Source organism: Lycium barbarum, chromosome 2 (assembly GCF_019175385.1).
Source record: "Lycium barbarum isolate Lr01 chromosome 2, ASM1917538v2, whole genome shotgun sequence".
NCBI lineage: Eukaryota > Viridiplantae > Streptophyta > Magnoliopsida > Solanales > Solanaceae > Lycium > Lycium barbarum.
Genome location: NC_083338.1, coordinates 98601997 through 98674085, shown reverse-complemented (window position 1 = coordinate 98674085; position 72089 = coordinate 98601997). Strand labels below are relative to the sequence as shown.

Sequence of the window (72089 nt, the reverse complement as noted above, 5' to 3'; positions counted from 1 at the left end):
GGTACATACTGGGGAGTTGGGGTCTGGGTATCTGTATCCCTGACTCAAACTAAGTGATCGATATACCCCTTGGAAATGATCTTTCTGGCTTTACGATAGGAAATAATCTACCCCTAGGTACTACTGAATTACCCTTCCATTCTATGATTGGTTCTTTAGGAAATTCAAGTCTTACTTTTTTAGTTCTACAACCCACTATAGCATAACATGAAGCTAACAAATCCATACCCATGATTACATCAAAGTCTACCATCTCTAATTCTGCTAAGTCGGCTATGGTTTTGCGGTGATAGACTAAAACTGGGCAGCCCCTACAAATACGTACTATAACTAACTCTCCAACTGGAGTGGACACTTCAAAGGGTTCATACAACTTTGCTCGTTCTATCCCAAATTTTTGCAATAAATGGGGTTACATAAGATAGGGCGCATCATGAGTCAATAAGGGAATAAACGTCGAAAGTGAAGACTGTTAGTGTACCCGTGACAATATCTGCACGTGCCTCTGTATCCTGACGACCTGCTAAAGCATACAAGAGGTTTTGACCTCCGCCTGCATTTCCAGACTTAGCTGCACCATGCCCTGACTGGGCTTGAGAGTTTCGAGAAGCTGCTGAATTTGTGGACCAAGCCACATTACCTGTGATACCCTGCCTCACTGATGGACAGTCCCTCTAAAAATGGCCCAGCTGGCTACATCTATAGTATATATCTATGCCCATACGACACTCCCTTTGGTGCCCCTGACCATACCTGCTGCAAACAGGATTATCATAAGTCTGCTGACCCACACTAGCCTGAGAATAAGAGTAAGTTGCATTGGAATTTTGTCTCTTCTGGTCATTCCTAAACTTTGGGCTGGGGCACTGGCTGCAGATGGAGCAGGTCCTAATGACCTGTCCACCTCCCCTATGATTGATGTTATCTACAGACTTAGCTCTCTTATTAAACTCTCTGTCTTTCTCTTTCTGAAGAGCTTCTTCCTCTTTCATTCTGTCCTCAATACCCTGAACAAAAGCAACCATCTTGGTGATAGTCATCGTCCCATTCTAAGCAGCAGTATTCGCATCACCATGTAAGTCGGGTATAAGGCCAACACAAATCGCCTAACTAAGGCCCTCATATCAGGGACCATATATTGAGAATACTTAGCCAAGGAAACAAACTTGAGATTGTACTCATTCACACTCATACCATTCTGCCTGAGTCTCTCAAATTCGTAGGTCTTCGCCTCTATGACCTCAATCGGCTAGAAGTGGTTAATGAAAGCATATAAAAACTCATCCCAAGTTTCTAGAGAGGCATCTTCCCCGCAGGACTGTTCCTATGTCTCATACCAAATATGAGCAACATCCTGCAACTGATAAGCTCTCAACTCTACTGCCTCTGTCTTAGTAGCATGCATAACATGAAAGACTTCCTGAAGCCCATTGATGAAGTTTTGCGGATCATCCGCCTTAAGAGATCCTGTGAACACTAGAAGCTTCATATTCATGAATTCCTTGGTCCTAGAACTGTTCGGCCCTCCACTAGAAACAGTGCTAGGAGCCGTTTCCTGACGTAGAGCCTAGTTACCAATAATTTGGGTGAGCAGCTGGATAGCTCCCCCAACATCCATGTCAGTAGCACTGGGCTGCGGAGTAACTATAGGATGGACCTCTGCAGGCCTTTCTGTAGCTGGGGTTTCAGTCGGGGGCACTGCATCCGGTGCAATCCCCTGAGACTCGGTGTGAACTTCCTGAGTTTGAGAGTCCTCAGCAGTAGTCCTTGGGCTTGTAGCTGACGTCCTTCTGGTGTACTTTATTTTCGCAGCTATTGTCATAAATACGTAATGCGCATGAGTTAGAAGGATTCCTGAAAACATAGTTCTAACTGCACGATCTAGAGTATGAAAAAAGTGAGACAATCCTAGATGTCTTTGTGGTCAACTGTTTATATGTGTGGGCACCACACACACATAAAAGTGACCTCATTGGACACGGTTTCATAGACTCCCTAAGACTCTTGAAGCTAGGCTCTGATACCAAGCTTTGTCATTGTTACACCTCGGAAAATTTTCCGTTGATGCACAGTGAATAGACTAACGAAGAACACGGGATGTACGGTAATTCAATGAGTGAGGAATGACATTTGATGACCCTAAGTAAGATTTCAAAGACATTCGTAGTAAGAGGAGAAAGTTTGCCAAGAGAGGGCAAGGCACGCGATGTGTATCAGAAAGGATTTACGAGCAGCAATGTTAATGATGATTAAATAGTGTCTTGGAGAAGAATTATAACATCCCTTAGATTGTTAATGAGGTGCTAAACAAGTGTCAAGAAGGCTCTATAAGTATTAGAGATCACACCAAGTGACGAGAACAAGATCAGTGAAAAGATGAGTTATACAGTCGATTATACGGTCAGTATAATGTTATACGATCCGTATAATGGTCCGCAGAATGGTCACAGTGAAGTCCCTCATTCGTGAGATTATACGGTCACTTATACGGACCGTATAAAGTTATACGGCTCGTATAATGTGTCGTATAATGATCACAGAGGCGAGATGTTGATGAAGTAATTTTACGGTCACTTATACGGCCCGTATAATGGGCCGTATAATGGGCACAGAATCGAGTGGTTAAAGGGGAGATTTCACGGTCACTTATACGGACCGTATAAGTTTATACGACCCGTATAAGTGTCCGTATAATTTTTTGACAGATCATATTTTTGACGTTATTAAAAAGGGACCAAGTCATTATTCTTATGTTACATCCCGTATTTTGTACATTCGGATATTTCAAGATAATCGCGGTAAGTTAGGGACAAGGCTATTATTTTCTTACCGATATTATTTTAATACATAAGTTGTTTATTAGTAGTATGGAAATATTGAGAAAGGCTAGGGGTAAAAAGAAAAATTCAAAAGAGGGTTCATGATAAGGCCACCTATGGCCGTGTGGGTCCCACCCATGGCTTGACCAATTAACTCAAGCCATGAGTGGGGGCATGTGTCCACTTTTTATTAGTAGAAGCTAAGTATATATATAGATAAGTGATGACATAGCAAGACAATTATTCATCTTTTTAATTCAAGAAGCTTGGAGAAGGAAAAAAAAAGTATTCGGCCATGGTTGGCCGAATTTGATGCTCTTGGAGTTGATCAAAAAAATAATTCTAGTATTCCAACCAATTGGAAGGCCCTTATTAACGTGGAGTAGTTGTTGGAGCAAGCAAAGCATTCATTTGTGCAACTCATAAACCCTAGCCAAGTTGAGAAGTTAAAGGATAAAGGTAAGATTTAATCTCCTTTTCTATGTGTTAGGGATGATTTGTGAGTGTTGTAGTATGTAGAAATGGATGAAATTCATGAAATATGTATGTGTAGGTTGTGGCCGAATAGGGGATGTGTTGGTAAGATGTGATGAATTGATTTTATTTAGTAATTTTGGTTGTTGTTGTTGTGGATTCCATGATGAAAATGAAGGTTTGATGGCTTAAAATGAAGTTGTAATCGTTGTGGGTTGTTGTAGAAGTTAATGCGACGTTAGCATGGTTTCTTATATTTGTATGAATGATGTTGTTAACGTGTGGTTGTTGGTATAATTCATGAACTTGGAAGCGAGGAATGTGTTGTTGTTGTTCTTATTGAGCTTGGAAGATTGCGGATTGTGTTGTTGTGGTTGATTTGAATGTAAATGAAATGCCGTCGAATTATGTAGAAAGGTTTACTAACGTTAGAATGCAATTCGAACTAATTGTTGAAGTGGTCAATATGGTTGTTGGTATTGTTGTTGACGATTTAGCCGAGTTGATTTCTCGGGGATGGTTGAATTTATAGGGGAAATGCTGCCCAAATTTCTGTAGGTGGATTGCTAGTTTAGAACTGGATTCCTAAATACCTATAGCTAATGTTTGATATCTTTTGACGTTGTTGTAGATCTTGCGAAAGCCGAGACTTAAGTTCGGATTAGCTTAGGAAGCGGGCAAGGTATGTAAGGCTTACCCTTTCCTTCTTTTGGCATGTCCTAGAGCTAAGTAAGGTATGACACGCGTCTTGGGATAACTCTATTCTTTAGTTCCGAGCTTGTTTACGATTCTTATTCACTTCTTGACACTAGCCTACTTAGTACAGTCAAGCTTATTGTATGATTGAATAACGAGCAAAGCATAGAGAGTCCCTATTCCAAAAAGGGTTCTACAAGGGTTAACGTCCATAACTTTCTTATGCTAACTCGGATTGACTCGAAACGTGTTTATGATCCTTCAAGTGTCGATTAGTGTACTTACCTATCGAGTTTTAAAAACTGATTTATTTGCATATAGTTTCTCACTACTCTGCTCGTACATGCCTCAATATGTCCTTCACTGAGTCCCGGGCCACGACCCGTTCTCGTGCGTACTCCACTGCATTGTTCACCGCGTCCCTCACTAGAGGGTCGGGGCACGTTATATATATATATATATATATATATGATAATACGGGGGTGGCGGCCAGGATGGCATATGATGACTCTATTCACCGAGTCCCTCACTAGAGGGCCGGGACACGTTATATGTATATATGATATATGATGTTGACATGCATGATTTTCATTTCAAAAGGCAAGAGTATTGATGTTTTAAACAGTCATACCTGTTTCTGGTAATTCTCCGTTTTAGTTATGATCCTTTTTACTGTATTTCATGCCTTACATGCTCAGTACATATTCCGTACTGACCCCCTTTCTTCGGGGGCTGCGTTTCATGCCCGCAGGTACAGACGCTCGTTGCGGTGATCCGTCAGCCTAAGACATCCATTCTGCTACTTTGAAGTGCTCCCTTGTTCCGGAGCCTATACTTTTGGTACAGATCCTTCTATTGTATATATATATATATATATATATATATGTCTAATTAGGGTACTGTGGGGCCCTGTCCCGCCATATGACACTGTTGTTACTCTTAGAGGCCTGTAAACATATATGTGGGTCATGGGTGGTCATCGTTCAGTTATATTAGTGTGGATTACGTTTTGGCAATTTCCTGCATTATGATAGCCTGACCGGCTTGTGTGTGATATCATATGTGATAGTTTTGGACAACGTTTTGTCTTGCATTTATAAAAGCTCTTAACATGCTAAACGCTAGTATGATAAGTGACCATCTGGTTGAGTCGTGACAGCACTGGTTGAACGATAGATAATATGAGAAAGGGTGCTCGGTAGCTAATACTGGGCACCTGTCATGGCCCTCGGGTTGGGTCGTGACAGAAGTGGTATCAGAGCGGTTCATCCTCGGAATGTCTACAGGCCGTGTCTATTAGAGTCTTATTTATCGGTGTGTGGTGCACCACATCTATAAACAGGAAGCTACGGGACATTTAGGATGTTATCTCTCCTTCTTACTCTAGATCGTGCGATAGAGCTGTATTATCAGGATGGTTCCTCTCTAAATAAATTGCTATGTTTACAGCGATGCCTCCGAAGAAAGCGACCGCTGCCCAGAAGAGCAAATCAGTAGCAGGGGACACTAGCCTGACTAGGAGAGTTACCAGGGCCCGTGCCCAGATCATGCCTGAGGTTGTGCTCCAGTCCGCGAGTTCTGCGACAACGCCACTTCCAAAGGAACCTAGGGCAGCGACAGCTCCAGGTCAGGGGGCGGCTCCACCGCCAGTTCCTGAGGTCCCAGCACCTGAGCCTCCAGCTCCTCAGCCAGGGGCGGAGGATAGAGCTATGAGAGACGCAGTACAGTTGCTGACTAGACTAGTAGCAGGGACGGCTCGTAGGCCTGGGCCAGGAGGTGATTATGCGGATAGATATGACAGTTTAAGGGTTCGTGACTTCTTGACTTGTAATCCTCCGGAGTTCTACGGGTCAAAGCCCAAGGAGGATCCCCAGGAGTTTATTCGACAGATGCAGCGTACGCTGAGGATAATCAGAGCTTTCGAGACTGAGTCTGTCGAGATGGATTCATACCGGTTGCGTGACGTGGCTGTTAAGTGGTATGAGTCCTGGGAGTTGTCTAGGGGCGAGGGTGCTCCCCCTGTGGTGTGGGCTGAATTTACAGAGGCCTTTCTCGGCCACTTTCTTCCTCCCGAGGTGCGGCGAGCTAGGGTTGACAGATTCCTACAGTTGAGACAGAGGGGCAGAAGCGTTCGGGAGTACAGCCTAGAGTTCGACTCTTTGGCTAGATATGCACCCACTATTGTAGCTGATATGACTGATAGGATGCATCGATATGTGATGGGGTTGGATCATTATCTGGTTGATAACTGCATGGCAGTGGCTTCCCAGCCAGGGATGGACATCGCTCGGGTACAGGCGTATGCGCAGGGGATGGAGGATCGACACAGAGGGCGCCAGCCCGATAGAGATCGTGATAGGGACCAGCCCAAGAGGGCTAGATCAGCTAGTTATTCCGGGGAGTTTCGAGGCGGGCAGCCTCAACAGCATACCAGGCATCCTTCTCAGCCAGCACGGAGTGCAGCCCCATAGTTTACTGGTAAGAGACTCGATAGCACAGGATATTCAGGAACTGGTCAGAGCTCCAGGGCTACGGGTTCGCAGTTGAGCAGAGGGTTTAGTCAGATGAGGCCACCCATGCCTCAGTGCCCTCGGTGCGGCAGGTGCCATCTGGGAGAATGTCGTCTCGCTACCGGTGCATGTTTTGCTTGTGGCCGTCAAGGCCATATCATGAGGGAGTGTCCGTTTGGGAGTAGTACAGGTGGTCCGGCCCAGCCCACTGGGTCAGTTGCTGGTTCATCTTCCTCCTCTGTAGCTATGCGCCCTACGGAGCAGGGTATGCCGACACCAGTAGGCCGCGGTAGAGGTCGTGGCGGAGCTTCCGGTTCTAGCGGTCCTTCAAACCGCATATATGCCTTGGCCAGCCGACAGGACCAGGAGGCGTCACCAAATGTGGTTACAGGTATATTATTGATCTTCTCCCGAGATGTATATGCATTGATAGATCCAGGCTCTACTCCCCTGGTTGCTAGTAGAATTGGGATAGAGCCCAAACCGATAGAACCGTTCGAGGTAGCTACACCGGTAGGAGATTCCGTTATAGATAGGCGAGTATATAGAGACTGTTCCGTAGATATATGTGGTCGTTGCACCAAAGCGGATCTGATAGAGCTAGATATGATTGAATTTGATGTTATTATGGGTATGGACTGGCTAGCTTCTTGTTATGCCAACGTCGACTGTCAGAAGAAAGTAGTTCGCTTCTAGTTTCCAGGAGAACCCATTTTAGAGTGGACGGGAAGTACAGCATTGCCGAGGGGTAAGTTTATTTCATACCTCAAGGCTAGAAAGATGATTAAGAAGGGGTATATTTATCATTTGGTTCGTGTGCATGACATGAAAGCAGAGGTACCCACTCTTCAGTCGGTCCCGGTAGTCAATTTATTTCCGGATGTATTTCCAGACGAGCTTCCAGGTCTTCCACCTGAGCGGGAGATAGAGTTCACGATAGATGTGCTGCCAGATACTCAGCCTATATCTATTCCTCCCTACAAAATGGCACCTGCAGAATTGAAGGAGCAGTTGAGGGATTTGTTGGAGAAGGGCTTCATCAGGCCCAGTACATCACCTTGGGGAGCGCCGGTACTGTTCGTGAGGAAGAAAGATGGGTCACTACGGATGTGTATTGATTATAGGCAGCTGAACAAGGTGACTATAAAGAATAAATATCCCCTCCCCAGAATCGACGATTTATTTGACCAATTGCAGGGTGCTAAGTGTTTCTCGAAGATAGACTTGCGGTCCGGCTACCATCAGGTGCGGATAAGAGAGGCAAATATCCCAAAGACTGCATTCAGGACCCGATATGGGCACTACGAGTTTAGGGTGATGTCCTTTGGGCTGACCAATGCCCCAGCAGTGTTTATGGACCTGATGAACCGGGTATTCAAACCATGATTGTATTTATTGATGAAATCCTGGTCTATTCACGATCAGAAGAGGAGCACGCAGATCACCTAAGGGCAGTACTTGGGGTACTCCGGCACCAGAAATTGTATGCTAAATTCTCTAAATGTGAATTCTGGTTGACTTCGGTGGCATTTTTGGGGCATATCATTCGAGCTGATGGCCTTCGGGTGGATACGCAGAAAATTGAGGCCGTGAAGGCTTGGCCGAGACCGACAACCCCGGTACGTAGTTTTCTGGGATTGGCAGGATATTATAGAATATTTGTGGAGAAGTTCGCTTCGATTGCAGCGCCATTAACGAAGCTGACTCAAAAGGCAGATAAGTTTCAGTGGACTGATGCTTGCGAACGAAGCTTCCAGTTGCTAAAAGAAAAGTTGACTACAGCTCTAGTTCTGACTCTCCCCGAGGGACCAGACGGTTATGCCATTTATTGCGATGCTTCCGGTGTTGGGATAGGTTGTGTATTAACGCAGCATGGCAGGGTTATAGCTTACGCCTCCCGGCAGCTCAAAAAGCACGAAAGAAACTATCCTACTCATGATCTGGAGCTAGCAGCAGTAATTCATGCTTTAAAAATATGGAGACATTATCTATATGGCGTCCATGTCGATATTTATACGGACCACAAGAGCCTTCAGTATATTTTTAAGCAGAAGGAGCTGAATTTGAGGCAAAAAAGGTGGATAGAGTTACTGAAGGACTACGATGTTGATATTCTGTATCACCCTGGAAAAGCCAACGTAGTAGCAGATGCACTCAGCCGTAAGTCTATGGGCAGCCTGACGGACGTGCAGCCCGGAAGAAAAGAAATGGTTCGTGAGATTTACCAGGTAGCTAGTCTTGGAGTCCGTTTGGTTGGCTCTGGAGATACTGGGGTTTCTGTCCGAGAAGTTGCTGAGTCCTCTATTATGGAAGAAGTAAAGCGACGTCAATATGAGGACCCAGTTCTGGCATAATATAGGGACACAGCCCTTGAAAGAGGAAAGACTCCGTTCGAGATTACACCTGATGGAGTGCTACTACATAAAGGCAGAATAAGTGTACCTGAGGTTGCGGGGCTGCGGCGACAAGTGATGGGAGAAGCACATTATGCCCGCTATTCTGTTCATGCGGGATCAACAAAGATGTACCATGAGCTCAGATGCTTATATTGGTGGGATGGTATGAAAAGGGACATCGCAGCGTTTGTTGCTCAGTGCCCAAATTGCCAACAGGTTAAGATCGAGCATCAGAAACCTGGTGGGTCGTTACAGGAGATGGAGATTTCGACTTGGAAGTGGGAAGTAATCAATATGGATTTCATTACAGGTTTACCGCGCACTCCATGGAAGTATGACTCTATATGGGTTATTGTTGATAGACTAACGAAATCCGCCCATTTTCTCCTAGTCAGGACCACCTATTCGGTTGAGGATTATGCCCGGTTATATATTAAGGCGATAGTAAGACTTCACGGAATCCCCACATCTATTATATCCGACAGAGGTGCTCAGTTTACAGCTAACTTCTGGAGATCATTTCAAGAAGGATTGGGGACCCAGGTAAGTCTTAGTACCGCATTCCACCCGCAGTCTGACGGACAGGCCGAGCGTACTATTCAGACGTTAGAAGATATGCTACGGGCCTGTGTTATTGACTTCAAAGGTAGCAGGGATGATCATTTTCCACTTATTGAGTTTGCTTATAATAATAGCTACCATTCCAGCATCCAGATGGCATCGTATGAGGCTCTGTATGGTAGGAAGTGCAGGTCACTGATTGGTTGGTTCGACGTTGGCGAAACAAGTTAATTGGCCCGGACATGGTTCCGCAAGCAGTTGATAAAGTGAAGCTCATTCAGGAACAGTTACTGGCAGCCCAGAGTCGACAGAAATCATATGCCGATAATCGACGTCGACACTTAGAGTTCCAGGTTGGCGATTGGGTATTTCTAAAAGTGTCACCCATGAAAGGTATAATGAGATTCGGCAGGAAGGGAAAGCTCAGTCCAAGGCATATTGGACCTTATCAGATCATCCGTAAGGTAGGCAAGGTTGCCTATGAATTGGACCTACCATCTGATTTGGGAGCAGTCCATCCAGTCTTCCACGTGTCTATGCTTCGCAAATGTATTGGTGACCCTTCCAGAGTGTTTCCCATAGATGATATCCAGGTGACAGAGGAGCTATCCTATGAGGAACAGCCTATAGCCATACTGGATCGTCAGGTGAGATGATTACGTACCAAAGACATGGCTTCCGTTAAGGTATTGTGGGGAAACAATAAGAGAGAAGAGATGACCTGGGAAGCCGAAGAAGAGATGATAAAGAAGTACCCTACTTATTTCCTACACCTACATGTAATCTAAATTTCTAAAGCGGCTATGTTGATTGATGAATGAACTGCATGTGATAGCTGTAAAAGAGATTTCCCGGAGTGTTATATGACCCCATAAGACTAGTTCAACATTCGAGGACGAATGTTTTAAAGGGGGGGAGGATGTTACATCCCGTACTTTGTACATTCGGATATTTCAAGATAATCGCGGTAAGTTAGGGACAAGGCTATTATTTTCTTTCCGATTTTATTTTAATACACAAGTTGTTTATTAGTAGTATGGAAATATTGAGAAAGGCTAGGGGTAAAAAGGGAAATTCAAAAGAGGGTTCATGATAAGGCCACCTATGGCCGTGTGGGTCCCACCCATGGCTTGGCCAATTAACTCAAGCCATGAGTGGGGGCATGTGTCCACTTTTTATTAGTAGGAGCTAAGTATATATATAGATAAGTGATGACATAGCAAGACAATTATTCATCTTTTTAATTCAAGAAGCTTAGAGAAGGAAAAAAAAGTATTCGGCCATGGTTGGCCGAATTTGATGCTCTTGGAGTTGATCAAAAAAACAAATTCTTCTAGTATTCCAACCAATTGGAAGGCCCTTATTAACGTGGAGTAGTTGTTGGAGCAAGCAAAGCATTCATTTGTGCAACTCATAAACCCTAGCCAAGTTAAGAAGTTAAAGGATAAAGGTAAGATTTAATCTCCTTTTCTATGTGTTAGGGATGATTTGTGATTGTTATAGTATGTAGAAATGGATGAAATTCATGAAATATGTATGTGTAGGTTGTGGCCGAATAGGGGATGTGTTGGTAAGATGTGATGAATTGATTTTATTTAGTAATTTTGGTTGTTGTTGTTGTGGATTCCATGATGAAAATGAAGGTTTGATGGCTTAAAATGAAGTTGTAATCGTTGTGGGTTGTTGTAGAAGTTAATGCGACGTTAGCATGGTTTCTTATATTTGTATGAATGATGTTGTTAACGTGTGGTTGTTGGTATAATTCATGAACTTGGAAGCGAGGAATGTGTTGTTGTTGTTCTTATTGAGCTTACAAGATTGCGGATTGTGTTGTTGTGGTTGATTTGAATGTAAATGAAATGCCGTCGAATTATGTAGAAAGGTTTACTAACGTTAGAATGCAATTCGAACTAATTGTTGAAGTGGTCAATATGGTTGTTGGTATTGTTGTTGACGATTTAGCCGAGTTGAATTCTCGGGGATGGTTGAATTTATAGGGGAAATGCTGCCCAAATTTCTGTAGGTAGATTGCTAGTTTAGAACTGGATTCCTAAATACCTATAGCTAATGTTTGATATCGTTTGACGTTGTTGTAGATCTTGCGAAAGCCGAGACTTAAGTTCGGATTAGCTTAGGAAGCGGGCAAGGTATGTAAGGCTTACCCTTTCCTTCTTTTGGCATGTCCTAGAGCTAAGTAAGGTATGACACGCGTCTTGGGATAACTCTATTCTTTAGTTCCGAGCTTGTTTACGATTCTTATTCACTTCTTGACACTAGCCTACTTAGTACAGTCAAGCTTATTGTATGATTGAATAACGAGCAAAGCATAGAGAGTCCCTATTCCAAAAAGGGTTCTACAAGGGTTAACGTCCATAACTTTCGTATGCTAACTCGGATTGACTCGAAACGTGTTTATGATCCTTCAAGTGTCGATTAGTGTACTTACCTATCAAGTCTTAAAAACTGATTTATTTGCATATAGTTTCTCACTACTCTGCTCGTGCATGCCTCAATATGTCCTTCACTGAGTCCCGGGCCACGACCCGTTCTCGTGCGTACTCCACTGCATTGTTCACCGCGTCCCTCACTAGAGGGTCGGGGCACGTTATATATATATATATATATATATATATATATATATATATATATATGATAATACGGGGGTGGTGGCCAGGATGGCATATGATGACTCTATTCACTGAGTCCCTCACTAGAGGGCCGGGACACGTTATATGTATATATGATATATGATGTTGACATGCATGATTTTCATTTCAAAAGGCAAGAGTATTGATGTTTAAAACAGTCATACCTGTTTCTGGTAATTCTCCGTTTTAGTTATGATCCTTTTTACTGTATTTCATGCCTTACATGCTCAGTACATATTCCGTACTGACCCCCTTTCTTCGGGGGCTGCGTTTCATGCCCGCAGGTACAGACGCTCGTTGCGGTGATCCGTCAGCCTAAGACATCCATTCTGCTACTTTGAAGTGCTCCCTTGTTCCGGAGCCTATACTTTTGGTACAGATCCTTCTATTGTATATATATATATATATATATATATATCTAATTAGGGTACTGTGGGGCCCTGTCCCGCCATATGACACTGTTGTTACTCTTAGAGGCCTGTAAACATATATGTGGGTCATGGGTGGTCATCGTTCAGTTATGTTAGTGTGGATTACGTTTTGGCAATTTCCTGCATTATGATAGCCTGACCGGCTTGTGTGTGATATCATATGTGATAGTTTTGGACAACGTTTTGTCTTGCATTTATAAAAGCTCTTAACATGCTAAACGCTAGTATGATAAGTGTCCATCTGGTTGAGTCGTGACAGCACAGGTTGAACGATAGATAATATGAGAAAGGGTGCTCGGTAGCTAATACTGGGCACCTGTCATGGCCCTCAGGTTGGGTCATGACATCTTACACCTTGGAAAAAATTCCCTGTTAGCGTACAGCGAATAAGCTAGCCAAGGGCACGACGAATACGATGATTTGATAAGTAAGAGATAGCATTTGATGATTTTAATCGAGATTCGAAGACATTTGACCAAAGGGAAGAAGTTTGGCAAAGAAAGTAAAGGGTATGTTATATGTCGGGTGCGAATCATGGACGACGAGTTAATAATGGCATAATGATGTCTTAGAGATGAGTAATGACGTCCCTTATATTGGTATTGAGGTGTTAAACAAGTGTCAAGAAGGTTCCATAAGGATAGGAGATCGAACGAGTCGACGAGAACAAGTCCCGGACAGCTGGACATTATACGGCCAGACATATTGGCCGTATAAAATACACGGACCGTATGTCCAGCCGTAGGTTCAGCCCAGAATGGCATACTTCACTGGACCAAACATACGGTCCAGAGATACGGTCGGTGAAAAATATACGGATCGTATGTTGGTCCGTATGTTCTGGTCGGGACAGATTGTGAATTAATATAAGGGATCTCTCTCTCATTTCATTTTCATTTCATTTTCACTCCACAAGTCAAGAAACCTCTAGAATATTCTCTCCACTCTTCATCCACAAGAAAATAAAGGAAAACCAATCAACTACTTCAAATCCATGTAAACAAGTGTGTGAAACTTAGTAAAAGTTCATCTACCTCAAGAAAACCCAAGGGAAGTGAAATAGGGTTTTGGTGCTAGAAGAGTATTTCCATTCAAGGCTTGTTCATCCATCATCTAAGGTAAGTTTCATGACCATACCATGTTGTTTAAGGTATTGGAAGGCTAAAACACTTGAATTGTAGAAAGACATAGAAAATGGGTCATAAATGAGTGAATAGTGTCATTGTTGAATAGTGGTTGGGATGAATGATGAATGTTGGTATGTTGTCATCGTGAATACGTTATAAATGACATTTATACCATGGAATAGGTATTATATGTGAGAAAATGCGATAGGGAGTCATAATCATAATTGTGGAGAAATTCAAGAGAAATGGTGAATTGTGGTAAATGTAGATAAATGATGATTGTCATTTGTGATATTGTTAATGTCGTTATGAACGTTTGGGAGCTGATATAGAACATGGGAAAAGTAGTATAAACAAGGGAAATGTTGCTCAATTTTCTCTAGCGTTAGTAAGTCCGTTCTTATAATTGTTAACTAACGTTAATGCGAATTCTCTTGAAGGTGAAGCGTGGATATTGAAGAAGAACAAGCAAGCGATAGATTAGTTAAACGTAAAAGGTATGTGAGGCTAGTCCTTTCTTTCTATGGCATGAATCCGATGGTATGATTCTCCTTTCTCTCCATGAATTCTCTATACATATCCCGGAAAGTCAAGAGTCTATGATCATGAATAGCTATATGAGATAAGAGATAGGTTATGAGTCCAATGATGATGATGATAAGCTTGAATCTAAAGATCCTAAACTCATGATATGACGTTCCTATAACGCTAATGATGTCGTATGTTGTACACACTCACCTCATACATTATTCCCTTCGAGGTGAGGCAGAATACCATTAAGTTAAGTATGTCATGTATTGTATACACTCACCTTATGTATTGTCCCTTCAAGGTCAGGCAGAGTACCATAGAGCCGATGATGTTATGCATTGTACAGACTCACCTTATATACTACTTTCTTTAAGGTGAGGCAGGATGCTTGTGAATGCTACATAATGTAATCGGGGGAATCACGACCTTACGTCACCCCGATAAAGTATAGTTGTCCTTGAGTCTTCATGCATGTATTATGATGAGCATACTATGATGAGCATACTGTGATGAGCATATTATGATGAGCATATGATGATGATATTACACCGTACCTATATGGTCGGGCAGATATACACCCCACTATAGTGGGCAGCATATACCCCGGACGCGAGAGGCCTGGACGCAGGTTACTTATTATTACACCGTACCTACATGGACGGGCTGCTTATACTTATACATTTATGCATATATGATGTGATGATGAGTACGAGTAAGATAGCATGATTTTTTTTTTTTTATGATTCACAGTCAGTTACAGATTGCTCCTCATTTGATTCCTCTTCATTTCATTGATGTTTCATTATTGTTCATGTCTCTCATACTCAGTACAATATTCATACTGACGTCCATTTTCTTTGGACGTTGTGTTCATGCCCATAGGTAGACAGGGAGGTGAGCTTGATCCGGACTCGTAGGAGCCAGTAGCTAATTAGAGAGCACTCCTTTGTTCCGGAGGTGCTTATGATTATTTTTTTATGTATATTCATGTATATATATTTTGGGCATGACGGGGTCTTGTCCCGTCCTTATGTCTAGCTCCAGTAGAGGCTCGTAGATACACAGTGTGAGTTATATGGTCTCACGAGATCGCCACTATGTATATATATTATTTTGATGGCCGAAAGGCTTATGTATGTAAAAGTGTTTATGTTTTCAAATGAAATATGACTTTCTCATGATTTGAGTATAAATTGGATAAAAGGGCGTTAAATGAGTATGATGAGTAGCAGAACGAGCGATGCTCGGTGGTTAGCCCCGGGTACCCGTCGCGGCCCCTAGTCGGGTCGTGACAAAAGTGGTATCAGAGCAGTTCAGTCCTAGGAAGTGTCTACGAGCCGTGTCTAGTAGATTCTTGTTTATGGTGTGGTGCGCGCCACATCAATAAACAAGAGGCTATAGGGCATTTAGGAAAAATGACCATCTTTCTTCTTATGAGATCGTGCGATAGAGCCGTGTATAAGATTTTATCCTCCCTAATAGTGTGTTGTGATTTCAGAATGCCGCCAAAGGGAAAAGCTACAGCCGTCCAGACGGGAAAGACTGCGACAAAAAGGCGGGTGGAAAGAGAACCTCCGATGAATGTAGAAAAGGGCGAGTCACATAATGAGACCCTATCTAATACATCCTCCACCCCGCCTAATGTGGAAGAACAAGGGGGAGCTTCAGCTCTAATTCCTCCACCGGTTGCTTCGGGTCGACAAGTGACCGAGGCCATTCAGTTATTGACACAGTTGGTTGCCACCCAGGCACAGCGGTAGAATGCGGGCCCAAGTGATCGGTCAGCTAGTATCAGAGCCCGTGATTTTATGAGTCTAAATCCTCCGGAGTTTTTCGGGTCGAAGCCGGATGAAGATCCGTAGGGTTTTATTGATAAGATCCTAAGAACATTGAGGATTGTCCATGCCTCCGAAACTGAATCCGTGGAGTTGGCATCTTATAGACTCCGAGATGTGGCGGTATTATGGTATAATAATTGGATAGCATCGAGAAAAGAAAATGCTTCTCCTCCCGTGTGGCAAGAATTCGTAGATGCTTTTATTCGTCACTATTTGCCACCCGAGGTCCACCGAGCTAGAGTGGATAGGTTCTTGAATCTAAAGCAAGGGAATATGAGCGCTCGGGAATATAGCCTTCAATTTAATTCATTGGCTAGATATGCCCCGACTATGGTGGCCGACATGAGAGATCGGGTACATAGATTTGTGAGTGGCTTGGGGCCACATTTGTTCAAGGATTGTTTGACGGCTTCATCGCAAGGCGGGGTGGATATTTTCCCAATACAAGCCCATGCCCAGAAATTAGAAGGACAACGACATCCGCAAAGGGGTGATCGCGACATTGATATAAGGCAAAGCAAGAGGGCCAGATCTATGGGGACAGGTAGCGATTATAGAGGGGGATCGAAGCAGACTTATTCCAGACACTCTGGCCAGTCAGTGACCAGTGCACCTCCTCAATTTACGGGTAGGAGATTTGATCGCTCCTTTCGTTCAGGACAGGGTCAGAGTTCGAGGGCCCCAGATTCTCAGTTTGAGGGAGATTATAGCCAGAGGAGACCCCCAGTACCGCAGTGCAGTCAGTGCGGTAGATTACATTCTGGACGGTGTCGCCAGGGATCGGATGCTTGCTATGCCTGTGGCCAGATTGGGCACATGATGAGAGATTGCCCGTCAATGAAAGGTAGAGTTGGGACTCAACCCACAGGATCAGCGGCCGGTTCTTCCTCAATGCGCCCGGTAGGGCAGATTCCCCAGATGTCAGCAGGTTGAGGTAAAGTCAGAGGGGTAGCATCTACTTCAGGTGCCACTCAGCCCCGTGTATATGCTTTAGCCGGACGGCAAGATCTTGAGACCTCCCCGGATGTGGTTACAGGTACATTGTCTATATTCTCTCGTGATGTGTATGCATTGATAGATCCGAGTTCTACATTCTATTATATTACTCCATATATTGCTGGCTGTATTGGGGTAAAACCTGAGCCAATCAAACCTTTTGAGGTATCTACTCCGGTTGGTGATCCCGTGATAGCGAGACAAGTGTATAAAAATTGTGTAATTGTGATATGTGATCGCCGGACCAAAGCTGATTTAATTGAGCTGGAAATGCTAGATTTTGATGTGATTATGGGTATGGATTTGTTGGCATCATGTTATGCCAGTGTTGATTGCCGATTGAAAGTAGTTCAATTCCAATTTCCGGGAAAGCCCGTGCTTGAATGGAAGGGTAATGCAACATCTCCGAAGGGTAGGTCTATTTCCTACCTTAAGGCAAGAAAGATAATAGCCAAAGGCTATATTTATCATCTAGTCCGAGTTTATGACACCGAGGCAAAGTCTCCAACTTTCCAATCCCTTCCGGTAGTGAATGAATTTCCAGATGTATTCCCAGATGAACTTCCAGGTCTTCCTCCAGAAAGAGAAATTGACTTCGCCATTGATGTGTTGCCGGACACCAAGCCTATTTCTATTCCTCTGTATCGAATGGCTCTGGCAGAATTGAATGAGCTAAAGGCACAGTTGAAAGATTTGCTTGAAAAGGGGTTTATTAGGCCCAGTTCATCACCGTGGGGAGCACCAGTCTTGTTCGTGAGAAAGAAAGATGGTTCTCTATGAATGTGCATCAATTATAGGCAATTGAACAAGGTGACAATAAAGAACAGATATCCTCTTCCAAGGATTGATGATTTATTTGATCAACTACAGGGCGCTAAGTGGTTTTATAAAATAGACTTGAGGTCGGGTTATCATCAAGTGAGGGTTAGAGAAGAAGATATTCCCAAAACAGCCTTCAGAACGAGATATGGCCACTATGAGTTATGGGTGATGTCGTTTGGGTTGACCAATGCTCCGGCCGTGTTTATGAATTTGATGAATAATGTGTTCAGGCCACTCTTGGACTTATTTGTGATAGTGTTCATTGATGATATTCTGGTATATTCTCGCACAGAATCAGAACATGCGGATCATTTGCGAATCGTTCTTGGAATTCTTCGAGCCCGAGAATTATATGCAAAATTTTCAAAGTGCGAGTTTTGGCTGAATTTTGTAACATTTCTGGGTCATGTTATTTCAAATGATGGTATTCGAGTCGACACTCAGAAAATTGAAGTTGTGAAGACTTGGCCAAGGCCTACGACGCCTACAGAAGTTCGTAGTTTTCTGGGATTGGCAGGTTATTATAGAAGATTCGTAGAGGGCTTCTCATCTATTTCAGCCCCGTTGACGAAGCTAACACAGAAGTCGGCGAAATTTCAGTGGAATGATGCTTGTGAGCGTAGCTTCCAGGAGTTGAAGGACAGATTAACCTCAGCTCCAGTCTTAACACTTCCAGAAAGGCCAGATGGTTATGTTGTGTACTGTGATGCTTCCGGTGTTGGGTTAGGATGTGTGTTAATGCAGCATGGTAAAGTCATTGCTTATGCTTCGAGACAGCTGCGGAAACATGAAAAGAACTACCCAACTCATGATCTCGAATTAGCTGTGATTATTCATGCACTGAAGATGTGGAGACATTACTTGTATGGTGTGCATGTCAATATCTATACAGATCACAAAAGTCTCCAGTACATTTTCAAACAAAAAGAGTTGAATCTGCGGCAAAGGCGGTGGTTAGAATTGTTGAAAGACTATGATGTGAATATTTTGTATCATCCCGGAAAAGCGAATGTAGTAGCTGATGCGCTTAGCCGCCGATCAATGGGCAGTTTATACGAAGTTCCACCGGAAATAAAAGAGATGGTTCATGAGCTCCACCGATTAGCTAATCTTGGAGTACGTGTGATTGATTCGGGTAGTGCGGGGATTAGTATTAATGATCCTACAGTATCATCCTTGAATATGGAAGTGAAAGAGCGGCAATATGAAGATCCTCAGTTGAGCCATTACAGAGACATATCTTATGAAAAAGAGAAATCTCCATTCTATGTTTCCACGAATGGAATTCTTAAATACCGAGGCAGGCTATGTGTGCCGAATGTGGCAGAATTGCGCCGACAAATTCTAGAAGAAGCCCATTATTCTCGGTATTCTATTCACCCAGGTGCAACCAAGATGTATCACGATCTTAAATTAATATATTGGTGGGATGGCATGAAGAGAGACATAGCAAAATTTGTAGCTCAGTGTTCAAATTGCCAGCAAGTAAAGATCGAGCATCAAAAGCCAGGAGGGTTATTGCAAGTGATGGAAATCCCTACTTAGAAATGGGAAGTGATCAATATGGATTTTATTGTGGGGTTACCTTGTTCTCGAGGAAAGTATGATTCCATATAGGTGATCGTGGATAGACTTACGAAATCAGCCCATTTTCTTCCGGTTAGAACTACCTACTCGGCTGAAGATTATGCAAGGCTGTATCTCAAGGAAATTGTGCGACTTCATGGTACTCCATTATCCATTATCACAGATAGAGGGGCACAGTTTATGGCCAAGTTCTGGAAATCCTTCCAGGAGGGTCTAGGTACCCAAGTGAAACTTAGCACGGCATTTCATCCGCAGACTGATGGACAAGCCGAACGCACTATTCAGACTTTGGAAGATATGCTACGGGCTTGTGTACTAGACTTTGGTGGTAGTTGGGATGATCACCTACCTCTGATTGAATTTGCATATAACAATAGTTACCATTCCAGTATCCAAATGGCTCCGTATGAAGCATTATATGGAAGGAAATGCAGGTCCCCAATTGGATGGTTTGAAATAGGAGAAGTACAACTAATAGGCCCTGAATTGATTCAGCAAGCGGTAGAAAAAGTCAAAGTAATCCGAGATCGATTGTTGATAGCCCAAAGTCGCCAAAAGTCTTATGCAGACAATCGCTGACGAGACTTGGAATTTCGGGTTGATGATTGGGTATTTTTGAAATTGTCGCCAATGAAAGGGGTGATGATATTTGGCAAGAAAGGGAAGTTAAGTCCTAGATACATTGGACCCTATAAAATTACCTGCAAGGTGGGTCATGTAGCCTATGAATTGGACTTGCCTTCGGAGCTTGAATCAGTCCATCCAGTATTCCATGTTTCGATGCTCCGCAAGTGTGTTGGAGATCCTATGAGGATTGTTCCGATTGATGATGTCCAAGTGACAGAAAAGCTGGCATATGAAGAGGTGCCCATTGCCATTCTAGATAGGCAAGTACGACGGCTTCGAAATAAGGAAGTAGCCTCAGTCAAGGTCTTATGGCGAAACAACAACCGGGAAGAAATGACTTGGGAAGCGGAAGAGAAAATGAAATCCACATGTCCACACTTATTCCAACCCCCAGAGGATATTCAAGATGAAGCCCCAACGTTATGAGGTATGTACGCTTACTTTTCATGCTTTTGGTCGTGTGTGGCCATAGATATGTTGCTATTATGTTGTGGTCCTGTGAGGCAGTGATATTATGGGTTGTTGTGACAGGATGGTACTGCCATATTACAGGGGAAACTCTGGCGAAATTTTCGCAGAATTCCCGAGTGCTTAACATTCGAGGACGAATGTTCTAAAAGGGGGGAGAATGTTACACCTTGGAAAAAATTCCCCGTTAGCGTATAGTGAATAATCTAGAGAAGGGCACGACGTATACGATGATTTGATAAGTAATAAATAGCATTTGATGATCTTAATCGAGATTCGAAGACATTTGACCAAAGGGAAGAAGTTTGGCAAAGAAAGTAAAGGGTATGTTATATGCCGGGTGCGAATCATGGACGACGAGTTAATAATGGCATAATGATGTCTTAGAGACGAGTAATGACATCCCTTAGATTGGTATTGAGGTGTTAAACAAGTGTCAAGAAGGTTCCATAAGGATTGGAGATCAAACGAGTCGACGAGAACAAGTCCCGGACAGCTGGACATTATACGGCCAGACATACTGGCCGTATAAAATACACGGACCGTATGTCCAGCCGTAGGTTCAGCCCAGAATGGCATACTTCACTGGACCAAACATACGGTCCAGACATACGGTCAGTGAAAAATATACGGACCGTATGTTGGTCCGTATGTTCTGGTCGGGACAGATTGTGAATTAATATAAGGGATCTCTCTCTTATTTCATTTTCACTCCACAAGTCAAGAAACCTCTAGAATATTCTCTCCACTCTTCATCCACAAGAAAACAAAGGAAAACCAAGATCAATGTCACGACCCACTAGGGGCCGTGACAGGTACCCGGGGCTAACCACCGAGCACCACTCGTTCCACTACTCATTATACTCATCCGACATTTCTTTATCAATTTATGCTGAGGACATAAGAAAATCATCCCTTCATTTGGGAATATAAAAATACTCTTTTATATACATAAGCCATTAGGCTATCAAAATAATAGATGTATACATATACATAACGGCAACCTCGTGAAACCACATAACCCACACTGTGTATCTATGAGCCTCTACTGGAGTACTAGACATGTAGACGGGACAGGACCCCGTCGTGCCCAACATATACAAATATACACAAAAGAATAATCAAGCACCTCCGGAACAAAGGAGTGCTTTCAATCAGCTAACAGCTCCTACGAGTCTGGCTCAAGCTCGCCTCCTGTCTACCTGTGGGCATGAACACAGCGTCCAAAGAAAACGGTCGTCAGTACGAATATTGTACTGAGTATGTAAGGAAAGAATGAAATAAATATAATGGAAGGATCATGAGTCGTAAGAGAGAGATATAACCTGCATAAGTATCATAGGCAATTACATTCTTTACATATATCATATTTTACACAATCATGGTACATGTGTCATCACATCACATAATCATCACATCATAATCCTCATCGTTAACCCACGTCCGGGTAACCATCATATGCCGCCCACTAGTGGTGATCATGCCCGGCCCTCTAGGCTCCGTGTAACATCGCAGCCCGCCTTAGCGGTGACATGCCCGGCAATCTAGGCACGGTGGAATCATATGCAGCCCGCCTTAGCGGTGACATGCTCGGCCATTCTGGCGCGGTGGAATCATATCATCACATAATCAATCATAACCCATCACTATTACACATCTCATGAACGTATCATAATCTTATCATAGCTCGACAACTTCCATACATAACATAGGCATATTATAAGCTAGCACTATTCATTATCTTATAGACATATCATGACTTAGCATTATTTCACATTCATCGTTAGAAGCATACATTAGGCTTTGAAGACAACCATAACTACGTCGGGGTGACGTAAGGTCGTAAACCCCCGATTATATTATGAACATTTATGAGTATCCTGCCTCACCTCGAAAGAGATAGTGCATAGGGTGAGTGTTAACGATAATTACATCATTAGTGTTGTATCATGAACCATCGGATCTCTATACTCTAGCTCATCATCATCATTATCATGCTCGAATGTAGTTTAGTATATTTGAGGACTCATAAGTTCCATCGTATAGGAGGATCATGGAAAGCTTGAAAGATTCATGCCTTTGAAGGAAGGGATAAGCCTTACATACCTTTGACGTTTAACTAAGCTAGCGCTTGCTTGTTCTCCTTCGATATCACTTTTCTACCTTCAAGAGAGAATTCGCACTATCGTTAGTTAATCGACTATGAGAACGCGTTACTAATTCTAGGGAAAATTGGGCAGCGCTTCCTTTATTTATACTACTTTTCACATATTCTATATCAACTCTCAAACGCTCACAATAACATCCATAATAACATCCACAATACTGCAATCAGCAATCATCATTTATATCCATTGACCACAATCCACCATTTCTCTTCCATTTCTCCATATTTATGGTTATAGCTTACTATCGCGTTTCCTTGTGTATAATACTTATTTCATGTTCTAAATGTCATTCATAACATTTTTATAATCACAACTTATCAATGATCATGGCTCAATTCAACCCTTTACTCAACAATGCTACTACTCACACTTTCATGACCCATTTCTTACATCCATCTATAATTCAAGTGTTTCAACTCTTCCATACTCTAAATAATATGTAAATACCATAAAACTTACCTTAGATGTTGTAGGAACAATCCTTGAGTGGTATTGTTCTTCTTGCACCAAAAACCCTAGTTTACTTCTCTTGAAATTCCTTAACTTGGATGAGCTTTGATGAGTTTCATACACTTGATTCACTTGGGTTCTTGATATTGATCCTTGATTTCCTTTGTTTTCTTGTAGGTGAAGAGTGGTGAGTATTCTAGAGGTTTCTAGAGAGAAGTATCGTGGAAATGAAATAAATTAATGAGCTTGGGTCTCCTTTTTAATAACTTAAAATCTGATCCGGAATGAACAGTAGTTGAAGTGTACAATGGTCGTAAACCCAGTTTACGGTCCGTATTCCAGTTTACAGGCCGTATTTCGTGGTCGTATTTAAGCATAACAGAACCAGAAAGGTATGTTGGAGGTCATGGTGATTTACGATCGCAGTTTACGGGCCGTATTTCAATTTACAGTCCGTATTCCAAGTCGTAATTAACCATTTGAACATTTGGCAGAAAGTTGAAGTTTTGTAAGTTGAAATACGACATGGTAGTTTACGGGCCATATACCACTTTACGGTCCGTATTTTATTTTACGACCGACTGGGCCAAAATGCAAATCTGCAACTTTTCACATTTTCAAAACCTATGATTAGTCATTGTGGGCATAACCTATCTCTTATTGCAATTACCTTTGAAATCTTACTCAGGGTCGTCAAACGTCGTTCCCTTCCTATTAAAACATCCTATACCCGTATTCTTCGTTAGTCTATTCGTTGTACGTTCACGGGAAATTTCCGAGGTGTAACAATCAACTACTTCAAATCCATGAAAATAAGTGTGTGAAACTTAGTAAAAGTTCATCTACCTCAAGAAAATCCAAGGGAAGTGAAATAGGGTTTTGGTGCTAGAAGAGTATTTCCATTCAAGGCTTTTTCATCCATCATCTAAGGTAAGTTTCATGACCATACCATGTTGTTTAAGGTATTGGAAGGCCAAAACACTTGAATTGTAGAAAGACATAGAAAATGGGTCATAAATGAGTGAATAGTGTCATTGTTGAATAGTGGTTGGGATGAACGATGAATGTTGGTATGTTGTGATCGTGAATACGTTATAAATGACATTTAGACCATGGAATAGGTATTATATGTGAGAAAACGCGATAGGGAGTCATAATCATAATTATGGAGAAATTGAAGGGAAATGGTGAATTGTGGTAAATGTAGATAAATGATGATTGTCGTTTGTGATATTGTTAATGTCGTTATGAACGTTTGGGAGCTGATATAGAACATGGGAAAAGTAGTATAAACAAGGGAAATGCTGCTCAATTTTCCCTAGCGTTAGTAAGTCCGTTCTTATAATTGTTAACTAACGTTAATGTGAATTCTCTTGAAGGTAGAAACGTGGATATTGAAGAAGAACAAGCAAGCGATAGATTAGTTAAACGTAAAAGGTATGTGAGGCTAGTCCTTTCTTTCTATGGCATGAATCCGATGGTATGATTCTCCTTTCTCTCCATGAATTCTCTATACATATCCCGGAAAGTCAAGAGTCTATGATCATGAATAGTTATATGAGATAAGAGATAGGTTATGAGTCCAATGATGATGATGATAAGCTTGAATCTAAAGATCCTAAAGCTCATGATATGACGTTCCTATAATGCTAATGATGTCGTATGTTGTACACACTCACCTCATACATTATTCCCTTCGAGGTGAGGCAGAATACCATTAAGTTAAGTATGTCATGTATTGTATACACTCACCTTATGTATTGTCCCTTCAAGGTGAGGCAGAGTACCATAAAGTCGATGATGTTATGCATTGTACACACTCACCTTATATACTACTTCCTTCAAGGTGCGGCAGAATGCTTGTGAATGCTACATAATGTAATCGGGGGAATCACGACCTTACGTCACCCCGATAAAGTATAGTTGTCCTTGAGTCTTCATACATGTATTATGATGAGCATACTATGATGAGCATATGATGATGAGCATATGATGATGAGCATATGATGATGATATTACACCGTACCTATATGGTCGGGCAGATATACACACCACTATAGTGGGCAGCATATACCCCGGACGCGGGAGGCCTGGACGCAGGTTACTTATTATTACACCGTATCTACATGGATGGGCAGCTTATACTTATACATTTATGCATATATGATGTGATGATGAGTACGAGTAAGATTGCATGATTTATTTCTTTTATGATTCACAGTCAGTTACAGATTGCTCCTCATTTGATGCCTCTTCATTTCATTGATGTTTCATTATTGTTCAATCCTCTTATACTCAGTAAAATATTCGTACTGACGTCCGTTTACTTTGGACGCTGTGTCACGACCCAGCCCCGTGGGCCGCGACTGGCACCCTATCTGGGTACCCAGACCAAACCGCATGTTCATTTACCAAATCCGAGCATGTTCCAAAAATTCATAAAAGTCATATCAAACTGAACCTTTATCAAATATGTCTTAAGCGGTCGCACAAATCAAAATGCCATATCAAATACAAACTGAGCGGCGGAATAGACATCGCCGGTCGAAAGTGCAAACATAAGCATAAGGGCCATTTAGGGCCATCAAAACAAACGGACCGCTTTAAGACCAGAAAACAAAATCAAACAAACATATATAGGACCCTCGCCCCACATATATGACTACAGGCCTCTACGAACTCAAAACAAAGACATATGGCGAGACAGGGCCCCGCCGTACCCAAATCGTCAAATATACAGAGCATATACATAGCAAAAGGAGTCTGTACCAAAAGTGGACTCCGGATCAGAAGGAGTACTCCAAAATAGCAGAAAGTGAAGCCTACAGTGGAGGATCACCAATGTCTGTACCTGCGGGCATAAAACGCAGCCCCCGAAGAAAGGGGGTCCGTACGAAATATGTACTGAGTATGTAAAGCACGGAGTACAGAAATATAGATCAAAACTGAAAGCAAATCAGATAACAAAGTGGAGTACAAATCGGGATGTCAAAATCCGTATCAAAATCATATACGTATACATAATGCAAACGAAATCATGCAAACGCTTAGGAACGTGGTCGCCACTCCGACGCTGGCGCCACACACAGCATAACACCAGAAGGTTTCAAATCTCCGTATCTCCGAACACAAACACAAACATAGGTGAGTGTATCGCATCACGAGCCATATCACAGCATAACTCCAAACGGAACCCGGCCCTATGGCGAAGCCTCGGGAACCGTAACACAGCATACGGCCGAATTATTGTAAGGCGCACGAATCATAACCGGCCCGGGAACCGGTGAACGAAGTCATGATAAGGCACGAGCGGAGTCGTGAGCAAACAAATGCAAGTCATACTTCAAAATAGTCTTTCAAAACAGAGTATTCCCATAAGTCATTTCATAATACAAAATAATCGAATATTTAGTCGATACAAGGTTTCATTTCACAAAACGTTTCCAAAATAGTACGTATAGCTCAAGACGTAACTTAGCGTATCGTAATATTCAAAACACGTCTCGTAGGAGGAAGTTCCAAAATCGAAGGTATCATTTCAAACTTTATTCAAAAGGACCAATAAGACAAATAGGGCGTCTCGGGGTTAGCGGGCCCACCTCGAGTCGAATTGAGGTGGCGAACATAATTTACGAACATTTAGGGGCCAAAAGTTCATACATAATTATTTCTAAGTTACCCGACCACATTTCGATAGGTTTCGGACGATTGGTGGCATTCTAGCCAAAATAGAGCCCTTAGGCTTCAATTGAATTGAATGAATAGTAACTTTTCTGTGGATCGGGTTTCGAGGAGCAGAAATGCTCCGGAGGTTCCAATACTCACCTAGCATACTAAGACATGTCAAATGAAGAAGTGGGAAGCTTTACATACCTTACAGACGTCGTATGCTCTCCCAAAAGTCAAGTCCCGTTTCGTCTGAAATCTGCGAATGGTCAAAGTTACCAATTGAGATTCTTAGGCTTAAAAATGCCATTAACTTCATTTTTGCCTACCGAAATTTCGGCAGCACCTCCCCTATAAATCTAACACCCCCGAGACCTAACTCGGCTCAAAATACATCAACAACAACAGCCCACACATCATCAAACAATACAAATCACTCTAGCTTCAAAGTTCTACTTTATTACACAAGTTGGCAACTTTTCATTCAAACTTCCAAAACTCCAAATCTATATCCACATCATTATATTCATTTACTCATTCAAGATTATTCAATCACATCCCAAATACATTCCAAACCATATACAAAATTGCCCAAAATTCATTACTTTCCATAATTCTTTCAAAACATCAAAACTTACAACGGACGTTCTAATTTGCGTCGTTTCATTCCGAATTCATTAACATCAACCATAAGTCATATTTAAAGTCTCAATATCATAGATATACAATGATATACACAAACATACCAAAAATATATACTTTCCCATAATGTTCCGAAATCATTTTCCAACGCCAATTCAATTCACTTAAACATTCATTTGCGTTATAGAGGTCCCAACGACGCCACAAACTAACTAAACAAGATTAGTTCACATTACTTCCTCCTCCCTATAGCTCACGGTCACACACACACACACTCACAACACACAAAGTCTTCATACTTTACATTGATTTCCTAAGGCAATAGCAACATAATCAACATACTAACAAGTTTAACCATTTCCCTCCATCCAACTACTCCCTACGGCAACAACACAAACACACACCACATGCATGCAACACTCCCGAAATTCTCATATACACTACACATGCTACCATATAAACAAAATTCCTTCAACATAGAAAGCAAGAATCTTACCTTTTCCACTTTCTTTCCACTTGCCAAAAGAAGCACTTTCTTGCCTTGAAAATTATACCAACTTGGAGAGGGCTTTGCACTTGGTAATAATTTCACAAAAGATGAACTTTTGAACCAAGGAATTGGCTCCAAATTTTTTTTTTCTTTCTTTTCTCTTTTCTTTTCTCCTAAACCCGAACCCTTTTTTTTTTTTTCCTTTGTTCTTGCTTTGTTCTTTCTTGAACATTCTTGCTAATTATCCACTATATAATACTACCAAATTAAATTGTGGACTTGGGCTATTATTTTTTTTTTCACTTCATGGCCGGTTGGGCCTTCCCTTCTTGGGCCTTGTCTTATTATTTCTTTTGAGCCCAAGAATTGTTGGTTACATATTGTAATCCATAAGGCAAATTTCCAAAATTCCAATTTTGCCCTTGGCCACCTTTCGTAATTCCACACCATTGTATTCATAGCCTACACATTCATACCAAGAGATGTCCAATTGTGGCCTTATTCATCATAAGTCAATTTATCTTGAATTTTTTCGAATAAGCGAAAATGTCGGATGTAACACGCTGTGTTCATGCCCACAGGTAGACAGGGAGGTGAGCTTGATCCGGACTTGTAGGAGCCAGTAGCTGATCAGAGAGCACTCCTTTGTTCCGGAGGTGCTTATAATTATTTTTTTGTGTATATTCATGTATATGTATTTTGGGCATGACGGGGTCTTGTCCCGTCCTTTTGTCTAGCACTCCAGTAGAGGCTCGTGGATACGCAGTGTGGGTTATATGGTCTCACGAGATCGCCACTATGTATTTATATTATTTTGATGGCCGAAAGGCTTATGTATATAAAAGTGTTTATGTTTTCAAATGAAATATGAATTTCTCATGATTTGAGTATAAATTATCAAGGGCGTTAAATAAGTATGATGAGTAGCAGAACGAGCGGTGCTCGGTGGTTAGCCCCGGGTACCCGTCGCGGCCCCTAGTCGGGTCGTGACAATCATTATTTCATTTCATTTTTCATCCAACATTTCAAGAACTCTCTAGAAACCCTCTCCACTCTTCATCTACAAGAACTCAAGAGAAATTTATGATCAACTTCATCAAACTAAGAAAACCAAGTGTAAGAAACTCATTAAAGATCATCCAAGCCAAGAAATTTCATTGGAGATGAACTAGGGTTTTGGCTCAAGTGAAGTATTTCCATCCAAAGCTTATTCCTATAACATCTAAGGTAAGTTTTATGATATTTCCATGCTATTTAAGGTATTGAGAAGTTGAAACACTTGGATTGTAGTAGGAGATAGAAAATGGGTCATGAATGTGGGAATAGTGTCATTTTTGAGTAATAGCTTGGGTTGAGTAATGATTCTTGATATGTTATGAATATAATCATGTTATAAATGATATTGAGAACATGGGATAGACATTGTATATGAGTGAAAGTAATAGTGTGCTATAACTATGGATATGGATGACTTGAAGCGAATTGAGGAATATGGATAATGTAGTTAAATAAAGACTATTGTTATGATGTTGCGAATGTATTATTGATGTTTGGGAGTTGATGTATGATATGAAGGAAGTCGTATAAATAAAGGAGATGCTGTCCAATTCTCTCTAAGCTTTAGTCATGTATGTTAAGTTATCGACTTTCTAATGATAGTATAACTCTAATGAAGGTAGAAACGTGAGCATTGAAGGAGAACGTGCAAGTGATAGAATAGTTGAACGGAAGGGTATGTAAGGCTAACCCTTCTTTCATAAGGCATGGTTCTTTGGCCAAATATCTAATTTTCTATAAGCCTATGATGTCCTACAAATGATGCCATCTTCAAAAGCTGCTAAGCTTATGACTTTTGATATATTACAATTGTACTAAATTCCTCATATGACGAAGAATCCTATAAAGATAGATGTAATGAAAAACGATAATAGTGATAACGATAATGATGACGACGATAATGGTGATGATGATAATGATGACGATGATAATAGTGATGACGCTAATGATGTTTATGGGCTTTATGTATATGTGCCTAAGTATGGCTATTATGAAATCCCGAGCTTATATGGTCGGGTAGAAAATATAGTGTATATATATATAATGCGCGCGCACCACTGCAGTTGGGTATGGATAACCCTGACCCTTGGAAGGGCCAGGTATGTGTAACCCTGAGCCTTGGTTGGACAGGTATGTATGATAACCGAGCCTAGCCATGGCCGGGTACGTGAAACACCGAACCTTCGTGGTCGGGTATGCTATGTAAATGCTATGTATATGATATGAATATGTATATGATATAGATATGAGTATGAATACGAATATGAATAAAAATATGTATATGAATACGACTATGGATACGAAATGTAAATGATTACGGATATGAGTACGGATACGGATATGGATGTATGTACACAATTACGCGTTAGAAATGGAAAGCCCCTATGAGAAGCAAGTAAGTGCTTATGACGATGATACTACTATCTCTCATCCTACGCTATTTCTATGTTGTCTATTATGCTTTCATAATGATATTGATCATGCTTTACATACTCAGTACATTCTTCGTACTGACATCCTTTTATTTGTGGATGCTGCGTCATGCCCGCAGGTGGCCAGGGAGACAGACTTGATCTATAGCCTTATTACTCAGGGATTACATAGCGAAGCTCCATTTCCTTCGGAGCTAAAGCTTTTGGTACTTATTCTTTTTTGTATATATTTATGGGCATAGCGGGGTCCTGTCCCGCCTATATGATATGACATACACTCCTTAAAGGCTCGTAGACATGTGTATATGGTTAGATGTGTTTAGCCTTGTCGGCCTATATTTTAGATGTCATTTTGTTAGCCTCGTCGGCTTATGTACATTGATATGGGCATAGTTGCAAATGATGATATAAATGTATTGTTGTTAGCATGAATAATGGATAGAAAGTATGATTTAGCTACGTGGCTCACCTAGAGGTAAATATGAAGGTATGTTAAGAGGTGCCCGGGTGGGCTAGTACCGGGTGCCCGTCGCGGCCCTCCGGTTGGGTCGTGACAGTCATGCCCCGAACCATGGCCTGGGCGTAAGATGGCACTCGGTGCTTTGCTGCATGTGACCAAGCGAACCACATGGCTTACTGAATCAACATGGGGCATATACTGATGCGGAATATAATATAACATGCATGGTGATAATGAAGCATAGGTTAAGTAACCATAAGTCTGAAATTAAACGATAAATGCTGAGCTAATACTGGCTATACAACTCTGAATATCTGACATGACATAACTGAACTAATCTAGTCTATAAAACCTCTAGCATGAGTCTGACTGCTAAACTGTTTACAGGGATAAGGCCCCCCGGCATTGTCAGACTACTAAACTGTTTATAGGGACAAGGCCCCCGGCATACCTTTATTGCATAACTGACAATAAAAAAATAAAGATAAAACCCCGAATGAGATGGGGCTCACCAATAGCTGGTACGTGCAAAGTCCTAACGAGCTGATCCGCCATCCTGTAAATCTGCATCGTGAAATGCAGGACCCCATGAAAATAAAATGGGAGATCCGGACATTCGAATTGTATTGGTATGTAAAGAAACTGAATGAAATAAGCATGGCACATGAAATAACAGAACTGAAACTGAAACTGTATCTGTAAGCTGAACATGAACATGAATATCATCTGACAAGAATATGTATAACATGAATAAAATATTTTAAGTATGTAAAGATATCTTGTGGGAGAGAATTAGTATAACCGATATGTACCCACCACGTAAGCACGTGGCGCCTGATCTGTGCTCGATCAGCTAAGCCATCTTGTACCTTGCCGGGGTACAAGAAATGAACATGACATATAAATGGAGCCAATAACCCGCAATGGGTAAACATGAAGGAATCGTCCTAACTGGGCGGAGCGATCTTTATCCTACGCTGGCATACGTAGTTTCCGGTATTAAACCTTCTCGGTAATCTGTGCAACTCCCAAAACATGAACATGGATATAATTGGCTTAGTAGCCCATGAATTATGTAAACATGATTCGTGATTGTATATAACATGAAGATAGATATATAGTATAACTTGCATGAAAACATGGAAGCATATAGAAGTTCATGAAAGTAAACATAAAAGTTCATATCTTGCATTTAAGAACCCATGGAATGCAAAGTATGGATTTTTATGGATTACAGACAGATTCTCAATAACCAAAAGGGAATATTAAGAACACAATAATGAACTATTAAAGCAAACATGGTATATCATCGTACATGTACTTATAGTTATCATGAACATGTCTAGAACTCTAGTTTTGGGTAAAACTTCGTATAATCATGGAAGAACATGGCGTGGGGAAAAACAACGATGTTCCCACACATAGATAGAAACCCTACATACCTGTTAATGCTCCAAAACTTGTAACTAATGGTCTGAACTTGGAGAAGAATCCAAAAGCCTTAATCTTGAATCCCTTAGATGGGTTTTCTTGAAAACCCTAGGTTAGGAACAACGGATTCTTGTTTAGAAATCATGAATACATGTTAGAATTCAGTTTAAAGGCTTGGAATAGGATTGCCTTAGTGTATGTTGATGGTAGGAGGAGAAGAACTTCGTGCCAGGGCTTGAGAGTATGAAAAGTGGGATTAAAAACTAAAGTCCCGAATTTATACTATTTACTGAAGCGGGGAAAGTACGGGCAACAGGTACGCCCATACAATATTGTACGTCTCGTACAATCTGGGCGTACCTCATGTGCCAAATTCCAGAACCCATGATTTTTAATCTGTGAGGTACGTGATAAAAAGTACACCTTATACAATAAAGTACGACCCGTATAAATTGTACGCCTTAAAATTGCGGCCCTACTTTGTACAACTTGCCCGTACCTAGAATGTCAAATTTCAGTGACTTCTGATTTTCCCATGTGAGGTACTCCAAAAAGTACAGCTCGTACAAATGATGTATACCGTCATTTTAACGATTTAAGGCAAATTCTCAATTCCAACACTTCCCTTCTTGGTTTCTAAGTCCCTGAATCATGAACGTAACTTAGTTAGGTAGCACGAGGTGTTACACAAGAGCCCAGTATCGGGAAGCTAGGAAAGTGCGGGGACTATATGTATTGGTATTAACATATATCGAGGGAAAACACTTTTAGACTAAACACGTGGTGAGCAAAGAAAGGGATAAGGTGCATTCAACAAGTCAAACACTCTTTGTTTAGAGTTCTTGTTGGTTATTCTAAAGCTTACAACTGGACATGCCCTACCATTTCGGGGTTTGAAATGCCTGGAAGATTCGTTCAGAAAGCCTCGGATCTTGATGAAAGGATGACACACATAACAGCGACACTCTGAGATTTAGGGAATCACATTATTCACATTAAGAGTCCACAGTCTCCGCCCAAGTAACGTCTGAGACGTGCGTAAGATTAGGGAAGTTAGTTAATATAATCTATCCTATCCTTATGCCCCGATTATATGGTACCTATTTTTTCACCTAAATACTAAAAGCTCTCTATTTCGCTTTGTAACAAGCAATCACCTAACATTGTTCTTCAATGATACTCATCATTGACCACTGAAGATCGAATAACAATTTCTCTCTTTTGCTGCTCAGTTCTTTGATTATTGCTTATTATTTCACTTATAGTTTGCTGCTTCGGTCAGATAATCAAGGATTTCTTATTATTTGGATCAATTACGTTGTTATACAACCTCTTTCAAACAAATTCAATTGATTTTCCTAATAAACAAATTTTAAGCTACACATATATCACTTTATCAAACATTATGGACTATTAATACTTCATGTGAATGTTTTAGGGTTATTGTGAGCCTAAGTTAAAAGATATTGGACTAGTTTAAGCTTTAAATCATTTTGCGTTAGCTTAAATGAGATAATTTAAAAGCCATGTTTGTTTTGTTGGAGATCGCGAGGGGGTGGGCGTGGGGGTTTTTGGCGTGGGGGTTGGGGAGTGGGCGTGGGTGTTGGCGAGCGCATGGACTCGAGTGTCTGCTGAACTAGCTTGCTTTGAGGGGTATATGTTTGTCTGTAAGGAGTTGGTGGCCCAAATGTGATATTTGAGTAATACTTTCTGATCCGCCTCTCTCGGGAAGGTGATCCAGCTGCTTTCGCCCCACCCACACACGACCCAACACTATACACCTCAAGCGCACCCACAACACCGCGTTTCATTTTTTTGGTTTAGCAAAAAGCTCCCAATCTTTGCTGTCTTGGGGATATTCTGAAATGCTAGTTTTGGGGATTTTGTTGAGGTAATTCTTGAAATCTGCACATCACTTTTTGTTTAGAATTTCCCATGTTTTCTTGACTTCGAGAATCTGATTCTTGCTTCTCGTATTGGCCCAACCCTAAAGATCATATTGTTTATCTGAAGAAAGACTATGCTCCTGTTATCCAGACGCTCAGTTCGTAGGGCTTTAAATTTAATCTTATTGAAATTGCATGTCACATATAGTCTCTTGCTTGGCTGTACTGAATGTGTTCTTCGTTGGTGAATTTTGCCACACACGAAGTTGCTGGCTGCGTATGGGATGTAGGGGTTTTTAACAATTTTTGTAGGTTTTGATACAAATTGACACATGTATCAGAAGCTCACCAAAGAAAATCCTTGCGGAGCACCACTTTTTTCCCCGCAGAAGTATTTAGTAATGGTTGATGAAGTTTGTCTTGTGGCATTAACTGCCAGTTTCAATTGTGTGGTCCGCAAGCAACTGCCGTTATATGCATGTAGGTTTAATAGTCGGTCTAAATATGTTTTTATAGTCTCTCTTTGGAGTTCAGGGACGTTGCATATCAGTGTAAATTTGCTAACTTTGCACTCTATTTCCTTAATAAGACTCGAAAATATACATGTCTGGTATGGTGCAGGGTGCAGTGACATTGCATCATCATAGCACGTGCAAAAATTCTCTGCTGTTTGCTTTAGGGGTGCGGCCTTTCCCCGGACCCCCCTAATGCAGGATGCTTTGTGCACCGGGCTGCCCTTTTTTTGCTTTTGGGTTTCACTGTCCTTGTGCCTGTGAAATTTTAAGTAGTCTTGATTTGATAGATGTCTGAATTGAATGTAGACATGGGGCAACCACCATTCTTCTCCTGTGTTTATATGATATCTTAAGCTTAATATTGTTGACATTTTGGAAACAAGGAATGAGCAAAACTTGTATTGTACGTTTGTTAGAATTTTAGATGTATCTGCGAAGCTTTATCTAGACTGGGCAATGCATGGTGGATCTTAGCAACTGATTAGTAAATGTGAATAATCCTAAAGTCGCTAGTGGTCTGCTTTCATATTCAATTCTAAAGTTCCATTATTCAGTTCTCTTAAATCTGTACATTTGACACACGGATATTTCTAGGCATAATTGGGCTGTATATTATGAAGACAGTGATTTCTGAGGGCAATAACAATCCAGTGGGACTACATGCACTGAAGTTCTCACGAGAATTAGGAATCGTTGTAAGCTTTTAGTGTCCATTACTGAGTTGCAAAAGTAAGTGAACATTGCTTCATCTTTTAAACTCTTTCTTTCTCCTGTGTGATGAAGCTTTCTGTAGTGGAACATTAAATTCGAATGACCCTGTACCTACGTGAAATCTCCCTATGTTCCTGCTTTTTCCTTCTAGCTTAAGTGGACATATGTCCTTTGAAGCAAGTGTCATTTATCATCTTATTCTATGAATATTAGTTCTGCTGGTTGATTACAAAATCGAGGTTGAAGTGTGATAGCCACAAGGAAAACCACCGGACTTATACATTTCAAGCTAGAAATTGGATAAGGAAAGGAATGCAATTTGTACATACGAAATGTCCCTCCCTTTTCTTTTCTTCTTTTGCAAATTTTTTAGTATAGATACAATTATAGAAAAATAAGTGAGGCCATAATTTTTTTTTGCAAGTTATTTGTTTTCTTTTTAGGGATGTATGGTAAGTCCTGATATCCATGAAAAATAAGTGGGGACAGAATATTTGCAAATTTCTTTTTTTTGGCAAGCTTTTCTATTTGACTGAGCTTTGTTAAGTTACATCAATGGTCGGATAACATGAATCTTGTTGGAATGCTAGATTATTGGTAGTGCAATCAAGTTGTTAGGTTGAACATTTTTGCACATTGGGCAAATGTAGTACATGCATTGTGCTTGTCGATTCAGCACATCACTAGAAGTCCATCCTTCATTCGAGCAAGACACTTCATTAGCCCTCAAATCAAGTTGAACAACTTGGAGATTGGGACCGGGGGATACAAGAGTTGTACTCATTAACAAAAATCATTAAAATAAATTTTTATAGTATTTGTTTTGTTATTGCAATGATTTACTTTCTTTAGTCAAAAGTTTGTGACTGACACACTCATAAGTAGGTATGTCTTGAATTCATCAAGTCATCAATATATCGTTTTTCTTCTCATAGTTCTCTAAAGGTATCAGAAGAGCTTCTATGATTAGGTGGAGAATCAAGTAGCATATGCATACTATTATGGTGGCCTTATGTTGCTTGTTCCACATTGCATAGAATGATGGAAGTGTTGATATGTTAGAAGTCTCTATATACTAGAACTGTCAAGTACTTAGGACTTAGGTAAGATTGTTCCACACAGGATGAATATCATATGGTATTGTGTGTGGTACCTAATGTGTCCTGTATTCATCAAAACATCAAGTCATTGTTATATCTTATTCTTTCTCATACTTTTGGTACGTCTTTACCATAATATGTGTGAGGGGCACCTAATTGCTTCTTCTCTACATTTGTTACAATGTGGCTCTATGGTGGATCCTATTGTACAAGTTAACTTTAAAGATAAAGAATATTAGCACCTAATACTCCGTGGCAAAGCTACTGTGTAAGGACATGTGGTTTATGTTTTCCCATGGTTCTTGCAAAAACAAGTGGCGTTTTGCAGCTTTGTTTCCTCAAATTGTTAGTTGTTAAATAGCAGTCCATATTGTACACCACACAAAAAAAAAACCTCTTCCTTAGAGCTTTAGATCTCCACTTAAAATTCCATAGAGGTCCCGATTCACCTTTCATTGAACTTATGACCAAAGTGAGATTTCAATGTGGAAAATTTTCCAGGTAACACTCCCTAGATAATTCTATCATCCTCCCAAAAACTCTCTATGACTATAGTCTTAGCATCTACCTCCTTGAGTTCACAAGCCTCTGGATCTAATAGATACCTCTCATGTTAATTGCGTTTCATTCCTTTTGTAGGACCTTTTGTTACTCGTAATAGAGAATAGGTTAGGAAGTCATCTTTCAAAGTGCTATTATCCAAGTATCAAGTCCAAATCATATCCGTTAGCTGTTTCCGAGTGAAAACTCTTGTCCAATCCAATCTATGATAGTCTAGAATCCTTGTGAGATGACACAGGATCAGAGGTTGTATGCTTTTGTAAAATTAAGGGGGACTACATAGTCTTTATATATAAATATACAAATATGTTACCTTCTAAAAAATAAAAACTGTCGCAGATATCCTTCCATTAATTATCTTTCGCCAGATGGAATTCCTCATGGAGATCACCTTAACTATGTTCTGGTGAATGCTCTATTAAAAGTATCTAATTTACAGATGCCCAACCCATTAGCACTAATTTGGTTTGCGACCCAGCCCAGACTAATTAAGTTGTACTTCCTTTTTTTGTTTATACCATGAACAAAGGTAGATGTAAGGTCTGCGTACATCCACCCTCCTCAGACCCCACTTATGGGATTACACTGGGTATGTTGTTGTTGTACCATGAACAACGCATCTTTAATTAATTAACCTGGCCCTTTGCTAACTGACGTAATTTGAAATATAGAACGTGAAGAGTGCTTGACACTACCAATGTGATTCTACCTCTTTGGTTAAGTACTTCTTTCACCCCTACCTCCTTTTTTCAAACTTTTGTAGTGTTGGTTTCCGCAACACGCTTATCCTTTAATCTTCCTTTTAGAGATAAACCAAGAAATTTAGTGGCAGATAAGCTACTCTAAATATGCTAACCTTTAGTGTTGTGTAGCTTTTTGATATGAACCTAATTGGAAACTCTAGAAATCAAAATAAACAAAATGCAGAAATTGAAATTAAGATGAGAATTGGAGATGAGAATAAAAGCAAGACCCAAAGGATAATAAATCTATGGACAAACTTGGGTATAAGAAACCCAAATCCTTCCCATTGGATTCAACCCTAAGAACCTATACTATTTGAATTCTAGAAGACTCAAATTGGAGATCCACAAATGAGCAATTCTATGTGAATTTAATGGAAATGATTCAATTAGCAACTAAGAAATCACACTTAGTCAACCAAACAAACTATATTAATCTCTACTTAACAATCTCTTAACACAATCAAGTTTTTATCAATATTCAAGCTAAGTTGAAATGAAGACTAAGTAGTCTATTTATATTAAGCTTATTACAACAAAGGCCCAAAAGTGGCCTTTGTGGAAATAACCCACATGGGACCTTCAACCTTCACACGCCCAACACCTCGCAATTATAGCCTCGAATTGCACCCTTACCCTTGAATTGTATTCTTAGCCATGAGTTGCAACCTTTAGCCATGAATTGCACTTCCAGACCTCTTGCGCTCCTAGCCACTTTGTGTAGTAGCCTGCTCAATCTCTTCCCAAGCTATCTCCCAAATGTTGTACACTCGTGAGACCTTCTCTTCAATCTCCTCCAACTCTCCCCTCTTCATGAATAAGGCTTGTAGCTCTTGGTTCCCTTGCTTGACTCCGAGTGAATGATCTTGAGCTTGTTGGGATCATATCATCCTCCCCTTCTTGGAAAAGATTCGTCCTCGAATCTAAAGGTTCACCTACAACACAAGAAGATAGATCACTTTCATTGAAAACATTATGGACAGCAGTTCAGAATTTTTATGAGGAAGGTGTCTTTGAAAGGAGCATAAATGCTAGTTTTGTGGCTTTGATTCCTAAGAAAGTGGGAGCTGTGGAGCTGGATGATTTTAGACCCATCAGTCTGATAGGGGGGTTTACAAGATCATTGCAGAGATGTTAGCAGAAAGATTGAAGAAAGTCATGCACAGGCTAGTGGATAGACAACAAATGGCTTTTATCAAAGGAAGGCAAATTATGGATGCGGTTTTGATAGCAAATGAATGTGTAGATTCCAGGCAGAGAAGTAAAAAATCAGGCATTCTTTGCAAGCTAGATATACAGAAAGCATACGACCATTTGAACTAGAGCTTCTTAGTGCATATGCTTCAGAAGATGGGCTTTCGAACTAGATGGATCAGATGGATCAAGCAGTGCATCAGTACAATTAAATTTTCTGTTTTGATAAACAGATGTCCTAATGGGTTCTTCTCTTCCCAGAGGGGTTTGAGGTAGGGGTATCCATTTTCTCCTTTTCTCTTTATTCTGGCAGTGGAAGGGATGAGCAACTTGATTCACACAGCTAAGGAAAGGGGCTGGGTCAGGGATTCCAAATGGGAAACCGGGGAGAAAACAACATGGAGATTACTCATGTACAGTATGCATATGACACTTTAGTTTTTTGTGAAGCAGTGGAAGAGCATATCCTAATACTAAGGGTCATTTTCATCATCTTTGAAGTAGTGTCAGGTTTACATATCAACTGGAGAAAAAGCTTTGTATACCCAATTAATGAAGTAACAAATGTAGAGGATCTGGCTGGAAAATTAGGTGGCAAAGTGGGGGAATTACCCCCAACATATCTGGGAATACCTCTGGGTGCAAAAACAAAGTGCAAGGGGATCTGGAATGGAGTGATAGAGAAGTGTGAGAAGAAGTTGAGAAACTGGAACAGTCAGTATCTCTCTTTAGGGGGAAGATTAACCTTGGCGAACAATGTTCTAGATGCTCTTCCATACTATATGATGTCAGGGTTCCCCACACCTGTAAATGTGATAAAAAGGATTGATGCACTGAGAAGGGATTTCTTCTGGCAAGGAAATGAAGATAAGAAGAAGTTCCATGTAGTCAAGTGGGAAGAGATGACCATCGACAAGAAAGAAGGGGGAGTAGGCATAAGAGATAAGATCAGGCAGAACAAAAGCTTTTTGATGAAATGGTTGTGGAAGTTTGCAACAACTAACAACATACTCTGGAAGGAGGTTATCATTGCAAAATATGGGCTGGAGGATAAATGGATGACAGAAGTGGTTACTACTCCTTATGGTTGTAGTGTGTGGAGATCCATTAGAAACTTATGGCCACTGATTTTAGCTAGGTCAAATTTCAATGTGGGTACTGGTCTGAAGGTGTCTTTTTGGAATGAAAGATGGTGTGGCCAGGCATCTTTGAGGCAAATGTATCCAGATATATACACTTTGTGTCAAATTCAACAAGCTACAGTGGCTGACATGTGGAGAGGGCAAGGTTGGATCTAAATCTTAGAAGAAATCTGAATGATTGGGAAATGACAAGAATTGCAGCATTTTATGACACAGTTGCACAGTTCAACAATCTTACAGGGGAAAGTGACACTGTGGAATGGAAATTTAAGAGTAAAGGCAGCTTCACTGTTAATTCTGCATACAGGAATCTGAACTCAACAGGAATACATGAGGAAGGGTAGCCATGGAGGATGATTTGGAAAACAAAAATTCCTTACAAGGTGAACTGTTTTTCTTGGCTATTGGCTAAGGAGACAGTGTTGACTCATGATAACTTGAACAAAAGGGGATTTCAACTTTGTTCAAGATTTTACTTATGTGGAGAGCAAGCAGAGACAGTTAACCATCTCTTTTTGCACTGCAAGTGGACAGACCAGCTCTGGCAAATTTTTATCAATATGAGGAAGATCAAGTGGGTGAAACCAAGAAGCATAAAAGAAATGATGAGGAGCTGGAACAAGGATGGCAATGCAGCAAAGGAGGAGGAGAGATGGAAGATTGTCCCTGCTAGTATCTGGTGGACAGTGTGGAAGGAGAGAAATCAGAGATGTTTTGAAGGCAAGTAGAGCAGCATTCAGGAACTTAGGAACTTAAGATGAATTGTGTTAGCTCTTTATTACTTTGGTGTAAACAGTTAGGTCAAACAGAAGATAGTTTTACAACTTTAGATTGGTTGTAATCTAGTGGAATATATGAGGACAGTATGTAAGATGAAACACTTTTGAAGGAGGGCTACCTATTTTGACGTAGTATACCTGTGGATATATAGACTAATTGTTACCTTTTTCAAAAAAAAAAAAATTAAAAAAAATTTATGGACATTATGCTCACTTGGTAAGTCGATCTTGTAGGCATTGTCATTGATCTTCTCAAGGACTTTGAATGGTCCATCTCCTCTTGGGCTCAACTTCCCTTTTCTCATTGGGAAAATCTCTCTTTCTGGAAGTGAACCCAAACTCAATCATCGGGTTGGAAGTCCACTTTCTTCCTTCCATGGTTTTGTCTTTCCGCCACCTTGGTGTTGATTTGGTCAATGCTTTCCTTTACCTTGGCATGGATTTTTACCATTTCGGCTGCCCTTTGTTTTGCATCTAAACTCACAACAACATCACTAGACAAAGGGGTCAAGGTCAAGGGGGTCAAGGGGTTAAAACCATAGCACGCTTCAAATGGAGTCATGCCAATAGAGGAGTGGAGAGGCCGATTATAAGAAAACTCAATCAAAGGTAAGCGATCCTCCCAAGAAGTGGGTTTTCCTCTAATCATACACCTAAGCATGCTCCCTAGAGTTCTATTCACTACTTCAGTTTGACCATCCATTTGTGGGTGGCAAGAAGTAGAGAACATGAGGTTGGTACTAAGTGTACCCCATAGACTATTCAAAAAATGACTAAGAAACTTGGCATCCCTATCACTAACAATAGTGCGAGGCACTCCATGCAATTTAAGCACATGATTCACAAATAAGGATGCTACATGAGATGCATCATCACATTTATGGCATGGTATGAAATGAGACATTTTTGAGAACCTATCTACCATAATAAAATGCTATCATGACCCCTTTTGGTTCTTGGAAGACCCAATATAAAATCCATAGAAATATCAATCCAAGGACCAATATGAGTGGGAAGGGGAGTATACATACCTTGGGGACGAGTCTTTGATTTTGCTTGCTTACACTCCAAGCATTGTCCACAAAGGTTATCCACGTCATGCTTCATCTTGGGCCAATAGAATTGTTCATTAAGGATGTCAAGTGTTTTGGACACCCCAAAGTGCCCCATCATTCCACCACTATGAGCCTCTTTGACAAATAGCTCTCTCCATGAACTCATAGGAACACACACACTACCATCTTTGAAGAAGAACCCATCTACAAATTGGAACCGGTCAACTCTCTTCCCTTGATCAACTCCTCACAAATCTTCTTTGAAGTTGAGATCTTGAGAATAGAATCCCTTGAGGCTTTCAATCCCATCATCCTAGAAGTCATTGTATTTAGCAAAATATATCTTCTAGACAATGCATCCGCCGCCACATTTTCTTTACCCTTCTTGTAATGGATCACATAAGGGAATGCTTCAATAAGTTCCACCCATTTTGCATGTCTCTTGTTGAGTTTGGATTAGCTCTTCAAATGCTTCAAAGACTCATGATCCGAATGAATAACAAATTCTTTGTGCCACAAATAATGTTGCCAATGGGTCAAAACCCTCACAAGTGCATACAACTCCTTGTCATAAGTAGAGTAATTCAATGAAGCCCCTTTTAGCTTTTTCACTAAAGTAAGCCAATGGCTTGCCTTCTTGCATCAATACACCATCTATACTAACCCCGGAAGCATCACACTCAACTTAAAAGGTCTTCTAAAAAATGGGTAATTGCAACAATGGTGACGAACTCAACATAGACTTTAACTCTTGAAATGCCTTTTCTTGCCCATCTCCCCAAACAAAAGGAACATTCTTTTTTATCAATTCGGTCAAGGGAGAGGCAATAGTACTAAACCCCTTCGCAAATCGTCTGCCAACGCATGGAAACTCCTCACATCGGTTGCATTTTTAGGAGTTGGCCAAGTTCTAATGGATTCCACCTTTTCTTCATCAACCTCCATGCCATTCGCACTCACAACAAATCCCAAGAATACCACTTTATCAACACAAAAAGAACATTTCTTGAGGTTAGCAAACAATCGCTCATGCAATAAGACATCAAATACTAGCCTCAAATGGCCTACATGCTCCTCAATTGTTTTGCTATACACAAGAATATCATGAAAGTAGACAACCACAAACTTATTGATACATGGTTTCAAGACACGGTTCATCAATCTCATAAATGTGCTAGGTGCATTGGTTAAGCCGAATGGCATGACAAGCACTCATAGAGGCCAAAATTGGTTTTGAAGGTCGTTTTCCACTCATCACCGGGGTTCATTCGAATTTGGTGATAGCTACTTCTAAGGTCAACCTTCAAAAACACACTTGAGCCACATAGCTCACCCAACATGTCATCTAGTCTAGGGATAGGATGTCGATACTTTACCGTTATTTTGTTGACGGCTCTACAATCAATGCACATCATCCAAGTGCCATCTTTCTTTGGAACAAGTATCATCGGAACGGCACAAGGACTAAGATCTCCTTCACTAGACCCTTCTCAAGGAGTTTTTCCACTTGCCTTTGCAACTCCTTTGTCTCCTCCAGATTGCTCCTATATGCCGACTTGTTTAGAATTTGAGATCCTGGTACAAAGTCAATTTGATGTTCAATTCCTCTTAATGGAGGCAATCCTTTGGGCATTTCCTCCGAAAATAGCGCATCATATTCCTGCAAAAGAGATGACACAATACTAGGCAAAGTGCTAGTATCTTAGTTAGCATGTAAAAGGTCTTTGTTTACAAGGCACACCATGAAGTGCCTTTCATCAATGCTTTTCAAACAATTGCTTGGCCTTGCCAACATACACCTCTTGGGTCCATCTTGAGATGACCCTTCTCCACCAATAGCAACCAACGTCTCCTTTTCACGCTTCTCCATTTCCTCCTTTTGAATCCTCTCGCTGAGTTCCTTCATGATTCTATAGTCTTCGCTCACTTGATAGGGTGTTAATGGGGCAAGAGTAAACTTTCGACCCCCAAGTACAAATGTATACTTGTTGAACCTTCCATTATGTTGAGCATCCCTATCAAATTGCCAAGGCCTCCCAAGCAAAATGTGACACGCTTGCATAGGTACCACATCACATAAGATCTCATCTTGATACCTACCAATGCTATACTTGATAACGGCTTGCTTGGTTACCCTTATTTCAGCACAATCATTGAACCATTGGTGTTTGTAGGGACTAGGATATTTTCTTGTAGGGAATTTTATATTATCAACCAAAAATTGGCTCACCGCATTTGTACAACTCTCCTTCACCCCTCCTACATCCGATGTCAATTTCGCCAATTGCCTAATGAGGAGGTCACCACGTATGACGGGTCCTCCACACCTTGGGTACGTTCTCCGTGGTTACTTTGATTAGACATGAGAACCTGCAAAACTAGCAAACGATGTTAGTCGTAAAAGCCTCACTTCACTCGTATTGAACTCTCAATCCTTACCACACTCCTGTGCTCGCTCAAAGTTGTGGATGAATCACTTGACCAATCAATTTCACACGGTTGCTTATCCTTTGTGGAAGAATGGATTCTTGTTTAGATGAATGAAGGACGACTCAAAGCAAACAGACAAGAGCCAATAAAGTTTCAACGATATAAAAAGAGAAAAGCTTGAAAGAAATTAGCACGAAGAAAATACGGACACAACAACTAGTAAACACAAGTGGCCTTCCAACTCCACCTTGCATCTCTATCTTGTTTGCACTGTTGACTGTGAAACAACCATCCTTGCTATGCTTCCATATAATCTTATCAGGTTCTGTTGTGATACCGCTGGAGCCTCCTAGTTTCCCAAGTAATGATGCCACCCTCTCCACTTCCCAGTCATTTAGCAGCCTTCTAAAAGAAAGGTCCCACCCCCGGGGTGTCCAACATTCACCCACTCTTGCTTCGGGATTATTACAAATAATGAACAGATCTGGGAATGATTCCATTAGAGGAGTTTGGTCAATCCATCCTTCTTTCCAGAATTTAATCTTGACCCCATTAGCCACCTTAACTTTCAGATTTGCTTCCATCAATGGCCACAAAGCCCTGATAGTTCTCCACACTCCAACCCCAAAGGGTTCAGTGACTGTTTCTGTACACCAAGGACTAAGTTCACCAAATTTAGCCATGATCACTTCCTTCCATAAGGCATTTCCCTCTCCATTATATCTCCATAGCCACTTCATCATAAGACTATTGTTTTGTAGTCTTAGATTTCTGATTCCCAATCCACCCCTTGCTTTGCTAAGTATTACTTTATCCCATTCCACCAAACTGTAACCCTTTCCTTCTTTGCAACCTTGCCATAGAAATTTTCTCCTTAGCTTGTCTAATTTTTTCACTACTGCTGAAGGAATAGGAAATAAGGACATCACATATGTAGGGAGAGAATCTAGCACAGAGTTAATCAAGGTTAATCTTCCCCCAAGTGACAAATATTGTGCTTTCCACCTTGCAAGCTTCTTCTCAGTTTTCTCCACTATACCATCCCAGATCTCCAGTGCCTTATGCTTATTACCCAGTGGCATACCTGGATAAGTTGTAGGCAAATTCTCCACTCTGCACCTTAATATGCTTGCCAGATCTTGAATATGTGGGACTTCTTTGATAGGGAATAGACTGCTTTTCCCCCAGTTGACCCTCAAACCTGCTACAGCTTCAAAAACTATCAACATCAATCTGATATAGCAGATCTGTTCAGCCTTTGGTTCACAAAAAATAACAGTGTCATCAGCATAAAATAAGTGACAGATCTCCATTTCCTCCCCAGCTCTACCACCAATTTGAAATCCCCTGATCCATCTATTATGTATTGCAATTCTCATCATGCTGTCAAATCCTTCCATTGCCAGAATAAAAAGGAAAGGAGATAGAGGGTCACCCTGTCTCAAACCCCTCTCAGATGGAAAAAACCCCACGGGTTCTCCATTTACAAGAACAGAAAACCTGACAGTTTTAATACAAAACTCAATCCAGCTCAGCCATTTGCTACCAAACCCCATCTGCCTGAGAGTGTTTAATAAGAATTTCCAATTTACATGGCCATAGGCTTTCTGAATATCAAGTTTGCACATAACGCCAGGCTCCCTTCATTCTTGAATCAATACATTCACTAGCTATGAGTGCAGCATCCATAATTTGTCTCCCTTTTATAAAAGCCATCTGATGTTTGTTGATCAGCTTACTCACCACTTTCTTCAACATTTCTGCTAGTTGCTTTGCAATAATTTTATAGACTCCACCTACCAAACTTATTGGCCTGTAGTCCTTCAGATCAGCAGAACCTATTTTCTTAGGGATCAAAGCTATGAAGGTAGCATTAAAGCTTTTTTCAAAGGTCTGGTTAGAGTGGAAGAACTGGACAGTGCTTATGATATCTTTCTTCAACATTTCCCAGAAAGAAAGAAAAAACAACATAGGAAAACCATCTGGTCCAGGAGCCTTCTCCATAGCACATAAATTGATACACTCCAGAATTTCCTCCTCCTCAAATTGTCGTTGTAACTATATCTGTTCTTCACTAGAGATCACTGAAGTTTCATGAAGCTGCAAATCAGGTCTCCAAGATTCAGTCTCCTTATATAATTCTTGATAAAAATTCTGAGCAGCCTCCTTAATCTCCTCAGGGTCAGTGACATTAACCCCATCCACGACTAGATGATCCATGGAATTAAATCTTTTGTGAGCTGTAGCAATTCTGTGGAAAAATTTGGTGTTCTTATCACCATGTTTCAACCATTGTATCCTGGATCTTGCTTCCATGCTATCTCTTCATTTTTTGCCACTTCCTCAAATTCCATAGCCAAATGTGCCTTTTGAAGTAATTCATCATCAGTGAGAATTCTCTGATCTTGAATAGTTTCCCAGCTAGAGATCTGGTTGAGAATGTCGATCTGGTTGAGAATGTCCTCCTTCCTTTGCTTCCAATTTCCTCTATTGTTCTTGCTCCACTCCTTCAGCTTTGCCTTTAGTAGTTTCAGCTTCTCTGCTAAAACATGTCCAGGTCTACCCATAACAATGAAAGAACTCCACCATTCATTCACCTGTTCTTTGAAGTCTTCGACTTGCAACCACCAAGCCTCAAATTTAAAATAAGATTTCTTTAGCTCCCAATTACCAAAAGCCATTAGAATAGGATTATGATCTGATCCTAACTTAGGCAGAAGGCTCTGTTTGATGTGAGTAAATTCCTCCTCCTCTTGTGCACAATGAAGAAATCTGTCAATCCTGGAAGCACTCCTATGATTTCCCCCCCTTCTCCGAGTGTAAGATCCTCCAAATAAAGGAGGATCAACCAGTTCAAGATTCTCAATACAGGCAGAAAACTTTTCCATAGCACCATTTATTCTGTTGCAGTTTGTTCTCTCTGAAGGATACCTGATGACATTAAAATCCCCACAAACAATCCATGGCCTATTGAAGGAACTTCTAATGTCCGTCAATTCTTCCCATAGCACACTTCTGATCTCTCTATTGCAATCAGCATATACTGCACTGAGGTGCCAGCTAAAATCATCATTGGGTCCAGAAAATTTTCCAGTGATACATTGAGTTCCACTCCCCACCAATTCTCCTCTCCAGACTCTCTTATCCCAAAGAATTAAAATTCCACCACTAGTCCCAATTGCCTCCTTATGAATTTCACCCACCCATCTATTACTCCATATGCTTTGCAAAATGTTATCAACTGGCCCATCTATCTTTGTTTCTACTAGTACGTATACATCAGCCCCCCATTGTTGAATTAAATTTCTAACAAGGTCTCTTTTTCTGACCCTGTTTAATCCCCTTACATTCCAGGAGAGAATTTTAACTCTCATTGATTCTAAGAGTTAGCTTTCTCCCACTGGCCCTTGGTTCTCCATCCTTGAAATTCACATCAAAAATCAAGCTCCTTACTTCTTTTGGTACTGCACTGTTTGTATTTGTGGCCTCAAGATTATCCCCTTGCCTCAACTCCTTTTCTCTTCTTTGGTCTAGCTTCATGAGCAAGTCATAAGCTTCTTTCTTACAACCCTCAAAATCAGCTCCAAACTGCTCTCCCGATTTGATCATATTGGATTGGACCCATGTTGTAGCTTTCGAAGCCGAATCTTCCTTTTGTATGCTATTATCCATCTGGAATGGCTCTGGCTCAGCATACAGGACTATAAGAGTATCGGAAAAGTCTTCCCCTTCAAAGCACTGTATCTGCTCTGAATTTCCTTCTGCTATTGATAAGATTTCCCCTTTTTTTTTGGGAATCAGGATGCGTATAGTCCATCAAAAGGCTGTTTGATGTGTTTCCTTTTTCTGTCTCTCCCATGCAAAGCTCCAGGTCCCTTCTAAATTAATGAAATTTAGGCCACCAACAGCATCTTCCTTTGATAAATTTATTTGGGCTGTAAATGGTTCTGTAAAAGGCTTGGGCTTTGGAACTGGGCCCAATTTAATTGGCTTAGCACTTAGAAACCCTAATAAACTCTGCAGCTCATTTAAAAGAGCCGCTATCTTAACTGAGGCCTGGGCATCAAAATTAGCCTTTGATGGGCTTGGGTCATTAGTTTTCCCAGGCCCACCCCACATGCCCACGTGCTCTAAGTCAGTATCTTTACCCTTTTCCTCGCTACCATCGACTTTAGCTTTATAGGTACTATCTCCTTTCCATTTCCTCGTTCTGTTTCTCTGACTTCCTGTAGCATAGCTCTGCTGTCATCTTTTACTCTTGACGGCAGGTTGACTCCTTGAATGGGTATGTCATCAGCTTCTCTTTTTCTGACAGTGACCGGCTCCCAATGTTATCAAAAGCGAAAAGCGCGAAAAAAGCTCTAAGGTCAGCTGGGGCTTTAAGCGCAAAGCGCATATAAAGCGTGGGCTTTAATGAAAAAAAGCGCAATGGTGCAAAAATACAAATATATATATATGTTTAGTCCAAGATTAATAATAATAAGCATGAATAACAAATATATGGACAAAGAAATTGTAAAAATATTAAGATAAAGTGAAATATCAATCATCTAGTGTCACCTCCTCAAGAGAGGCTCATTGGCAAGGAAAGGTATGTCTTAGAGCCTTGATGACGACACTGAAGCGCACATAAAGCGAGGTGAAGCGCTCAACATGTTTTGAGCCTCGCTTCAGGGCTTAAGCGTGCTTAAAGCGCGCCTTTGCTAACACTGCCGGCTCCTCCACCCAGAGAGGTAACCTGAAAAGTAGGTCACCGTCGGCGATTTCCATTGCCGTAGGAAATTTTTTCCCTGGGACCTTTAACTTTAATTCGAGCCCACCTCAAATGATTTTTTAATTCAGTTTCTTCTTCATTCTCCAACCATCCTCCACATTCGTCCCCTATCAATTTCAGGTTCTCATTATTCCATAGCTGGAGAGGGAGACCAATAACCCTAACCCAAAACCAGTCAAATCGAGTGTCTTCCGGGAGTGTACCTTTTGTCGGCGACCACCAATCGAGTTTTAGATACGATCCCTGTCTCTGCCATTCACCCATAAGAACATGTTCAGCTGCTTTCCTTCATTGAAACTCAAACAGGAACTGGAAGCCATTCATGTCGTAGACGTGTGTTCGGAGCTCCTTTCCATGTGTTCTGAGCCCACCTACGAACATCATTACGAGTGGGAATTTCATCACACTCACAGAATCTACCAACTAAACATCTTCTCAGAAGTTCATTGGATTCCTTGTTGAGATTTGTTTTCAGCAAATGCCCTTCCTCTGCAACCTCAATCTTCTGTTGCCCCCATTTACTTTTGTTGAAAGCTTCTAAGTAGTTTCCTTTCCCAGCAAAAGGCTTACCGTTTCCCTCTCCACATGTAATAAATGCCCCCTTATCGTTCTGTTTTCTGTTGATGAATTCCTCCACCTTTAAAGCTATGTTCCCCCAACCTTCATTAATGCTGTTTTCTGGTAAGATAATGACTGATCTGCTCTGCCCTTTAACTGTAATAACTGAAATAAACCGACTGTATTTATTGAACTTTTGGGTACAATAAATATTGGTAGAGAAATCCGTGCATCTCCAAGATTTGAAGTTTTTCCCCCTATTTGCTGAAGCTTCTTTTATCCTTCTGCAAAGCCATAGAATAGCACCCTTGCTCAACACCATCCTTCTGATTGAGAGCTTGGCACTCTCTACCCAGTCAAACCAAATTTCAGACTGTGAAATAGTTTCAGTGATGTCATAAGACTTGCCTCCTGATCTGAAGTAAAGTCTGTTCTCCATGGTTGAGACAGACCCAGCAAAAGAAATAACCAGGCTGAAAGAGAGAAAAACAAAAGCTACACTAAAGGATGTGACTTTTAATCCATTTGTGTCTTTTTTCATTAAAGGCTACGCTTTATTTGCGCTTAAATCCCCAATGGATCTTAGAGCTCTTTTGCGCTTTTCTCTTTTGATAACATTGTAACCAATTTAATTTTCTCTCTGACACACTTTGAAGTTGTATACACTCTTTTACTCTTCTATCTCTCTTATGGGATATTCACAGTCACACTCTTGTACCATCTGTTTCAGTGGGTGTGATGACCTTTCATACCCTTTCTGCAACTTGTCCTACAGGGAGATCACAGTTCAGCCAAAAGAGATAAAGAGACCTCAAAGTGGTTAAAGATATGGCATCACTTCGATCAACTGACTATGTAGACCCCGGATGGGAGCATGGTGTTGCTCAGGATGAGAGGAAAAAGAAGGTTCGATGTAATTACTGTGAGAAAGTTGTAAGTGGTGGGATATACAGATTGAAACAACATTTAGCGCGAGTCTCTGGCGAGGTAACCTATTGTGACAAGGCTCCAGAGGATGTATGCCTGAAAATGAGAGAAAATCTAGAAGGCTGTCGATTTAGTAAGAAGCCAAGGCATGTTGAATATGATGAACAAGCATATTTTAATTTTCATGCCAGTGATGATGCCGAGGAGGAAGATCAGATAGGGTATAGAAGTAAAGGGAAGCAGTTGATGAGTGACAAGGGATTGGTTATAAATATGGCTCCTCTTCGATCACTTGGGTATGTTGATCCTGGTTGGGAACATGGTGTCCCTCAGGACGAGAGGAAGAAAAAGGTAAAATGCAACTATTGTGAGAAGATAGTCAGTGGGGGTATCAATCGGTTTAAGCAACATCTAGCGAGAATACCAGGGGAAGTTGCACCCTGTAAGAATGCTCCTGAGGAAGTATATCTTAGAATAAAAGAGAACATGAAGTGGCATCGCACAGGAAGGAGGCACAGACGGCCTCATACTAAAGAGTTATCATCCTTTTATATGAACTCAGATAATGAAGAGGAAGACGAAGACCAAGAAAAGGCACTACACCACCATATGAGTAATGAAAAGCTTTTGATTGGAGATAAACGACTGGTTAGAGACTCTAGGAGAGGTTTGAAAGGAATGTCTTCTGGTATTGGGTCTGAATCTTTCTTAAAAAGGCCAAAGTATGACATATTGGGTACAAGAACCCCAAGGTCTCTATTTCAAGCTTCTGGGAAACAAGTGAAAGTATGCTCTAATAAAAAATCCCGCAAGGAAGTCATATCTTCAATTTGCAAGTTCTTCTATCATGCAGGAGTTCCTCCACATGCAGCAAGCTCTCCCTATTTTCAGAAAATGCTGGAATTGGTAGGTCAATATGGAGAAGGTCTAGTAGGACCCTCTAGCCGAGTATCATCTGAACGGTTTCTACAAGATGAAATTGTATCCATTAGAAATCATCTATCTGAGTACAAAGCTTCCTGGGCTGTGACAGGTTGTTCTATTTTGGCTGAAAGTTGGCAAGATACACAGAGCAGGAGTTTAATCAATGTTTTGGTTTCTTGTCCCCGTGGTATGTATTTTGTTTGCTCAATTGATGCCACTGATGTAGTTGAAGACGCGACATATATTTTTAAGCTGCTAGACAGAGTGGTGGAAGACATGGGCGAGGAAAATGTCGTGCAGGTAAGGTGTTGCTTTTTTCCTTCTTTAAGTTCTTTTCTTAAGTTCTGATCTTCCATCACCCGACTCTCCTGCCCCTCTATGTGGGCAAAAAATATAAACATAGGTGATCACTCAGAACACGCCGAATTTTCAAGCTGCTGGAAAGATGCTTGAAGAGAAAAGAAAGAATTTATTTTGGACTCCTTGTGCTGCATATTGTATTGATCGCATCCTTGAGGACTTTGTGAAAATAAAATGGGTCAGAGAATGCATGGAAAAAGGCCAAAAGATCTCAAAATTCATTTACAATCGATTCTGGTTGTTAAGTCTCATGAAAAAAGAATTTACAGCTGGACAGGAACTCTTGAAACCCTCTTTTACTGTATTTTCATCAACCTTCGCTACTGTTCAGAGCTTGTTGGACCACAAAAATGGTCTTAAGAGGATGTTCCAGTCAAATAAATGGCTTTCATCACAGTATTCAAAGCTGGAAGACGGTAAAGAGGTGGAGAAAATTGTACTGAATGCCACATTCTGGAGGAAGATGCAATATGTTAGGAAATCAGTGGACCCCATTTTAGAAGTGCTTCAAAAAATCAATAGCAACGAAAGCCATTCAATACCCTTCATTTACAACAATGTATACCAGGCAAAACTTGCTATAAGAACCAATCATAATGACGACGAGCGCAAATATCAGAGCTTTTTGGATATCGTAGACAGCAGCTGGAGTTCAGTATCTCATCATCCTCTCTATCTAGCAGCACACTTTTTGAATCCATCATACCGGTATCGTCCTGATTTTGTTCCGGTAGGAGAGTATTCTTACTTCAGAATTGTTTCAGTCCAACTTCAGTTATACCTTTTTTGAATGTGTGTACAATTGTAGCATCCAGAGGTTGTACGTGGATTGAATGCATGCATTGTACGATTGGAGCCAGACAATGCAAGAAGAATCTCTGCATCCATGCAAGTGAGAATTCTTTTCTTTTATCGTTAGACTTCACTTTGTCTATTTTATGTGTGTACTTATTTGTTTGATGTAATTTTTCAGATATCAGACTTCAACTCTGCTAAAGCTGATTTTGGAACAGACTTGGCAATTAGCACCAGAATGGAGCTTAATCCTGGTAAATATTATGAGTATTTATTCTCTCAGTTCTAACGTCATAAAATTGTTTTCCTTACTTTACATAGATAAAAATCTGAAACACTTTCTGTTTGCAAATTATACTGATTATAATTATGTTTCGTAGCTGCTTGGTGGCAACAACATGGGATAAATTGCTTAGAGCTGCAACGTATAGCTGTACGAATACTTAGTCAGACTTGCTCATCTTTTGGGTGTGAGCATAATTGGAGTGTATACGATCAGATCCACAATCAGAGGCACAACCGTGTAGCACAGAAAAGGTTAAACGATGTCACATACGTCCACTATAACCTAAGACTAAGAGATCGTCAGATAAGGAAGATGTTCAGTGATCCAATTTTCCTCGATAATGTTCTGCAAGAAAGTTTGCTGTATGACTGGATTGTTGAGTCAGAGAAACCAGCCTTGCAGGAAGATGAGGTACTAATAAATAAGCTAACTTTCTATTCTGAAGAGTTAAATTGATGATAGTAGTCTTAAAAATTTGCTTATTGACAACCCTGCATTACTATGAGATAGATGATGAGGTCAAAGTGCATAGGACACTGTCAAATTCTAGTATAGTTTAAGCTATTGTCCCATAGAAATTGGAACCACCTAGGCTACAAACGTTTCTTGTTTTAATTAATATTTGAGAGAATCGAAATGATGAAAGGAGAGTACGGACTAGAAATTATAAATTACTTAAAATAAAAACAAATAACTTAATCAAAAAATTTCAAAAGAAAAGTGGTGATCACATCTGCGAATTTTATAATTTCTCTCTTGAAGTCAACACTTGACGGGTGTGAGTATGAAAGTGGTGGTCACATCCGTGAATTTTGCAACTTCTTTCAATGTAGCCTTTATGTAATTTTCACATGTGAAAATCCATGGTTGTGACCATGGACTTGTGGTTGCACCCGTGAAATATTTTCTTAACTCTTTGTTATTTGCTTATTTTGCATTCTTCCGGTGTTCTTTTCCCTGCAAGATTCTGTCAGAAAATATGCAAGAATAAAATATAATTATTCATTTTTCATTTTAATACTTAGTTTTCATATACAAAATTACATAAATAATATATATCCATCAATAGACATTTTGGTATTACCGATGTCTTTTGGAAGGGAGGACTTAGTTTTACGCAGAAACAAATTAGTCCAACTATCTAGTTTTGAGTTTCTTTTTCTTCTTTCTAATTTTGTTTTAGCTCAAGAAGATCCACCCTCGAATGAGTGCTGACCACATAGAACGATAGCTGCTTTTTCGGCGTCCCCATCTGTTGAAGTGGCTACTTATTTATAAGTCCCACGTGTTTTTGCTTTTGCAGATGCCTCTCTTCTAGTGATGTACGGTCTGATGTCTCTTATAGAAAATGAAAAAATAAAATTAGGTGATGTCTTATGTGATAAGTTGTCTCTTTTGGCATGGGGGTAGTAACATCTTTCAGGATTTTAAAATATGCTTGAAGGAAGAGTAGAACTCAATATATTGGTCGGGGTGGGGTGGGGTGGGGATTAGGAAATTCAACAAATGATCCCCTTTATTTTGATTACAACCTTGTTTAGAAGCTTCTGTTTGGAGCAGGGCAGGGATTGCTGCGGGGTTTTATTATCAATTAGCAAGCTCACGTTTCTCGTTCTATTAGCTTATTAATTCCCCCTCTTGAGTTGGCTTACTTTTTCAGTTATTTCTGCTAACTTATCTACTGGATTTTATTGCAGGAAATCCTTTATAGTGAAATGGAACTGGGTGAGTATGAAAATGATTTCACAAAGCATGATGGTGGAAATGCGGATTCTAGGAAGGGATCATTGGAGATGGTAACTTTAGCTGGTGAAGCAGAACCTCTGGAAGTTGATCCTGACAATACTGCTACAGCTACAGATAATGATTCTGATCTCAATTTTCTTGATAATGAGTTGAGCGATTAGTATCTTAAACCAGATTCCAAATGCAGCAATTAAGATGCTTGGTAACCCCTCAAGTCCTGGCAGTGTATTCCATCTCTCCCAGTTCTTTCAGGGCAAAAAGCAGCGAGTTGGGATTGGGGAAAAGGGAAAAGGTCAGAAAGTGCCTGTGTAAAAGTTAGAAATCAGCACTGCATGAGGGGACTGGAGTGTACATGTCAAAGTTCTTAGATTTCTTGAGTTCTTAGCTTTCTTGAACTCTTATTATTCATGTTAAGTCATTGTTTGCCCCTATTCACTTTTGGGAAAATTAAGGCTCATATCCATTCGGCCATCTAGTTTGCCAATCTTGGCCCAATTATTACTTTAACCCTAGTCCTCACTTCTCCCACTTGTTCCTGTTCTCTCCCCTTTTGTGGCAACCGGAAATTATCGTAACCGCCGCAGACCACCACGTAACATCTGCCTGTCGCCCTCTCTCCGTCGGCCGAAAATCGCTGCCACTGGCTAACAATTTCTTCACCTCCAAATTACATGAATCGAATCTGTCTTATTCTCCTCTACCAAGATTCATAACCCTAAACCTTTAAAACTCACTCTAATATCTGAATTTCTTGGACCATATCATGCATTTTCTTTCGATTCTCCTCTATTGCTGCAGATTGTTTCTCAGCTTCTTCGAGCTTCAATTGCTCCGAATTCTTTAATGGTCTCTATTTGAGCCAACTCAACTCGCACAAGCTCTTCATTATGTTCCTCCTCCTAATGCTTTTATTTTGCTTGGAAAAGATTTCTTTTTTACAAACTAGAGGTTGTTATTTCTTGTTCTGCTCTTCGTTTTTCTTTTATGCTAGAAGCTGTATCTTGTTTAAGCTTAATCAGCTCCTCTTTGTATCCTAACTCTGTTAATCAATCTTCAACTTCACTTATTGCCATTGTCAATTTTCCTCCATCTTTGAGCTTTTTTCCCCTCCGCCTGCCAATAGAGACAGAGAGTGGGTGGATTTTGTGTATTTTGTCACAAATAATGGGTTTAGGATGTAGGGATTAGTCACAAATAATGGCTCACGATCCTAAAGTCATGTATTTGCTCGGTTATATAATGGCTCGCGATCCTAAGGGAAAGTGTGGATTTTGTGAATTTTGTCACAAATAATGGCTCACGATCCTAATTTCATGTCGGGATTCAAGCATGTTTTCTTGAGTTCTTATGGAGAAATATATTTGCTCGGTTATATATTGTGTAACATAAACAATCTAATTGAAAATCCGACATGACTTTAGGATCATGAAACTTAATGATTTTCACAAGACGTGACAACATTAATTTAATCAAGAAAACATACTTGAATCCGTAACTTCTCTTGAATTATCTTCAGCAGAAGTGATTGGACTTTCAGAGAAAATGATTTTTCCCTTTTGCACTGTGCCTTTTTCATATTTTATGAGAATAATCGTGAATTACAGTTGAGAGAGGACCAGTTTCTTTAAGACCACTTTATACTGCAATTATACATAAAGTACATGTATATAACGAAGATACTATTTTTTTGATGTATAACAATGAAGTCTTAATGAACTATTTCTGGATGGAGAAAGATTGTGCAAGCGTGATGCATGCATAACCTAGGCAACACATGTCACACATGCAAGGCTACCTTTTTGCATGCCCGACACCTGGCACCCATCCAAAGCTTCCTTCATGCATGTTTGACACATGTCCAACATGCACTTGAAGTCTCGTTGAATACCATGTGTAGTGACACGTGTCATGCTGACTCATTGTGCAGACACGTGTCACAAATGATGACACGTGTTATATTTCTCAGCCACTTTATTGTGCATGGACACCTAATAATGAAATAGCCACTTAATTCTCCACTTCCCATTAAAGTGGGAAGTTACTTAATTGCCTTAAAAATTACTGTCACGCCTCGAATCATAGCCTGGGTGTAACAAGACACTCGATGCCTGACTGCATGTGATCGAGCGAATCACATGGCTTGCTCAATCATCATGAGGCATACATGAGCAGAAATATAACGTGAAACGCATGATGAGCTTTTGTAAAACATAGTAAGTCACCATATAATATAGAAATACTCATTTAAATCGTGAATGCGGATATTATCATAAATAAGCCAAACCTGTTAATCGACTCTGAAGGTCTAACATGACATAACTGACTTGTCTAGTCTATGAAACCTCTAATAAAAGTCTGATCATGAAAACATATTCGCTGGGACAAGGCCCCCAGCATACCTTTAACTGTGTACCCAATAAAAGAAAGACTGTCTAAACCCCGAAGGAGGTGGTGTTCATAAAGCTGATACGAGCAGATTCTAATGAGTAGAAGCGACGTCCTGTAAATTCGTACTTGCATCGTGAAATGCAGGCCCCCTGGTAATAAAAAGGGACGTCAACACATTGAATGTACTGGTATGTAAAGCAACTGAAAAAATAACACGGGACATGGGATAACATGATAAGAACTGAAATTGGAAACCTGGACATGGACATGAACATGAGCATGAGCATGAACATGGATACATACATACATATATATATAACATGGTAAGTAGGGAGATCATTTCATAAACCGACAATGTGATATCACCACGTGGGTACGTGGAGTCTGGTACCTCGCCGGACCAGCAGAGCCGCCATACCTTGCCAGGGTATACGGTGGTAACGTGCCTGATGGATCCATTCAGTGTAAAATTAAGGAATTGTCCTAACTGGGCGGAGCGATCCTTGTCCTACGGTGGCTACGTAGTTTCAGGCTATCTGAGCCTTCTCGATAACTTGTGCAACTCCAAAAAACATGAACATGATATAGTTGGCTAAGAAGCCCGTGATTTTCGTGAAATAACTTGTAATCATGATTTTACGAAATAAGTTGTATCTAGCATGTATGTATCTTGAATCATGGCATGAAGATAATTATATAATACAATTGCATGAAAACTTTTAGACATGTAGGATATTCATGAAATAATCATTTTTATTTAAAAACATGCATGCAAGAACCCATGGAATACGAGATATGGGTGTTCATGGATTACAGACGGATTCTTAATAATCATATGGAGTTATTACGAACACAATGATAAAATAGTAGTAATTCATACATAATATATTCATGGACATAGACCTAGGGTTGTTATGAGCATGGTGTAGAAACCCTAGTTTTCGTAAAGATTCATACTTTATGGATTAAGAGGCGTGGGGAAGAACAATGATGTTCCCACACGTAGATAGCAACTCTACATACTTGTAAACGCTCCAATCCAACGAACTAAATTGCTTCTCTGACGAAGAACACCAAAACTCTAGCTTTGAATAGCTTGAGATGGATTTACCTTGGAAATCCTATGTTTTGGTTGAAGAATCATGTTACAATTCATGAATTACTGTTATAATTACTTAGGAATCGTTAGAGCGATCTTACCATGACGCGGGAAGATGAAGAGAAAAGAAAAGTGGCTGCTTAGGGCTTTAGAACGAAGTTGGAATGTCTAATAACTGAAATTTCGAGTTAAGTGTTGAATTTATAGCATGGGTCATTTTGGACCCCCTGGCTCGCCGAGCGCGGTCTATGGCTTGCTCCTGGCTCGCTTTGGGCCTCGCTCGACAAGCTCCTTTGTCCATTTTACACTTCGACAATTTTCTTGACTTTTTCCCACTTTTGGACCCCTACCTCGCTGACCGCGGTCCAAGGCGAGCCCTTGCCTCGCCTTGGGGCGAGCTCGGCGAGCTCCTCTGTCAATTTTACACTCAGTCGACAACGTTCAGTAAAATGGGAATAACTCCTAGCACAGAGCTCCGTTCGGGCTCCACAATATACCTTTGGAAAGCTATTTCAAAGGGAGACAACTTTCATGTTTTAAGTTTTCTCAAATTATCAATGGATTTTCCAGAAATTGGGCTGGAAGGCAAACGTATCGAAAACTTAGTCGATTTCACCGAATCTGAAGAACCTCTCTATTAGCCATTTTGAGAAGATCATATCTTCTTGGTCCAAACTCCAATTGACCTGGTCCTTATATGCCTGGAAAGGTATTTCTATGTACTATAACTTTCATTAAGGAACCTTTTACAAATTCTCAATGAATCAAGGGGTTATGGGTGCCTGAATTAGGCTTGTCAACCACTTTCGTAATACGTACAAACTTTCAAATTTCTTCTGGAACTCTTACGATATGAGTCTAATCTTTATTTTAAGATACGGGATGTTACAATATCTCCCCCTTGGGATCATTGGTCCTCGAATGATGGTCATGGTTAAGAATATGGCTCGGCATGGCTTGAATACCTGAATGTGAAGGAAACATGACATGAAACATGAGACATGAAATGATGTGATTACATGAAAACATAGATACTGAAGCATGAGACATGAAATATGAGCGCTGGATACATGACATGAGCGTGAAACATGAGACATGACATGGACTATGGGAATTTACCTTGAGTGTTCTCTGTTTGTTCTTCAAACAAAAATGGGTACTTGGATTTCATATGTTCCTCGGCTTCCCATGTAGCTTCCTCAACTTTCTGACTTCTCCATAACACTTTCACTGAAGCCACTTCCTTAGTTCTTAACTTGCGAACTTGGCGATCAAGAATGGCTACGGGGATCTCCTCATAGGTCAAACCATCCTTAACTGTTATCGTATCAGCAGGAACAACCAACGGCGGGTCTCCTACACACTTCCTCAACATGGACACATGAAATACTGGATGTACAGCAGCCAACTCTTGGGGCAACTCGAGTTCATAAGCTACTAGACCGACCTTTCGTGAAATTCTGTAAGGTCCAATATATTTAGGACTAAGCTTCCCTTTCTTCCCAAATCTCATAACACCCTTCATGGGTGAGAATTTAAGGGACACCCAATCATTAACTTGAAATTCTAAGTCCCTTCGCCTCACATCTGTGTAAGACTTCTGGCGACTCTGAGCAGTTTTCAAACGCTCTTGAATTAACTTGACTTTCCCCATCGCTTGATAGACCAAATTTGGCCCTAACAATTCTGCTTCACCAACTTCAAACCAACCGATTGGTGAACTACACCTTCGCCCATACAAAGATTCAAGAGGTGTCATCCCAATGCAAGCATGATAACTGTTATTATAGGAAAACTCGATGAGGGGTAAGTGATCATCCCAATTACCCTTGAAATCTAGGACACATGCTCTCAATATGCCCTCAAGGGTCTGAATAGTGCGCTCTGCCTGGCAAGCTGTCTGCGGATGAAAAGCTGTGCTAAGGTTCACCTTGGTATCCAATCCTTTTGTAACACCTCGTACCTTTAACCTAAGATTTGACTATGATCCTAGACTTAGAAAATCAGATAAAGAATGTGGGGATTGGAATTTCCCTGCTCAGTTGTAAGATGGGAGTTTACGCCCATGAACAGTGATCATATTTCAATATACGGGCCGTATTTCAAGTCGTAAACTGGTATCAAAGATTTCTGAGCATTCTGGAATTTGACATTTGGATGTTACATTGTTAAATACGGATAGTATTTCAAAATATGGCCTGTATTTCAAAACGTATTTGGAAAAACTTCCTGGATGAAAGTTGTAGAGCTTTGAAATACCTTTCCAACGGTATATTATGGGGGTCAAACGGACATATGTGCAAAGAGTTATGACCATTTTACTGAAGAGACGCAGTGTAGTCCACACGAAATACAGACCTTATTTCAAAATACGGCCAGTATTTTGCTGGGCGTAAAATTCAATTTTCCAGAACAGTATATATTCGTCCATATTAGTTCAAATCATTATTTTTCATTCCTTCAAGCCTTAGAACGACCTCCTACCCTCTTCGATCATCAAGAACACCAAGGTAAGCCTACTCTAATTATTCCAAGTCAATTCTAATACATATTCTTGTAATCTAAATAAGAAATCATCATTCCTAAACTAGGGTTTTCAAGAAAACCCATCTCAAGGTTCAAGAATTTAAGATTTTGGAAATCTTCTTCTAAGTTAGAGTCTTTAATTCAAGTTTTGGAGCATTACCAGGTATGTAGGGTTGCTATCTACGTGTGGGAACATCATTGTTCTTCCCCACGCCTCTTAATTCATAAAGTATGAATCCTTATGAAAACTAGGGTTTCTATACCATGCTCATGATAACCCTAGGTCCATGTCCATGATTATATTATGTATGAATTGCTATTATTCCATTATTGTGTTCTTAATAACTCCATATGATTATTGAGAATCAGTCCGTAATCCATGAAAACCCATATCTTGTATTCCATGGGTTCTTGCATGCATGTTTTTAACGAAAAGTGCTTATTTTATGAATATCCTACATGTCTACAAGTTTTCATGCAACTATATTATATAATTACTTTCATGCCATGATACAAGACACATACATGCTAAATACAAGCTATTTCATGAAACCATGTTTGCAAGCTATTTCGTGAAATCATGATTACAAGTCAAGTACAAGTTAATTCACGAAAATCATGGGCTTCTTAGTCAATTATATCATGTTTATATTTTTGGGAGTTTGCACGAATTACCGAGAAGGTTCAGATAGCCCAAAACTACGTAGCCACCATAGGACCAGGATCGCTCCGCCCAGTTAGGATGATTCCTTAATTTTACACTGAATGGATCTATCAGGAACGTTACCACCTTATACCCTGGCAAGGTATGGGGGCTCTGCTGGTCCGGCGAGGTACTAGACTCCACGTACCCACGTGGTGATATCACATGGTCGGTTTATGAAATACTCTCCCTACTTATCATGTTTTACTTATGTTATATATGTACCCATGCTCATGCTTATGTTCATGTTCAGGTTTTCAGTTTCAGTTCTTATCATGTTATTCCATGTCCCGTGTTATTTATTTCAGTTGCTTTACATACCAGTACATTCAATGTGCTGACGTCTCCTTTTATTGCCCGGGGGCCTGCATTTCACGATGCAGGTACGGATTTACAGAACGATGCTTCTGCTCATTAGGATCTGCACGTACCAGCTTATTGGTGAGCCCATCTCATTCGGGGTTTAGGCATTGTCTTTCTGCACGTACCAGCTTATTGGGGGCCTTGTCCCAGCAAGTATGTTACGTGTTTCAGACTCATGTTAGAGGTTTCATAGACAAGACAAGTGTCATGTTAGACTTTCAGAGTTGGTTAGCTGGTTTGGCTTATTTATGATATTGTCCGCATTTATGACTTATCCAAGTACTTATGTTTAATATTATGACTTACTATATTTTTTAAAAGCTCATCATGCACTTCACGTGATATTTCCGCTCATGTATGCCTCATGATGATTCAGCAAGCCATGTGGTTCGCTCGGTCACATGCAGTCAGGCACCGAGTGTCGTGTTACGCCCAGGCCATGGTTCGGGGCGTGACACCTTACTCAAAGGATTTTCAGAAGTTTGCTGTGAACCGAGCACCACGATATGAAATAATAGACATTGGGGTCTCGTGCAATCTGACAATTTCATTAACATATAACTTGGCGTAATCCTCTGCTGAATCTATGGTCTTGACTGGCAAAAAGTGTGCCGACTTAGTAAGTCGGTCAACGATCACCCAAATAGAGTCATGCCTCCTAGCTGAACGAGGTAAACTTGATACACAGTCCCTGTTGAACATTTCCCATTTCCAGACAGGAATATCAATATTCTGAGCTAAGCCACCAGGCCTCTGGTGTTCGGCTTTCACTTGTTGACAATTCGGATACTTAGCTACATTATCTGCTACATTCTTCTTCATATCATTCCACCAATAAATCTCCTTAAGATCATGGTACATTTTAGTGGAACTTGGGTGAATGGAATACCTGGAGTTGTGAGCTTCTGAAATGATTCGCTCTCTGAGCCCATCTACATCTGGAACACATAATATGCCTCGGTACCTCAAGGTGCCATAATCTCCCCCTTGTTCAAAAGCCGTTGTCTTATGTTTGTGAATCCCCTCTTTCAGCTACAACAAGTAGGGATCTGTATATTGTTTCTCTTTAAACTTCAACGACTAAAGAGGAAAGAGCTATATTCTGAACAACCACACTATCATCCTCGGAGTCCAAAAGTTGAACTCCAAGACTGGTCAAACGGTGAACTTCCTTGGTCATAACTCTCTTATCTGAATCCACGTGGGCTAAACTTCCCATGGAACGCCGACTAAGAGCATCGGCTACAACATTCGCTTTCCCCGAATGATAGAGGATATCCACATCATAATCCTTAAGCAATTCGAGCCATCTCCTTTTCCTAAGATTCAACGCCCTTTGCTTGAAGATATACTGCAGGCTTTTATGATCTGTGAAAATATCGACATGCACTCCATATAAATAGTGACGCCATATCTTAAGTGCAAAAACTACAGCCGCCAACTCTAGGTCATGAGTCAGATAATTCTTTTCGTGAACCTTGAGCCGACGAGATTGTTACACCTCGAAAAATTTTCCGTTGATGCACAGTGAATAGACTAATGAGGAGCACGAAGTATACGGTAATTCGATAAGTAAGGAATGACATTTGATGACCCTAGTTAAGATTTCAAAGACGTGTGAGATAGGGGAAAAAAGTTTGCCAAGAGAAGGCAAGGCATACGATAGGTATCGAAAAGGAATTACGAGTAACAAGTTAACGAGGATTTAATAATGCTTTGGAGAAGAGTTATAACGTCCCTTAGATTGTTAATGAGGTGATAGAAAAGTGCTAAGAAGGTTCCATAAGGATTGGAGATCAAACGAGTCGACGAAAACGAACTTCGGGAAACTGGGGATTATACGGCCAAACATACTGGCCGTATAAAACATACGGACCGTATGTTGGACCGTATAATCATCCCAGAATAGCACCCCTCTCTGGACTAAATCTACGGCCAGACATACGGTCAGTATAATTTATACGGACCGTATGTTGGTCCGTAGAAACTGGTCGGGATAGATTTGGTGTATTAATAAGGGATCAAGTTTCATTTCATTTCATTTACCTTTCACACCCCTTCTCTCTAAAACATCTCTCTACACTTCTCCTACAAGAATTCAAGAGATATTAGTGGTCAACAACATCAAACTAAGTGAATCAAGTGTAAGAAACCCATTAAAGTTCATCCAAGGCAAAAAATCCAAATGAAGGTGAAACTAGGGTTTTGCTCAAGTGAGGTGTTTTCACCCAAGGTTCATCCCTACACCATCTAAGGTTAGATTTATGGTATTTTCATGTTGTTTAAGGTATTTGAAAGTTGAAACATTTGGATTGTAGAAGGATATAGAAAAATGGGTCATGAATGTCGGAATAGTATCATTGGGAGTAATAGCTTGAATTGAGTCATGATTCTTAATGTGTTGTGATATGATTATGTTATAAATGATGTTAAGAACATGGGATAGGCATTGTATATGAATGAATGTAGTCGTGTGTTATGACCATGGATATGGATGATTGGAAGTGAATTGGGAAATATAGATAATGTGGATGAATAAAGACTATTGTTATGCTGTTGTGAATGTATTATTGACGTTTGGGAGTTGATTTACGATATGGAGGAATGTCGTATAAATAAAGGAGATGCTGTGCAATTTTCTCTAGCTTTAGTCATGTATGCTAGCTATCAGTTTTCTAATGATAATATAACTTTAATGAAGGTAGAAACGTGAGCATTGAAGGAGGACGTGCCAGTGTAGAATAGTTGAACGGGAAGGTATGTAAGGCTAATCCTTCTTTCATAAGGCATGGTTCTTTGGCCAAATATCTATTCTTCTATGAGCCTATGATCTCCAAATGATTATATCTTCAAAAAGTTACAAAGCTTATAATTCTTGATATGTATTACGATTGTACTAAATTCCTCATATGACGAATAATCATATAAGGATAGACGTAATGACGACGATAATGGTAATGATGATAATGATGACGACGATAATAGCGATAACGATAATGATGACGATGATAGTAGTGATAATGCTAAAGATGCCTATGAGCTTATATGTATGTGTGCTTATGTATGGCCATTATGAAACCCCGAGCTTATATGGCCGGGTAGAATATATAGATATATATATATGTATATGACGATGCGCGCGCACCACTGCAGTTGGGTACGGATAACACTGAGCCTTGGTAGGGCCAGATATGTGTAACACTGAGCCTTGGTTGGCCAGGTATGTATGATCACCGAGCCTAACCATGGTCGGGTACGTGAAACACCGAACCTTCGTGGTCGGGTATGCTATGATATGGATATGTATATGATATGGATATGTATATGATATAGATATGAGTATGAATACGGACATGATACAAATATGAATAAGAGTATGTATATTAATACGATTATGGATACGAATGTAAATGAGTACGGATATGAATACGGATACGGATACAGATGTAGGTACACAATCACGCACTAGAAATGGAAAGTCCCTATGAAAGGCAAGTAAGTGCCTATGACGATGATACTACTATCTCCCATCTTATGCTATTTCTTATATTGCTTATTATGCTTCTATATTGATATTGATCATGCTTTACATACTCAGTACATTCTTCGTACTGACGTCCTTTTGTTTGTGGACGCTGCGTCATGCCCGCAGGTGGCCAGGGAGACAGGCTTGATCCATAGCTATATTTCTCAAGGACTACATAGCGGAGCTCCACCTCATTCGAAGATATAACTTTTGGTACTTATTCTTTTGTGTATATATTTATGGGCATAACGGGGTCCTGTCCCGCCTATACGATATGATATACTCTCCTTAGAGGCTCATAGACATGTGTATATAGTTAGATGTGTTTGGCCTTGTCTACCTATATTTTGGATGTCATGTTGTTAGCCTCGTCGGCTTATGTACATTGATATGGGCATCGTTGCTAATGATGGTATAAATGTATTGATTGTCCAAATGGGATTAGTATGATTCATGGATAGAATGTATGATTTAATATGTGGCTCGCCTAGATATAAATGTAAAGGTATGTTAAGAGGTGTCCGGGTGCCCGTCGCGGCCCTCCGGTTGGGTCGTGACAGAGATGCATAAGCTACAACCTTACCATGCTGCATTAAGATATATCCGAGACCAACTCCCGAAGCATCACAATAAACTAAGAACCCTTCGGTTCCCTCTAGCAGCGTCAAAACTGGAGCAGAAGTCAATCTCTTTTTCAACTCTCCAAAGCTTCGCTCACAAGCATCTGACCATTGAAACTTAACCTTCTTCTGAGTCAACTTAGTTAACGGAGCAGAAATAGAGGAAAATCCTTCTACGAAACGTCATAATAGCCTGCCAGATCCGGGAAACTTCTTATATCAGAAACTGAGGTGGGTCTGGGCCAATTCCTTACGACATCAATCTTCTGAGAATCAACTTTAACACCTTCACCTGAGATCATATGGCCTAAGAACGCCACTGACTTAAGCCAAAAACTCACACTTTGAGAATTTTACAAAAAGTTCACGATCTTTAAGAGTCTGCAACACTATTCTGAGATGTTCTGCATGATTAACCTCATTACAGGAATACACCAAAATATCATCAATAAAGACAATGACAAACAAGTCGAGATAAGGCTTGAAGACCCTGTTCATAAGATCTATGGAAGCAGCTGGCGTATTTGTCAACCCGAAAGACATAACAAGAAATTCAAAGTGACCATAACGGGTTCTGAAAGCAGTCTTCGGAATATCGACTTCTTTAACCTTTAACTGATGGTAGCCTGATCTGAGGTCAATCTTTGAATAACATTGGGCACCCTGAAGTTGATCAAATAGGTCATCTATTCTGGGAAGAGGGTACCTGTTCTTAATGGTGACTTTGTTCAACTGGCGGTAGTTAGTACACATGCGTAAGGAACCATCCTTCTTTCGGACAAACAAAACTGGCGCACCCCAAAGTGAAACACTGGGCCTAATAAATTCCTTATCAAGCAGATCTTTCAACTGGGCTTTTAACTCTTTTAACTTAGCTGGAGCCATTCTGTATGGCGAAATAGATATCGGCTGAGTGTCGGGAAGTAGATCAATTCCAAAGTCAATCTCCCTGTCAGGAAAGACTCCGGAAAGATCTTCTGGGAAGACTTCTAGGAATTCATTTACAACTGGGATGGACTGGAAGTTGGAGTCTGGGCATCTGAATCCTGGACTCGAACTAGGTGGTAGATATAACCCTTGGAAATCATTTTTCTGGCTTTTAGGTAAGAAACAAATCTACCCTTGGGTACTACTGAATTACCCTTCTATTCTATGACTGGCTTATTAGGGAACTCGAATCCTACAACTTTGGTTCTACAATATACTGTGGCATAACATGAAGCCAACCAATCCATACCCATGATTACATCAAAGTCTACCATCTCTAACTCTGCCAAGTCAGCTATGGTTCTGCGGTGATAGACTAAAACTGGGCAACCCCTATAAATACGTCTAGCTACGACTGACTCCCCAACTGGGGTGGACACCTCAAAGGGTTCATGCAACTTTTCTGGTTCAATCCCAAATTTCTTAGCAATAAATGGGGTTACATAAGATAAAGTGGATCCTGGTCAATAAGGGCATATACTTCAAAAGTGAAAACTGTGAATGTACCTGTGACAACATCTGCTCTAGCCTTTGTATCCTGACGACCTGTCAATGCATACAAACGGTTCTGACCACCGCCTGTATTGCCAGACCTTGCCGTTCCACGCCCCTGCTGGGCCTGATTGTGACGAGGAGCTGCTGAATTTGTGGACTGTGTCGCATTACCTCCGGTACCCTGTCTAGCTGATGGATAGTCCTTCTGAAAATGGCCCTTCTGACCACATCTAAAACATGCATCAGTACCCACATGACACTCACCTGAGTGTCTCCTATTACACTTGTCGCATATCGGATGGGTATAAGTCAACTGACCCACACTAGCCTGAGAGTAAGAACTTGATGGTCTGAAATTCTGCTTCTTATCATTACGGAACTTGGGGACTGGGGCACTTGCTGTGGACGGAGCAGGTCCTGCTGACCTGCTCTTAAAGAACTTTCTGTTTCCATTACCGCTGAATTGTCCGGTAGACTTGACCCTCTTGTTGAACTCCTTGTCTTTCTCTTTCTGCAAGGCTTCCTCCTCCTTCAGCCTTGTCTCGTTCCCTTGTACGAAAGCAACCATCTTGGAGATAGTCATCCCTCCATTCTGTGTAGCAATGTTGGCCCCATCATACAAATGGGAATCAATATCCCCAACAAATCTCCTCACTCTTGCCCTCATGTCTGATACCATATTTGGAGCATGCTTAGCCAGACTGACAAACTCCAAATAGTAGTCCTCAACTGACCTGCCATTCTGCTTAAGCTTCAGGAATTGCTCAGCCTTAGCTTCCCTGACCTCTACTGGCATGAAGTGGTCTAGGAATGCACTTGCAAACTCATCCCATGTAGCATCATGTCACGACCCAGCTCCGTAGGCCGCGACTGGTGCCCTATTTGGACACCCCAAACAGACTTACATACTAACTCATCACATTCTACTTTAATTCAGATTTCATATTAATCATTTTAAAACAGATTTGAAATCAATTGTTATCTTAAGCGGTCGCGTACTCAAAATATCATATCAAAGCAAAAAAGGAGCGGCGGAATACACGTCGCCGAACATATCCACATATACAAACATATGGGCCACCATGGCCGCCATAACAAACGAGACCGCATTAAGACACAAATCATAAACAAAGCGAACACACATAGGACCCACGACCCATATATATGACTACAGGCCTCTACAAATCAAAACGAAAACATATGACGGGACAGGGCCCCCGCCGTACCCCAAATAGTCAAATGTACAGAAATATATACATGACAGAGATATGTACCAAAATATGGGCTCCGAATCAAAAGGAGCACTCTGTAGTAGCAGACTGTGGGGCCTACACTGGCGGATCACCAACGTCTGTACCTGCGGGCATGAAACGCAGCCCCCCCCCCCGAGGAAAGGAGGTCAGTACGAAAGATGTACTGAGTATGTAAAGCATAGAATACAGAAGTCCAAACCATAACTATAGTAAAAATACAGAAAGGGAATACCTGATCAGTATATCAAACCGGCGTGAAAATCATATGTACATAATGCAAATAAAAGAAATCATGCATAAGGCTCAGGAACGTGGTCGCCACTCCGACACTGGCGCCACAACACAGCATACTCCGGAAAGTTTCAAATCTCCGTACAACCCCGAACATAACATATCATCACACATATCATATCATCAAAACGTATCATAAGCCATATCACAGCATAACTCCATAAACGGTACCCGGCCCTATGGCGAGGTCTCGGGAACCGTAACACAGCATACTGCCGGATGTATCATAATACGCACGATCACAAAACCGGCCCGGGAACCGGCGAACGATATCATAATAATGGGTACGAGCGGAGTAGTGAGAAGCTAATGCAATTTACATATCAAAATATTTATGAACATTGATATAATCGTATGACAACCTGTTGGGTAAACTAGTCTGAACAACCGATCGATACAGAGTTTATCTCACAAAGGTACTTCTGAAATCGTATTTATAGTTCAAAACATAAATCAGAATATCACGGAGCCATCAAACATTATTCTTTAGTAGCTAAAGTCATAAGCAAAAGGCTTTTTCCGATATCATACAAAGATAAGTCAAATAGGGCAAACTAAGGAGTCTCGGAGTTAGTGGGCCCACCTCGGGTCAAGTCGAGGTGGCGGACAAGAATCATGAACATTAGGCTCTATGGAATCATCCATGAAAATTTCAGAGCGATGCGATTACGTTTACGAAAGTTGCGGATGTTTGATCATTTTTCCAACAAACATGAGAATTATAGTTCAATTATATTGAATGAATAGTACCCAAAAATCAAATTCGGATTTCCATGAACAGAATTGTCCCCGAGGCTCAGATCTCAACCTAGTATATCTAGGACATGCCAAAAGAAGGAAAGGGCTAGCTTTACATACCTCACTTGCGCCTTACGCTCGTCCAAACTCAATCCCCGTTTCGTCCAAAATCTACAATTGGTCATAGTTGTCAAATATAAGTTTCAAGTTTTTAGAATTTCAATCTTAAATTCATATTGTCTACCGAAATTTTGGCAGCATTTCCCCTATAAATTCAACGTCCCCGAGAATCATCTCGGCCCAAAATATCAACAACAACAACTCAACAATACCAACAACATCAACAATCATCACAAAATACATTAGAACATAAATAGTCTTCTTTTCTACATAGTTCAATAACTTCCATCCCAACTTCACACTATCAAACTAATATCAACATTTTTCATATCCATTAACTAATTCCAGATTATTCAAACATATTTCAATAGCATTCCAAACAATATTCATGGATTCAAGTATTTCCGCCAATTCCATATTCCATCCGAAACTTCTACAAATGCGACAAAACTACTAAATCGCATTGTCTTCTTCCAAATTCAATAACAATAACAATAATTCACATTCTAGAATCTTACTTTCGTAATTACATATAACTATATAAAAATCACATAAATTCTCATAACGTCTTATAACCAATTTCAATGCCAACTCAACGCGTTAAACCTTTATTTCCGTCATAAATGTCACAACGACACAATTAGCAAACCAAATAAAAATCTAATTCATCTCCCCTTCACCCCCACACTACACGGCCTTTCACACACCACACGGCCATGCACACACTCATACCAACTTCATGATTTTTATGTGATTCTAATCATTTTAACATACATACATATTCCATAGCATAAGAGAATAAAATTCTTACCTTTTTCTTTAATTTCCAACTTGCTGCAAACGTAGTCCTCCCACTAAACTAATTGTACCACGTCGAAGAGCGTCTTAAACTTAACAAGAATTCGAGGAAGAGATTTTTTTTGGATCAAGATCAAAGGGCTAGGATTTTTTTTTTCTTTTTCTTAGCTTCGGCCGAGGGTCTCTTTGTGAGCTCTCAATGGTTTTATTTTTTGTTTCTTGAATCTTCTATTAGAAGATGACTAAGGGTCCCTTTTTAAGTATATTTAGCACATGATTATAATAACATGGGCTTGGGCCTATTTTACCCTTCCATGGCCGGCCACTCTCTTAGATTTGGGCCTCAATGTTTCTTCATTTTTTTGAGCCCAATTCATTGAGGATCTTATTTTATAATTTACGGAATCAATTTCCAAAATTTCAATTTTGCCCTTGGCCTTATTCCGCACTTTCGCTTCGATAATTTTCATGAATCACACATATGTTAAATAAAATAAAAACATATCCTTATTTCCTACAAGACAAGGTTATTCCAAATTTTTCAAATGCGCAAAAGCACGGGATATAACACATCAGGTGCATCCTCACCTCGGGACAATTCTCAAGATTCATACCAAGTGTTGGCAATGGTCTGCAGCTGATGAGCTCCAAAAGTAGCTGCTTCAGTTTCTGTAACTATCATAATCCTGAAGATCTTCTGAAGAGCATCAAGGTAGTCCTGAGGGTCTTCGTCTTTCTTTTCCCCCGTGAAGACTGGGGATTCATTCTGAGAAAATCCTTAGTCTTAGAAGACTCTCCATTATTTCCTAAACTTTACCCAGATTCCTGACGTTGGGCCTGAGCTGCTACCAGTTGTGTGAGCATGCTGATAGCAGTTCTAACATCCCCATCTGAATCACTACGAGGTGTAACTGTAGGAGCGGTTGGGGCTACCGTCTGAGTCGGAACGGTCTTTTCGCGAGTTGCTTCTGCAGTAGCCCCCTGGTTGGTAGCTGTGGCCTTTCTGGTGTATTTCCTTTTCGAAAAATGCGTACATGCAAGAATTAGAAAGTCATCCTGAAAGTACTGCTCTAACTGCACGATCTAGAGTATGAAGGAAGTGAGACAATCCTAAATGTCTTGGTGGTCAACTGTTTATATGTATGGGGCCCTCACACATAAAAGTGACCCCACTAGACACGGTTTCATAGATTCCCCAAAGACACTTGAACCTAGGCTCTGATACCAAGCTTTATCACGCCCCGAATCGTGGCCTGGGAGTAACACGACACTCGGTGCCTGACTGCATGTGACCGAGCGAACCACATGGCTTGCGGAATTATCATGAGGCATACATGAGCAGAAATATAACGTGAAATGCATGATGAGC

At 40.6% G+C, this 72089-nt stretch overlaps 1 protein-coding gene across 3 annotated transcripts; it reads left to right on the top strand.

Annotated features, from left to right (window-relative positions):
• Nucleotides 1-33916: 33916 nt before the first annotated feature.
• Nucleotides 33917-55885, top strand: LOC132626690 (uncharacterized). 3 transcript variants are annotated; one of them, XM_060341633.1, is made up of 8 exons: nt 33917-34218; nt 35323-35457; nt 50551-51926; nt 52030-52716; nt 52795-52878; nt 52960-53035; nt 53162-53478; nt 54765-55885. In XM_060341633.1, exons 3-8 carry the CDS (start codon nt 50604-50606, stop codon nt 54972-54974), a joined length of 2697 nt encoding a protein of 898 aa, XP_060197616.1. In that variant the 5' UTR covers nt 33917-34218; nt 35323-35457; nt 50551-50603; the 3' UTR covers nt 54975-55885. The 3 variants fall into 3 exon arrangements, with proteins under 3 accessions (XP_060197616.1, XP_060197617.1, XP_060197618.1); XM_060341634.1 differs by having other exon boundaries at nt 50506-51926; XM_060341635.1 differs by lacking the exon at nt 35323-35457.
• Nucleotides 55886-72089: the final 16204 nt, after the last annotated feature.

What these genes read in the sequence shown, in the direction of transcription:
- LOC132626690 (XM_060341635.1), top strand. Translation starts at nt 50,604, where the DNA reads ATGGCATCACTTCGATCAACTGACTATGTAGACCCCGGATGGGAGCAT. An exon ending in ATCGTCCTGATTTTGTTCCG is followed by an intron (nt 52,717 to 52,794) that starts GTAGGAGAGTAT and finishes GTACAATTGTAG; the next exon opens with CATCCAGAGGTTGTACGTGG. An exon ending in CAGCCTTGCAGGAAGATGAG is followed by an intron (nt 53,479 to 54,764) that starts GTACTAATAAAT and finishes ATTTTATTGCAG; the next exon opens with GAAATCCTTTATAGTGAAAT.